General features: G+C 49.0%; 2 protein-coding genes across 6 annotated transcripts; one reads left to right on the top strand and one right to left on the bottom strand.

Moving 5' to 3' along the window:
- Positions 1-10,745: 10,745 nt before the first annotated feature.
- On the top strand, positions 10,746-31,029 carry SUN2 (Sad1 and UNC84 domain containing 2). 2 transcript variants are annotated; one of them, XM_060188991.1, is made up of 18 exons: positions 10,746-10,965; positions 14,096-14,257; positions 14,976-15,172; positions 15,461-15,592; positions 16,338-16,433; positions 16,762-16,855; positions 18,368-18,438; positions 21,089-21,213; positions 22,936-23,190; positions 23,379-23,456; positions 24,105-24,148; positions 24,638-24,803; positions 26,290-26,511; positions 26,759-26,843; positions 27,172-27,287; positions 27,368-27,535; positions 27,760-27,852; positions 29,462-31,029. In XM_060188991.1, the coding sequence occupies exons 2-18, from the start codon at positions 14,133-14,135 to the stop codon at positions 29,573-29,575; spliced, it is 2,181 nt and encodes a 726-aa protein (XP_060044974.1). In that variant the 5' UTR covers positions 10,746-10,965; positions 14,096-14,132; the 3' UTR covers positions 29,576-31,029. The 2 variants fall into 2 exon arrangements, with proteins under 2 accessions (XP_060044974.1, XP_060044975.1); XM_060188992.1 differs by lacking the exon at positions 10,746-10,965 and adding an exon at positions 13,967-13,988.
- An 853-nt stretch (positions 31,030-31,882) lies between these two features.
- On the bottom strand, positions 31,883-64,285 carry GTPBP1 (GTP binding protein 1). Of its 4 annotated transcripts, none has more exons than XM_007519392.3 (12): positions 64,070-64,285; positions 60,892-61,003; positions 51,169-51,349; positions 49,556-49,904; positions 43,939-44,062; positions 42,856-42,970; positions 39,440-39,584; positions 39,143-39,325; positions 38,416-38,551; positions 37,676-37,854; positions 36,746-36,946; positions 31,883-34,467 (listed from the first exon to the last, which is right to left on the bottom strand). In XM_007519392.3, exons 1-12 carry the CDS (start codon positions 64,259-64,261, stop codon positions 34,375-34,377), a joined length of 2,010 nt encoding a protein of 669 aa, XP_007519454.1. In that variant the 5' UTR covers positions 64,262-64,285; the 3' UTR covers positions 31,883-34,374. The 4 variants fall into 4 exon arrangements, with proteins under 4 accessions (XP_007519454.1, XP_016042009.1, XP_060044977.1 ...); XM_016186523.2 differs by lacking the exon at positions 64,070-64,285 and adding an exon at positions 63,476-63,799; XM_060188994.1 differs by lacking the exons at positions 60,892-61,003; positions 64,070-64,285 and adding an exon at positions 63,476-63,799.
- Between the last annotated feature and the right edge of the window lie 5,456 nt (positions 64,286-69,741).

Below are 69,741 nucleotides of genomic sequence, written 5' to 3'. Positions count from 1 at the left end.
ATATCTCCCTGGGGAGGGTGGCTGCACTTCCATGTGTATGACCCAGGTTCCAGCCTGGAACCCATGGAAAGGGCCACGGCAACAGAGGAAGCTTCAATTCTGTGGTCTCTCTCCCCACCCCCGTGTGTGTGTGTGTGTGTGTGTGTGTGTGTGTGTGTGTGTGTGTGTGTGTCTCCAGGAGTGGTGAAATCACACATGCCTAAGGTCCCTATTGCCACCAAATAATAAGTCAGCTTTCAGGAGTCTACAGCACCCAACCACCAGGTGGCACTGCCCAGTGGTGGCAGGTGGCATCTCTGAGCATAGATGGGTCCTTGCTGGGGACAGTGCCTGGATGCCTGGACTATTGCCCCCAGGGCCTTTTAGCCCCTGGGCCCCACTCACTCATGCACCACAGGATTCACTGGCCTGGGAAGCTCTGGTTCTCAGACTTGAGGGTGGGGACACAGAGGAGAAACAAATGAACCAGGTTCCCAGCATGCAGTGCCCTCAGCCATGGCACCAGCCCTGCCCCACACCCTCTCTCCAGGGAGTACACTGAGTGACTCACCAGGACAGGGACTTCCCTACAGGGCCACAGCCCGTGCTGAACCATTGCATGGGAAAGGCCTGAGGTCCCCGCAGCCCTGGTCCTCAGGCCTTGGCAGACTTCTACCTGCTACCTCCTGTCTCCATGGCCACCTGGAGGTCAGGGAGGGATAGCAATTACTGTCCTCACTGTGTGGGTGGGAGAACTAAGAGGCAGACAGGGAAATGGCTGTCCCAGGGCTGAGGGTGTGGATGGGGGGCAGGCGGGAGCTGGCTACATAAGGGTGGGACTGGGGTTGTGCTGGGGACTCACACCGGCCCATAGGATGGGAGAGCTCCAGTGACAGGGCTGGGCTGAAGGAAAAGCTGTCCCGCTCTGGGCCTGATAGATGGGGCCATGTCCCCCGAGCTGAGCTCTCCTGCTCTCCTCCCATTCTCTCCCCTCCGTTCCCTGGTTCCTTCTCCTACCCTTCAGATCACTGTCTCTCTAAATCTGGAGGCATGATGCTGGGGGCCACAGCACTTTTAGGTTCTACAGAAATGCTCTTATTCCCCAATAAAGAAAAAAAATAAGATTTAGTGCCATAAGAAGAAAAAGAAGAAAGAAATACGGGAAATGGGCAGTAGCACAGAAGGTTAAGCGCAGGTGGCGCAAAGCGCAAGGACCAGCATAATGATCCCGGTCTCAGCCCCGGCTCCCCACCTGCAGGGCAGTCGCTTCACAGGCAGTGAAGCAGGTCTACTGGTGTCTTTCTCTCCCTCTCTCTGTCTTCCCCTCCTCTCTCCATTTCTCTCTGTCCTATCCAACAACAAAAGCATTAACAAGGGCAATAAAGTGGGGGAAATGGCCTCCAGGAGCAGTAGATTCATAGTGCAGGCACTAAACTCCAGCAATAACCCTGGAGGCAAAATAAATAAATATTAAAATTAAAAATAAAATATTTTTGTGAAGCACAAGGACCAGCGTAAGGATCCCGGTTCAAGCCCCCGGCTCCCCACCTGCAGGGGAGTCGCTTCACAGGCGGTGAAGCAGGTCTGCAGGTGTCTGTCTTTCTCTCCCCCTCTCTGTCTTCCCCTCCTCTCTCCATTTCTCTCTGTCCTATCCAACAATGATGACAGCAATAACAACAATTATAACTACAACAACAATAAAAAACAATAAGGGCAGCAAAAGGATAAATAAATAAATAAGTATAATATTTAATTTTTTTAAAAAAAAGAAATCAGCTGGCACTCACCACATACTTGCTGCAGCAGGCACCGTGCTAGGTACCAACTAAGAAACACATCAACTGCATCCATTTCACAGAGGAGGTCATGGAGGCTGGCCCAGGCTATTGGACTTGCCCGATCTGTCCCCCAGGCCAGGCAGTAATGTCCCCTGGGAGCGGAACCAGCTGGTGGGCCTGTCCAGAGCTAAAGGATTTGTTCCCAGGAAGGATCACCTTGTGTGGGCAGGCACTAGGTAGGTCCCCCAATGTCACCAATGTCCCTCCCACCTTCCTCCTGATCTTTCACCAGTGTCTCCCAAAGTCAACTCTATGCCGGGGAACAAGGAGTGACCAATGTAACTTACTAGACCCAAGTGCTAAGCTGCCCTCCTGTCTTGTCCTCATGGTGCCCCCAGGGCTGCGGGCGATTGTGGTTCCCACTCCAGAGTGCAGCTCAGGAAGGAGCTAGAGGGGCTGCTGAGCTCAAGGGCATGTCAGTGTAGGAGCCTCCCCTTCTGCCTTGGGAACCGGGGGGGAACAGTAACTTGAAGACAGTCTTTGAAAGATTAGTTGCATTCTGTCAAGGAGAGAAAGGGGAAAAGGGCACTCCAGGCCAGGGCAAAGATGGGGTAGGAGGAGCCCCTGAGCCGAGGCTGGCGAACGTGGCTCAGCTCCTAGGGAAGGCCAGTGGGGGCTGAGGGCAGTGGTCTGCATCTGCCAAGGCTGAGGTCATGCCAGGGAGTGGGGCATTTAAAGATCAGGTAGCCACAATCAGGCAGTTCACTGAAGACCGTTTATCAAGCATTTAGTAGGGCAGGCAGTGGGACAGGCGTGGGGGACAAAAATGACTGAGCAACTAGTCACCCATAAGCACTGAGCCGGGAGTGTGCGCCTCAGCCTTCTGGGTCTGGCACTTTCCCTCCTTGAAGCAGATGGCTCCTTCCATAAAACAGTTTTAATTGTGTGTCAGAGCTCTTTGAGCTGTCTGGATAAAAGGTCCCCTAAATATGGAGCCACCTCACCAGCCAGGGGAGGGTGCAATGAGGAGCCCACATCAGATCCCAGAGGAGGCAGATAAATGGCTGGGGAGATGGGAGGCAGGAAGATCCTCAGAGTTTACCACCTCCAGAGCTGCCAAACGTGTTCTAGCAGCTGGGAAGCCTGACATTAAAGGCCACCCCCGCCAGCAGAGCCGGCTAAATGACAGACGCCAAGTACCTGGCTGCAGCCTATGGGAAGAAGTGGAAGTGACCTTGGCTGCATGGCCAGGGATCCTGACTGTGCCTTCACTGGTGTGTGTGTGTGTGCGTGTGTGCGTGTGTGTGTGTGTGTGTGTGTGTGTGTTTGGTGTGTGGTGTGTGTGTGATATATGTGTGTGGTGTGCAGTGTGTGGTGTGCAGTGTGTGGTGTGTGTGTGGTGTGTGTGTGTGTGGTGTGTGTGTGTGTGTGGTGTGTGTGGTGTGTGTGTGATATATGTGTGTGGTGTGCAGTGTGTGGTGTGTGTGTGGTGTGTGTGTGTGTGATGTGTGTGTGTGTGTGGTGTGTGTGGTGTGTGTGGTGTGTGTGTGTGTGTGTGTGTGTGTGTGGTGTGCAGTGTGTGGTGTGTGTGTGGTGTGTATGTGGTGTGTGTGTGTGATGTGTGTGGTGTGTGTGGTGTGTGTGGTGTGTAGAGTGTGTGTGTGTGTGTGGTGTGTGTGTCTGGTGTGTGTGTGTCTGGTGTATGTGTGGTGTGTGTGTGTGGTGTGTGTGGTGTGTGTGGTGTGTGCGTGTGTGTGTGGTGTGTGTGTGGTGTGTGTGTGGTGTGTGTGTGTGGTGTGGTGTGTGTGTGGTGTGTGATGTGTGGTCTGTTGGTGTGTTGTGTGTATGTGTGGTGTGTGGTGTGTGTGGTGTGTGTGTGTGGTGTGTGTGTGTGGTGTGCAGTGTGTGGTGTGTGTGTGGTGTGTGTGGTGTGTAGTGTGTCTGGTGTGTGTGTGTCTGGTGTGTGTGTGGTGTGTGTGTGTGGTGTGTGTGGTGTGTGCGTGTGTGTGTGTGGTGTGTGTGTGGTGTGTGTGTGGTGTGTGTGTGTGGTGTGTGTGTGTGTATGTGTGTGGTGTGTGATGTGTGGTGTGTGGGTGTGTTGTGTGTGTGTGGTGTGTGTGCTGTGTGTGTGTGGTGTGTGTATGTGGTGTGTGTGTGGTGTGTGTGGTGTGTGCATGTGTGTGTGTGGTGTATGTGTGGTGTGTGTGTGGTGTGGTGTGTGTGTGTGTGTGTAGTGTGTGATGTGTGGTGTGTGTGTGTGTGTGTGGTGTGTGTGGTGTGTGGTGTGTGTGTGTGTGGTGTGGTGTGTGTGTGTGTGTGTGTGCGCGCGCGTGCACACACACGCAATGTGGAAGCCCCAGTGTCTGCAAGCACAGAAAAGCTACTGAATGTGACTGGAGAGGGGCCTAATCTCTTTGCTCCTCTTCCAAAAGACTAAGGTTCCTCTCCTTACTTGACCCCAAGGAAACAGGCTTAACTTGTAAAAGGTCTCAAAGCCAGAGGTGTGACCGGGGATGGTTACTACTCACATGTAACAAGTGAGAAAAATGGCTGGGGGAGGGTGTCCTGACCTAGGTCTCTTGGCTTTGACCCTGCCATCCTGGAGATGACAGTAGGCGTATCTTGGGGCCCAGGGTGCTCCAGAGCTGGCCCCAGAGGCAATTCTAGCTCCCTCCCTCAGCAGTCCCTTGGCATCTCCAGGACAGGACTGACTTCTCCATTAAGCAAAGTGGGCACAGTGCCCAGGGCCCAGGAGGCCTAGGGGGTCCCTTATAATGTTATAATCATTTTTTAATATTTATTTATTCTTTTTTGTTGTTCCCTTTTATTGTTGTAGTTATTATTGTTGTTGTTATTGATGCTGTCATTGTTGGATAGGACAGAGAGAAATGGAGAGAGGAGGGGAAGACAGAGAAGGGGAGAGAAAGATAGACACCTGCAGACCTGCTTCACCGCCTGTAAAGCGACTCCCCTGCAGGTGGGGAGCTGGAGGCTCGAACCGGGATCCTTACACTGGTCCTTGTGCTTTGCACCACGGGAGCTTAACCCGCTGAGCTACCACCCAACTCCCATGTTATAATCATTTTAATTCAGAAAAAAATTCAAGCAATAGAATAATATTTAATAATGAGGCACGCCTAGAGTATAGACCTTGTCCTACAATGTGTCAAGGAAATGTGACTTTCAATGTTTTCCTACAGGTCAGGAAATGTGACTTTCAATATTTTCCTACAGGTCAGGAAATGTGACTTTCAATATTTTGTTTTCATTTTTCAAAGACATATTTTCTAATGTATGAGAGAGAGAAAGAACCAGACCATTATTCCATCACTTTAGCATATATAACACTGAGGGTCAATTACAAGAGTTCATGCTTTTTTTTTTTTCTTTTTAGTGATTTAATAATGATCAAAAGATTGTGGGATAAGAGGGGTAGAATTCCCGAAAATTCCCACCACCAGAGTTTGACATTCCATCCCCTCCATTGGAAGCTTTCCTAGTCTTTCTTTCTTTCTTTTCTCTTCTTTTATTTCTTTTTTTTTTTTTTTTTTTGCCTCCAGGATTATTGCTGGGGCTTGGTGCCTGCACTACTCTGTTCCTGCGGGAGAGAGAAATTGAAAATTGAGAGGGGGAAGGGAAGATAGAGAGGAGGAGAACTAGATAGGCACCTGCAGACCGGCTTCACGGCTTGTGAAGTGACCCCCCTGCAGGTGGGACCAGGGGCTTAAACCCGGATCCTTGCGCAGGTCCTTGTGCTTCATTCATACTTTGTATGTTTAACCAGGTATGCTACCGCCCAGTCCTTGCTTCCCTATTCTTTATCCCTGTGGGAGTATGGACCAAACATCTTTATGGGGTGCAGAAAGAGGGAGATCTAGCTTCTGTAATTGCTTCTCTGCTGGACATGGGCATTGACAGGTTGATCCATACCCCCTAAGAAGTTCAGTCTTCTAAGTTCAACTTTCTAGTCACTGCGCCACCACCTGGGGATATATATATTGTTTTTCTCTTAATGAAGTAACAACACATAAAAGTACCCAGCAAGGGGGGTCGGGCGGTGGCGCAGTGGGTTAAGCGCATGTGGCGCAAAGTGCAGGGACCGGTGTAAGGATCCCGGTTCGAGCCCCCGGCTCCCCACCTGCAGGGGAGTCGCTTCACAGGCGGTGAAGCAGGTCTGCAGGTGTCTATCTTTCTCTCCCCTTCTCTGTCTTCCCCTCCTCTCTCCATTTCTCTCTGTCCTATCTAACAACGAATTGCGCAATAATAATAACCACAACGAAGCTACAACAAGGGCAACAAAAGGGGGAAAAAATGGCCTCCAGGAGCGGTGGATTCATGGTGCAGGCACTGAGCCCAGCAATAACCCTGGAGGAGGAAAAATAAAAAAATAAAAATAAATTTTAAAAGTACCCAGCAAGAAAGCAAGGCATCTGAAACCCTGCTACACTGGTCACACTGTCAGCCACTGAAACCCTGTTCCAAGCCACCACCCTGCCACTGCTGTTTGTTTGTTTGTCTGTTTGTTTGTTGTTGTTTTTACCCTGCCACTGTTTATGTGAGCAAAAAAGGAAGACCAAGAGGAAGAAGGATCTGAGAGAAGACCAAGCAACCAGATGAAAGGCATCTGGGCAAACAGAAGAGTCTGGAAGACAGAAACTAAGTGAGCAGATGACAGTGAGGTGAGAGAGCGGATATGTGGGAGGCAGGTCTGTGTGTGATCTTCATAGTATGTGTGTTTAAACCGGTGCACCACTGCCTGGTTCCCTGTGTGTGATCTTTTTTAAAAATATTATATTTATTTATTAATGAGAGGGATAGGAGGAGAGAGAAAGAACCAGACGTCACTCTGGTACATGTGCTGCCAGGGATTGAACTCAGGACCTCATGCTTGAGAGTCCAACACTTTATCCATTGCGCCACCTCCCAGACCACCTGTGTGTGATCTTTAAAGAGTGAGTTAGGAAGGAGAATCAGAACAGAGTGAAGGGCTTGGAGCAGTCACAAGGCCCTTGAACAAGAAGGTCAGAGATTTCCCTGGGGTCCTTTATCAATAGCCTGTGGCTGCTAGAACAAATTATCACCAATTTGCTGACTTGAAACAGTGAAAGTTGCAATCAGGGAAGCAGCATAGCTGAAAAGCACAGGACTTGCATTATAAGGTCCTGACTTCCTGACAAATAAAAAAAAATTAATAAAAATTTACTCTCAGGGGTCAGGCTGTGGCACACTGGGTTAAGAAGACATAGTATTAAGCACAAGGATCCCAGTTCGAGCCCCCAGCTTCCTATCTGCAGGAAGATTACTTCACAAGCGATGAAGCAGGTTTTTTTTTTTAAGTATTTTATTCTTTTTATTATTATTATTGGTGTTGTAGTTATTATTGTTGTTGTTATTAATGTCATCTTTTGTTAGAACAGAGAGAAATAGAGAGAGGAGGGGAAGACAGAGAGGGAGAGAGAATGATAGTCACCTGCAGACCTGCTTCACCGCCTGTGAAAGGACCCCCTGCAGGTGGGGAGCCGGGGGCTCCAACCAGGATCCTTATGCCAGTTCTTGTGCTTCACGCCACGTGCACTTAACCCGCTGCGCTACCGCCCGACTCCTGGTGAAGCAGGTTTTCAGGTGTCTTTCTTTCTTTCTCCTTCTCTATCTTCCCTTCCCTTCTCAATTTCTTCCTGTCCTATCCAAAAAATAAATTTTTTAAAAAAAAGGCCACAGGAGCAGTGGATTCATACTGCAGGCATCAAGCCCCAGCAGTAACCCTGGAGACAATAAATAAATTAATTAAATAAATAAATAAAATAAAACTTTATTTTCTCAGGGAGCTGGGTTGTGGTGCACCCAGTTGAGTGTATACATTACCATGCACAAGAACCTAGGTTCAAGTCTCTGTTCCCCACATGCAGGAGGGAACCTTCATAAGCACTGTAGTCTCCCTCTTCTCTGCTCTCTCTCTCACTTCCTTTCTATCTCCACTATGTCTTTCAATTTCTCTCTGTCTTACAAAAAAAAAAGAAGAAAAAGAAAACCCTAAAATAAACAAATTTATTTATTCTCTGATTCTAAAGGCCCTATATTAAAATTCAGTATAATTGGGCCAAAATCAGTAGGGATGTCCTCCCAGTCAAGGCTCTAGGAGACAATTCATTCCTTGCCTCTTCTAGCTTCTATTGCTCCAGCATGCTATGCTTTATGGCCACACCACTTTGGTCTCTGCCTCCAGTCACATTCTCCTTTTGTCTTCTCTGTTTCTCCTGTAAAAGGTCACAGGTAATTATACTGGATAATCCAAAATAACCTCCCACCTCAAAAAAAAAAAACTTTACATAATTGCATCTGCAATTTCTTTTAAAGTATGGTAACACTCAAAGACTCCACGGACTAGAACCTAGTCTCTCTCTGTGGGTTGTCACCTGCTACTGCCTCAGAGAGAGAGCACTACTGAAGAGGGCTCTGCCTCTGGCTAGACTGTGGCTCTGGCCTGAAACCAGTGGGAGACACAAACCATCTCTTGTTTCATAGCCCAGGAAAGGATGCTCAGAGAGGACCTTCTATGCAGATGGTAGCATATGGACACTCTCAGGGTTGGTTAGGACAGAACTCGGGAACTGAGCACCCTGGTGAAGTGATAGTGTCAAAACAGAGTCCTTCCCCTGCTGGATGCTGACTCTGACTCTGATTTGCGTTCTCTTTCCATTCAGTGCTCATTCAGCAGACACTCTGGCCACAGTCTGGCTTGTGCAGGGACCTAGAGAATCAGTCCTTGTTCTCAGGGAGCTCCAGATTGAACCCCAGAAGCAGCACTAGCAAAGACCAGTGTCTTCCAGGTGCTCTTAGAAGGACTTAAGAGGGAGTCAGGCTGTAGTGCAGCGGGTTAAGCGCAGGTGGCGCAAAGCACAAGGACTGGCATAAGGATCCCGGTTCGAACCCCGGCTCCCCACCTGCAGGGGAGTCACTTCACAGGTGGTGAAGCAGGTCTGCAGGTGTCTGTCTTTCTCTCCCCCTCTCAGTCTTCCCTCCTTTCTCCATTTCTCTCTGTCCTATCCAACAACAACAATAACTACAACAATAAAATAAGGGCAACAAAAGGGCAAATAAATAAAATAATAAAATAAATATTTTAAAAAATTTCCTTTCAAAAAAAAAAGAAGGACTTAAGAGAGACATTACAGTAGTTGATTCAGCAGACTTTCATGCCTGAGACTCTAAGGTCTCAGGTTCAATCCCTGACATCACCATAAACCAGATATAAGCAGTGCTCTGGTGAAAATAATAATAATAATAATAAATTAAAAATTAATATTTTAAATTAAGTTAATTTAAAATAAAATTTAAAAACTGTTAGGCCTAGGAAGAAAGCATAATAGTTATGCAAAGAGGCATCTTTCATGCCAGAGGCACCAAAGATCTCAGATTCAATCCACTATAAGCCAGAGCTGAGAAGTGCTCTGAAAAAACAAAACACAAAAAACCAGCCACACTCACCTGTTAGGACAGGACAGACAAAGCAAGGTGTTTTTCTGTCTGGAGTCCGCTTAACACAAAGGCTTCAAATTCTACAGTCCCTAACCCCACCCTGCACCTTCCTGCCCTATGTCAGTGATGTTGTCATTTCTAGTTTCCTCTTGGCACACTGAGTGAAATAGTGACACTGCTTCATCCTCCCTTAGATGCACTTGCACAGGCAGCAAGCCCTCCTCAGCTGTGCATTGTTAGTTAGAGCTGTAAAACTGGTGAGCAGGAACCCAGGAGATGGGCAGTATTTTTATTTAGTCAGTACCCATGGAGTGTTCACTCCACCACTGATGACAAACTTCTTATTTAAAACTGCCAGGAAAACTGGGTGCCTTGGGGCCTGTGAGGGCAGGCTGGGTGCCTGCAGAGCCTCCCCACCACTCTGGAGTTCCAAAACCAAACCTTAAAAGGGGTGGCAGGGGGAGCCTATGGGCTTGTTGATATAACTTATTTATTTATATTTATCTATTACTATTTTGTTTTGTTTATTTATTTTCTTTTTAAAGATATTAATTTATTTATTCCCTTTCGTTGCCTTTGTTGTAGTTGTTGTTGTGTCGTCGTTGTTGAATAGGACAGAGAAATGGAGAAAGGAGGGGAAGACAGAGGGGGAGGGAGAGAGACACCTGCAGACCTGCTTCACCACCTGTGAAGCAACTCCCCTGCGGGTGAGGAGCTGGGGGCTCGAACCGGGATCCTTATGCTTGAGCTTTGCGCCACCTGCACTTAACCCGCTACTGTGCTACCGCCCGACTCCCTATTTTCTTTTTTATCGGAACACTGTTCAGCTCTCATTTATGGTGGTGCTAGAACCTCAGGCATGAGAGTCTCTTTGCATAATCACTATGCTATGTCCCTTACCTGGAATCTTCTAATTTCAACCTGCTGCTTTCTAGTTATGTGACTTTAAGCAAATCACTCGAACCTTCTATGAGCTGTTTCCTCATCTGTAAAGCTGTGTGTTTAATGCCTGAGTAAAGGCAATTACACACCCAGTCAACCTAGCAGCAAAGCTGCGCCCAAGAAGGGCTAACTATTGCTATCACTCTCGGCCGGCCCTGGGTTGGGAGTTTTCCCCTCCTCCTGCCACCCTCAGGAACCAATGTCCCCCAACTAAGCAATGCTTCTTGCGTGTTGGCACCCAGCTCATACAAAGTCAGCTCGCAGTGCACTGGGATGCACCGGCCACGGGCGCGCAGATGGCTGATCGCAGATGGTTTGAGGTCCCAGACCCGGAAACAAGCGCGAAGCCAGACTCGGCCGAGCGCCCCTCCTCCCGCTACACCCGAGTGCCCTGGCTGCCCCGCGTCGTCCACGCGCAGACTGCGAGTCCCGCACGCCCCTGGGTGGGGGGGCCCACGCAGCGGGCGGGGCGAGCCGGGGCCTTTGTGTTCAAACCGCCCAATGGGCGGCGGAAGTGGGCGGCGCCGCAGGCGGGGTCTGACCAATAGGCTGCGGCCTGTCAGCGTTGAGTGACAGGCGCACACATACACACTGGGCCACGCGCGCGCAGCCCGGCCCCACTCGCGCAGCGCGGTTCTGCCTGGACCGCATTGTCCGCCGCTCGGCCCGCGCCCCGAGCCCCGCGCCCCTGCTCCCGGCGCCACTCGCGGGATTCCGACGCGGGAAGGGAGCGCGCTCTGGCCTCCCGCTTGGCAACCAACGCCCCCGACCGGAGCAGCGGAGGCAGCAGGTACCCGGGTCTCCCGAGGGCGGGCAGCGGAGTGGGGGGTGGGGGGTGACCCCCCCGCATCCCGGGCCACGTCGGGCCGCCCCCGCCAGCCTGGCTGCCCGGCCGGCTGCTGCCACGGGCGGAGGAGCCAGGCCCGGCTCCCGGCCGCCTGCCATGCGCCCCTGAGCCAGCCGGGCCAAGGCCAGGCGCCCTGACTCATCTCGGGGCTGGCCCTGCCCCCGGGCCCCGCCGCCGCACTGGCCAGTCCGGAGGGCGGATGTCCCCAGGCGGGACTTCCCCCGGCAGCACCTCCCGGGAGCAGAGGAGCGAGGACCCGGCCTCCCGGCCCGGCCCGGAACAGTGCCCACGCCATTTGGGCAGGTCCCGGCGCCTGGGCACAGCCTCAGAGCTCTGGGCAGAGGAGGAAGCCTCCGTGCGCTCAGTTCTTCAAAGCAAAACAAAACAAATAGGGGGCGGGCGTGTGACTTACAACAGAGAAGGACTGTGGTTGATTAACAAAACAAAACAAAAATCTTTCGGAAAAGGTTCAGAGCAGGGACTTTGAGGACTAGAGAGCCTCTGGAGGGGTGTCACACAAATGTCCCAGGTCTAGGGGAAGTCTGAATGCTTGCATGCTGCCTCAGAAGTTTTTGGTGGGGGCAGCAAATGGTGGTGGATTGACTCGAGGATGTGGTTCAGCTCAAAAGTGGGGTGGGATGTTTAGCTTGAGGTTTTCTTAACTGATTCTACATGTCCGCGCCGGCACATGTGTGTGTTTCTATAGTCGATGTGCAAAATGATTTGAGCTCCTAAAGGCTCACCTCTTGTTTGGAAGGATAGGGTCTTAACCCTTTACTTGGTGTGAAGCCTGAGGTAAAGCTGTTTTGTGGTGTCAGGGCACCAGAGCAAAGGCTCTAAGAGGCACACACCCCCACCTCAGGGTGGCCTCGCGTGCTGGTTGCTGACAGTTTTCAGCAAACCCCCCCACCTCCTCTTCTGAATATTTATTTATATTCTTGCCAGCACCCGCTTGCATGCTGTATAAACACATTGCTTTGTCTCTGCCTTGGGCAAAGGCTTCTTGCAAAGCAGGGCAGGGGTAAGAAGGAGGAGCCCTCTGTGGGCATCTAGAGCTTTCAGGTGGGGAGGGAAGTTATAGGGCTGGAATTACCTTATAAGGAGTGGAATATAGAAAAGCACCCAGGCCAACTTCCTGCTTTGCCTACTACCATTAGGTCCCTTTACCCACACTCTGGCTAAAAACAGGGAGAGATGTCAAATAGTCATCATAGCAGGAAGATCTCCGTAAGACCAAGACATAAAGTTGCTTGTGTGTTCACAGATGTTTCTTTCTAGAATTCTACAGCTGGGCTAACCAGGCCTTCTGCTTCCCATAGTCTGAGTTGGGATGTGTTAGAATCTCTGATCACCCAGAGAAAAAATAGTTTATGTATTGAATAGACAGATTAGAAGTGGTAACAAGTGACAAATAGGAAGGCAAATGGAGCTGGTCTGGCTCGACAGTATAAAATACAGACTGGCAAGAGCCCCCATAGAAACTCCTCGTTTGGTCACCTGAGATCCTGAATGTGGGCTTCTTTTTATATATTTTATTTATTTTTTTAATTATTTACTTATTTTCCCTTTTGTTGCCCTTGTTTTTGTTGTTGTTGTTGTTGTAGTTATTATCGTTGTTATTGATGTCTTTGTTATTGGATAGGATAGAGAGAAATGGAGAGAGGAGGGGAAGACAGAGGAGGAGAGAAAGATAGACACCTGAAGACCTGCTTCACTGCCTGTGAAGCGACCCCCCTGCAGGTGGGGAGCCAGGGCTTGAACCGGGATCCTTACACCGGTCCTTGAGTTTTGCACCACGGGCGCTTAACCCACTGCGCTACCGCTGGACTCCCATATTTTATTTTATTTACTTATTTGTTAAAGAGAGACAGAGAGAAAGATAGAGACCAGATCACTACTTAGCTCTTGTTTATGGTGGTGCTGGCAATTGAACCTGGGACCTAGTAACCTAGGAGGAGCCACAGGCATGAGAGTCTTTTACATAATCCGCAAGCTATCTCCCCAGCCCTGAACTTCTAAGCTGAGAAGCCTTACTAATTTTTCCTGCGTTATGGAAGGCCACCTCTGCCAGATCTTTCCCCTTGGCATCCTTGGAGTCCTGTTGATCATTGTGGAGCCCTGATTTCCTCCACATGGTTTTGGCATCAGGTGTAATCACACCACACACTGCTGCCTCCCAGTCTGGTGCATTTACGGACAAGCATCTGTCATATAACAGCTATGTCTGCAATCTATTCTGAATAAATTTCAGACTCTCGTTGGAGGTACACATGACACTCCTGAAGCAACTAGAAAACTTCATAGTGGTGGGAGTCAGGCGGGTAGGGCAGCGGGTTAAGCACAGGTGGCACAAAGCACAAGGACCAATATAAGGATCCCAGTTCAAGCCCCCAGCTCCCCACCTGCAGGGGAGTCGCTTCACAGGCGGTGAAGCAGGTCTGCAGATATCTGTCTTTCTCTCCCCTTCTCTGTCTTCCCCCTCTCAATTCCTCTTTATCCTATCCAACAACAACAATAATAACAACAATGACAAGGATAAACAAGGGCAACAAAAGGGAAAAAATAGCCTCCAAGAGCAGTAGATTCATAGTGCAGGCACCGAACCCCAGCAATAACCCTGGAGGCAAAAAAAAAAAAAAAGAAGAATGTAGGTGGGATTTGCCAGGAAAGTTTGTTTGAAGCCCAGAACCAACTAGTATAGCTATAAGGTAAGGAGAACATGTCTCAGTTAAGGGAAACAGCTGGAGTGAGATAGACAAGGTAGTTGGCCACTTAGTGGGATGGCTGCCCAGGAGGGTCTGCACCAGGCAGCGAGTGGTTCATTTAACATCTGTCTCCTGATGTTCTGGGCCACATGTTCTTTCATATGGCACGGGATGCAGAGGGTCATAGCCTGGCTTGTTTGGAGCTTGCTGTCACACAAACTGATGAGGAAGGAGGCATTCTGGGCATAAGCTAAGCCCAAGGTAGGGTGGCTTGGGGCATATCCAGCTCATCATGTTGTGGGGAAAGCTTGGGTGTCTGTTCCCTACTGGGACGCGGAGCAGCCTCATGTGTCCCCTTTCTTTCCCAGGACTCTTTAGAGGAAAGGACTGCCACCCTATCTCATCATGTCTCGGCGCAGCCAGCGCCTCTCACGCTACTCCCAGGGGGATGACGATGGTGGCAGCAGCAGCAGTGGCGGGAGCTCTGTGATGGGGAGTCAGAGTACCCTGTTTAAAGACAGCCCTCTCAGGTAGGGAAACACATTGATATGGAGCAAATGAGGTGGGGGGATCTTCCGCCTTCCAGGGATGCTGGGCTGTGTGCTATGACTTTCCCTCTGTCACAAGCCAGGCTGGTGCCCTCATGTCAGAGAACAGGAAGTGGGAGATAGATACTTTAAACCAGGCCGGAAACCCTGAAACAGCAAGCTGGGCTTGCAGGAACCCTTCCTGCTTTGTTGACATGCCCCTGTGACAGTCCCTCCCCTACCTGCAGGGGAGCCAGCCCAATGGCTCAGAAGAACTAGGCTTTGGTGCCCGCCTCATCCTGCCCCACCCCCTTTCAGACACTGACCGTGGATGATGGTCTTTTCCCTTTCCCCTGGGCGTGGGCTCGCTCTGGGAGGTCAGAGGGTTTGTTTATCTGAGGTTTTAGTAGGCTCTTGGCAAACGCTAGAAGAAGAAGTAGGCTCTTGAAAGTACTAGTCTATTAAGAAGCGTGAGAAACACATCTTGGCTTTGAAGACAGACACCTGGATTTGACTCCTGGCTCCTGTCACCTTCTGAGCATCTCACCTAACTGCTTGTGAGATGGAGAGATAATGGGAGCTGAGAAAGTACCTGCTCAGTAGAGAGGCAGAAGGTGGGAGCAGTTGCCTAGCAGCAAGGCCCCCTCACTCTGGGAGGCAGGAGCTGAAAGCTTTCCCACCCCCTGCTGGACTCATCTGTCTGTCCTTCCTATCTGCACAGGACCCTGAAGAGGAAAGCCAGCAGTGTGAAGCGCCTCTCCCCAGCGCCACAGCTGGGCCCCTCCTCTGATGGACACACCTCCTATTATAGCGAGTCCATGGTGCGGGAGTCCTATGTGGGCAGCCCCCGGGCTGTGTCCCTGGCCAGGAGTGCCCTCCTGGACAGTCAGCTGCATGGCGAGCCCTATTGGGGTGAGTGTCTCAGGCCCTTCCCCTGGGGGTTGGTTGCCTCTAGAAGCATGTGGGCCAAAACCCAGCCCCTACCCTGCTCCAGTTTCCTGATGGGCTCCCCATCTTTAGAAGACCTTGGACAAGCACCCGAGTCTAGGGGACAGACAGGCTGGTCACCCTCCCAGGGCCCCAGAGAGTTGGGAGAGTCCAAGAGAAGACTGCATCTGTTCATGGAAACTGCCTCTTAGAGTGTCCCTCTTAGGGGGAGCAGCTCTCTGCCCCATGAGAACCCAGGTCTTCCTTCCTCAGGTGAAGACCTGCGAGTGAGGAAGAGGAGGGGCACAGGTGACACCGAGAGCAGCAAGATGAATGGGCTCCCAGAGAACAAGGTCTCCGAGGATTTCCTGGGCTCCTCTTCAGGCTACTCTTCTGAGGATGACTACACAGGTAAGGAGCCCCACCCCTACCCTCCAGCCTTGGGAGACACCTACATTCCCTCACTGCTGGGAAGCTGATAAGAGGCCCTGCCAGGGTAAGAGAGCCTAGAGCCAACAGGCACCTCCACAGATGGGGGCTGCCACTGTGGAGTGGCCCCAGCACACTGGACAGGGTCACCCCAGCTAAGGTCATCTCCATCATTTGACTCACTTCCAGCAAACATTTATTTTAAACATTTATTTTTTTATATTTATTTATTTATTTTTAATCGAAACAAGTTGAGGGGGTGTATATAAAAAGAAAGACACTGCAGCACTGCTTTGCCCCTCATGAAGCTTCCCCTTTGCAGGGCTTGAACCCATGACCGTTGCACACTGTAATGCATGCACTCAACCAGGTGCACCACTACCTGGCTCCCCCAGCAAACATTTAGTGTGGGGTTTACACACCGGAAGTGCTTAATAATTCTTCATCAAGTCACTGTGTGGTCCCTCAGTCTAGTTCTGAACAGTGGCGTAAAGCTTTGCTGCCGAGGGGAGGGGTGCAGACATGTTGCTCAAAGGAGACAGCAAGGCTGGACACCAACTGCTCATTCTTTCTGCAGACACCTCCTGGCCTGCAGAGTGCAAGGGGAGGGCTGAGGAGACTGGCATGCAGTCTCTGCTAAAGGAGGAAATCACGCAGTAGACGGTTTCTGTATCCCGGGGCTCCTCAAAGAGAGGACTAACGGAGCTGCTTTCTTCTCTCCCTGCAGGATGCTCAGAGACAGAGCAGAGGAGCTCAGGGTCACGGTTAGGAGCTGCCGTCTCTCGGGCAGCCTCTTTCTTGTGGACAGTGGTCACCTTCCCAGGTGCGTGCTATCACTTCACCCCCTGTGGTGGTGACTTCCTACCCACCTCTCTGCAGGGGGCCATCTATAGAGAGACTGCAGGACCAGGGGGGAAAGCTTGTTCTAGAACAGTCACAAGGAGCCAAGAGTCGGGAACACACCCTCACTTGGAAGGGCAGGGACAGAAGTAAGGGTATTGGTGGTGTAGGAGGCAGGATCTGAGGAGCTGGGCAGGGCCAGGCTGAGGTGTTGGGTGGGAGGAGGCAGGATGGCAGGTGGGGAGGTGGATGCTCCAAGGTCACCACCGAGGTGATTCGATGACACTGGGCTTGACCGGTCCTTCCTGCAGGCCACCTCTTTGGACTCCTCTACTGGTGGGTTGGCACCACCTGGTACCGCCTGACGACAGCTGCCTCCCTTCTTGATGTCTTCGTGCTAACCAGGTCAGAGACCCTGTCCCGACAGAGACCCAGAAAGCCTGCGTTAGAGAGACAGCTATAGGGTCTGAGCCTGTATATGATCATTTATCCAAAGGTCTCCCTGCTTACTAAGAGTTTTTACTGGTGAAAAAAGAAATGAGTGGTCCAGGATGTGGCACAGTGGATAAGACATTTGACTCTCAAGTATGAGGTCTTGAGTTCAATCCCCGGCCGCACATGTACCAGAGTGATGTCTGGTTCTTTCTCTCTCCTATCATTTCTCATGAATAAATAAATAAATAAAATATTTAAATTAAAAAAAAAAGAAAAAGAAAAAAGAAATGGATCCCCAGAACTCTCCTGACTTTTCCTGACAGAGGATGAAACCCAGAGTCAGATTTCGCTTCCCAGATCAATAGCCCTTCAGGGGAGTATTCTAGAAGACAGGTTCTGGTTCCTTCTTGGATCCTTCTTGCTAAAAGCCAGCCCACCCACTTTGCAATTTTTTTTTTTTTAACTGCTACACTGCTCAGCTCTGGCTTATGGTGGTACAGGGGATTGAACATGGGGCCTGGGAGCCTCAAGCATGAGAGTCTGTTTGCAGAACCATTATGCTCTCAATCTCACCCAGCCCACCCACTTTGGAGCTTCAGACAAGCCTGGCCTGTCTCCTGTGAGGGAGGCCTTAGTCGCTAGCCAGAAGTGGGGCTTCCCAGAGTCTCACTCCCCTCTCAGTCCTGTGATGACCTGGATATCAGTGTTGTTGTTGTTGTTGTTGTTGTTGTTGTTGTTGTTAAGCTTTATTTTATTTATTTCATGAAAGAAGTAAGTCCAGAGCTCCAGCACTGTGCCACCCCCCCAGGCAGTGACTCCCAGTGTTTTCCACTGTTCAGAAATGGGAGTTCCCAGCCATGGAACCTGCCTGAGGGTGCAGAGCCAAGGACAGGGGACCTTGCCCCTTGGCAGGGGAGAGAACAAGCCTGGAATTCAGGGGTCCTCTGGATGTAATCTCTGTTGGAAGGGGGAGCCAGAATCAGACTGACAGCACAGAAAACAGTTCTGTTTCTCTTTAATTTTTTGTTTTATTTTGTTTATTAATTTAATATAAGAACACTATTCAGTTCTAGTTTATGGTGGTGTAGGAGATTGAATCTGGAACTTGGAGCCTCAGGCAGGAAGGTCTTTTTACATAGGCACTATGTTATCTCTCCTCTGTGTCTCTATTTAAAAAAAAAAAAAAGTACAGGAGTTATGCTTCCCCCCCCCCCATTATCTTGCTTAGAGGAACTCTGTACCTAAAACTATATTTTTTACAGGCCCCACTATCATTTATAATTTAGAGTTAGAGTTGTCCCATTATACCAAGACCCACAGGTTTAAAAAAGTCCTAAAATGCCCAGTCTGGTCTGGCAAGGTGGAACCCTCAAGGACATCCCCCTTCAACACTAGTGAAGCACAGGAGAAAAAAATCTCGGGGGACTCCCTGGGGATAGTCCCCCTGACCTCACCTTCCTGCTCTCACCCTCCCCGCTCCAGGCGCTTCTCCTCCATGAAGACTTTCCTGTGGTTCCTCCTGCTACTCTTGCTCCTGACAGGCCTGACCTACGGTGAGTGCCCCCCTGTGGCAGGGGGAGAGTGGGACAAGCACACCAGGCCAAAATAGGTTTGGTGATTCAGAGGTGTGTGGGTAGAGGCTGAAAGATGGGAACCAGAGGAATGTGGACTACCTGCAGGACAGGGAAGGAGACGAGGTAGGTGGGGTGGGGCCCAGCCTGAGAAGCTCTGAGGCTGGGCTGCTGCTGCCTGGCTCTCCTGATTCCCTCCTGAGTGAAGTTGTTGTCTCTCAGTGTATCTGGTGGTGAAAGGGGAACTGGCCCCATTCAGTGGCCTTGTCCTTAATGTGGGCAGAAAGGTTGTACTGCAGAGCATGTCAAAGCAGCCTGGGGCTCCCTGGGATATAATGTGGCCTAATTAGGAAGCAGAACTGGGGTAAAAGCAGGGCCTCTGCTGGCATTGTTCTTAGCAGGCATGTTCCCTCTGTGCCAAGATCAATCCTTAGCTGTTAAAAAAAAAAAATCAACCCCACCTGCAGGGGAGTCACTTCACATGCAGTGAAGCTGGTCTGCAGGTGTCTATCTTTCTCTCCTCCTCTCTGTCTTCCCCTCCTCTCTCCATTTCTCTCTGTCCTATCCAACAACGACAACAACAATAATAACTACAACAATAAAACAAGGGCAACAAAAGGGAATAAATAAATAAAATAAATATTTAAAAAATCAATTAGTAAAGAGAAGTATAATGTACATCTTTTTGTACTAAAACAACTGTCAGTTGTGAGATGGTCTCTACTGTTCCCTACCTTGGGCTTTAACTTTTATTGTCCTTGTCACCAGGACTTCAATGCTCCATGCTGTCTTCTCCAGATAGAGACAAGAAAGATAGATAAATAGATAGATCTATAGACAGACAGACAGACACCCCACAGAGCTGAAACTCCTCCAGTGCAATGGAGGCTAGGCTTGAACCTGGCCATGTCCATGGCAAAGCAGGGCATGTGTGTGTGTGTGTGTATGCGCGCATGCGCCTGTGCACACACGCGCATGTGTGTTGGGTGGGAGGGCTCATGCATGCACATATTTACTGCTACAGGCCACTTTTTCATCTAGACAGACATGGAGAGAAATCAAAGGGAGGAGAAGAGAAAACATACAGCATGAAACTTCCTCTGGTGCCACGGCACCTCTCAGGTGGCGCCAGGGTTGGAACCTGGGCTGCATTAATTAGGACATGCAGGCACCTTACTCAGTGAGTTATCTCCTTAGCCCCAGGGCTTCTGGATTTTTACAGAGTCATTATATATACCTTGTGTTCAACTTTTCCTTTGACAATTTCAAATGAGATCCCCCAGATGGCCCCCAGACTCAGTTCTAAAGATGACACCACTTTATAAAGAGCATGCCTTACATTATTGATATTTTAGAGAACTGGTCTTAATAGGTTTTGTGTCTAAGCTAGGACATTTTTCTGTGTGTTTTTTGCTTCCTGTCAGGAATGGCTTGTTCATAGCTTGTAGAGGCTGGGCATCATCCTTAAAAAATAATGGTGACCCAGGAGTCGGGCTGTAGAGCAGAGGGTTAAGCGCAGGTGGCGCAAAGCACAAGGACCGGCATAAGGATCCCGGTTCGAGCCCCGGCTCCCCACCTGCAGGGGAGTCGCTTCACAGGTGGTGAAGCAGGTCTGCAGGTGTCTCTCTTTCTCTCCTTCCTCCTCTCTGTCTTCCCCTCCTCTCTCCATTTCTCTCTGTCCTATCCAACAACAACAACAACAATAATAACTTCAACAATAAAACAACAAGGGCAACAAAGGGAATAAATAAATAAATATTTTTAAAAAATTTTTTTAAATAATAATAATAATGGTGACCCTTTATGCCTCTAGTATTTTGTTCAGAAAGCATGTTCTCTGTGTGTCATATCATATTTTCATTTGATAGAGTGTCATGATTTAATTTTAATTTTACCACTGTCTCGTGGGTGTGGTGAAGCTGAGGTCATGGTGGCATCACCAGGACATGCACACGCAGGTCTGAGAGGCTGGCCTGTCCTGCTCCGAGTGCAGCAGGCGAGGCTTGTTGGAAGGGCAGGCTGGTGTGGGAGGCCAGAGCTTCCTCATGCACCTGCTTGGGGTCAGTGGCTAGATGGCCCGTGTGCCTCGTTACCATGGCTATCTCGGGCTCAACCCTACACAGCTCAAGAATCAAGACCTCTGAGCAGGAGGCCCTAAATCAAGTCCCCCTTTGGGGGTGCATTCTGTTTCAGTGGCTCGGCCTTGGCAGCCCATCAGAGTCACCTGGGGAGATTTTACAACAGAGCCACCCTCCCCCCACTAATTAACTCACTCATTCTCTGGATGGGGGAGGGGCAGAGACACTGGTGTCTTAAAAGCTCTCTGGATCTCTGGATGATTCAGGCGTGTTTTACAGCCTGGGACTCTGCTCTAGCCCTGGGTGGCCCCCGGCCCCTTTGCTCTGGGCTACCAGCTACAGAAAGATAAGGAACCCCCGAGGCATGTGAGCAGACAGAGGCTCTGGGGTGTCTGGGGAGCTGTCCTCTCCATGTGTGCTGTCTCCCTGCTGAAGCACAGCTCACTGAATGAGACAGGCTGCTGAAAAGCAGTGTTGGTGGGGCAGCCATCCTCACCAGACTAGACCTGGGTGCTTGAGACTCTGGCTCACTAACCCCCTCCCCCTCTGTACAGGTGCTTGGTACTTCTATCCCTACGGACTGCAGACCTTCCACCCTGCCATAGTCTCCTGGTGGGAAGCAAAGGATGCCAGCAGGCAGCAAGGGGTGTGGGCGTCCAGGGACTCCCCCCATTTCCAGGTGGGCGCCTTAAGACCCCGTGCTCTTCCCTCAGTGTGTACTTGCCCTTCCATCTCATATAAGAGCCTTGAGAGGAACCTCTTCTATAGGGCTCCTTCTGTCTCCTGTGTGGGGTATGGGTCAGTGTTTGGGGGACTAGTTTGCATGTAAGTAAATATTACTTACAATCACCCCACAGGAGATAAAAGATAAAGGAAGCTGACAAATCTGCTTGTTTGCTTTGTCTGCTTTCAGTTGAATTTCAGATGTTTCCCGAGGCGGCCTCCTGTGAGTTAGATAACCCCTTCCTTGATCGTTTGCCTGTCACCACAAAAAGCTACTCTTAAAAAAGCCAGCACAGAGGCAGCTGGCTCTCTCATGGCTGACACATCTCCCTGTGTTTCACCTCTGAGCCAAATGGTACCTTTTGACTGTCTGCCCTTGTCTTGGTGACTGTTTCTTAACTTGTTGACTCAAACAAACTTTCTATAACCTTTAAAAAAAAAAGTGCAACCCTAACAACAGTCTGGTTAGCTTCTATGTCTGTGGGGCCTGTGGGGGGCAGGACCCCTCTTGGCTGGGCCCCTGCATGTCTGCAGTCACCAATGGACCAGCTGGAGGGACTGTCCAGGCTTCACTTGGGTGAGCTGTTGTCCACCATTTCTTGTCATCTGGCAGGCTTGCCTGGGCTGCTTTTCCTGCCAGGAGAGCAGACGTAGATTGGACCTTTAGAAGGCAAGATTTAGAACCAAGATGTTGCCTTTTTGTCCATGTTCTACTGACCAAAGGCAGTCTGAGAGATAGGGAGGGATAAACGGGCTCTAGCCCAGTTGGGAGCACCAACCAACAGGGCCACTTGGCAGAGGGCTCGATGGGAAAGGAAGGATGACAGTGGCTGTTTTTCAGGTCAGACTGAGACTCAATGGGGGTGACAGTAGTGCTTGAATAAGCAGAACACCCGAATGCATGCCCTGGTGTCAGGGATGGAAAATTTAAAAGTCCTTATTCCCTAATTATAGTTACTTGGATTGCTTGCACTTTGCTGGATTTAACTTGACATCACATAGGTTTTTTTTTTAATATTTATTTATTCATTTTCCCTTTTTGTTGCCCTTGTTTTATTGTTGTAGTTATTATTGTTGTTGTTATTGATGTCATTGTTGGATAGGACAGAGAGAAATGGAGAGAGGAGGAGAAGACAGAGAGGGGGAGAAAAAGACAGACACCTGCAGACCTGCTTCACCGCCTGTGAAGCGACTCCCTTACAGGTGGGGAGCCGGGGGCTCAAACCAGGATCCTTATGCCAGTCCTTGGGCTTTGCACCACATGCGTTTAACCTGCTGCACTACTGCCCAGCTCCGGACATCACATAGTTTTAATGAGCCCACAGGCTCTCACTTGTGCAATACCACTGAGCAGCCTAATTTTCGAGTTTTATTCTTTAATGAGAGATGGGAAAGATGGAGAAACACAAGAAAGGGGAGACACAGCTTGGTTCCACCCTTCATGGGGATCCTCCAGTGCCATCCACGGTGCTCCCCCATGGTGCTGCGGGGGTGTGAGGTGGGGAGGGTTGGACCCAGAGGAGCTCACCCACCTGCAGAACAGAGGCTGTCCCCAGAGCGCAGTGTGTGCTCATGTTTGAGCATTCTGGGATTCTCTGCCTTTCCTGCAGCCCCGCCTTCAGGAGGCACTCTGCCATGGGCCCTCACCTCTGTGGCTTTTTCCTCCTGGCCCCACCAGGCTGAGCAGCGCATTCTGTCCCGGGTACACTCTCTGGAACGGCGCCTGGAAGCTCTGGCTGCAGAGTTTTCCTCCCACTGGCAGAAGGAGGCCATGCGGCTGGAGCGCTTGGAGCTGCGGCAGGGAGCCTCTGGTGATGGGGGTGGCGGCAGTCTGAGCCATGAGGACACCCTGGTGCTGCTGGAGGGGCTGGTGAGCCGTCACGAGGCAGCCCTGAAGGAAGACTTCCGCAGGGACACTGCCGCTCAGATCCAGGTGGGCACAGAGCGGTGTGCCCTGTGGGTATGCTTCTGTAGGAACTCAGGCCTGCCCCCAGGTGAGTGGTGCGGGCCAGGCCTGTCTGCCCTCACCGGAGAATGCAGCCTGGTGTAAATTCCTGGTTGTGTGAGGACTACAAGCACCATGTAGTAAGACCCTCGGCCTTTCTCCTTCATGTCCTACAGGAGGAACTGGGGGCTTTGAGGACAGAACATCAACAGGACTTGGAAGACCTCTTCAAGAAAATAGTCCAGGCCTCCCAGGTCAGTGTGCTTGGGAACACTGGGGGCCCACACTGAGTGGGACTGGGACAGAGTGACACTGCTGTTCTTATGCTAACAGAAGGACACATAACTTGGGCCCCTTCTTCACCTAATAAATCTGCTTAGACGTAGAATAAGAAGGGGAGTGTCTCCTCCCAACCTCTGTTCAAACTGAAGACCCCTGGCTGGGACACTGATAATATGCTGGGATATTTATTGACTTATTTATTGAACTTAGTTTGATAGGGCATAGAGAAATTGAGAGGGGACAGGGTAAGGAGAGAGACATCTGCATCACTGCTTCACTGCTTGTGAAGTTTTCCCCCTGCAGGTGGGCATCAGGGGCTTGAACCCAGGTCCTTGAACATAAAAACATGTACACTTAACCAGATGTACCACCACCTGGCCCCTGGGAGTACATTTGACAACAGGAAGGATTGCATGCTGGGAGGAAAAGTGAATATACCAGGTGTGGGGAAACTCTCACGAGGACCTTAGCCAGGCCTGCTCAGTGTTTTCTGGGCCAGTCAGGAGACTGTGGGGCAGGGATGTGCTGAAGCAGAAACCCCCAAATTGAATGCATCATGCTCGGGAGGATCAGCTGATCTGAACCTGGTGTTTCCTCTATTTGTCTCTCCTTGTCCACAGGAGTCTGAGACTCGACTCCAGCAGCTGAAGGCTGATTGGCAAAGGTAATTAATGGGTGCTGTCATTTGGCCTGGGCCAGCCCCCTTCCCTGTCTCCCACTGCTGCCTGTCCAGGCCTGGAGAGCAGAGTTCTGTCTTGCCAAGCAGAGTGGGGTGGTTGAGACCCAGCACAGGACCACCTCCTTAGAATCTGTCCTTGAACTACAGTGGAGGCTGGCATGGGTATGGGGGAGATTGCAAAAGAATTAGGATTTGTGGGTTCTTTTCTAGACACACAACCTCATGAAGGCTGCCTCCCATGTCCCCATAATCTTGCTTGTCAGGGATGAGAGTGAGGCAGTGATCTGGCAGAGGGAGCAGGAAAAGACTGGGTAAGCCCATGCAGAGACCTGGGCTGTGTCTCCAGTCAGAATCTCCAAGACCCACCTTGTTCCCTGTGTGGATGGCAGACACAAGCAATTGTCAGGAGTCAGCTAGGGGATCCTCTCATTTTCCTTAGCAGGGATCCAATAACCCTCTTCCCTCTGGGTGTAGGATGACCCAGGAATCCTTCCGGGAGAACTCCATGAAAGAGCTGAGCCGGCTGGAGGGTCAGCTGGCAGGCCTGCGGCAGGAGCTGGCAACCCTGACCGTGAAGCAGGACTCAGTAGCAGACCAAGTGGGCCTGCTGCCCCAGCAGATCCAGGCTGTCCGAGACGATGTGAGTTGGAGCCAGCAAAATCCTCTTCTGAGCGTGAGCTTCCCAAGCCAGCTATCCTGGGAGTCTGTGTGGCAGTTTCTTGCCCCTGTGCCTTAGTACCTCCATGAGACCCACTTCTGTGGACGTGGAGCAGAGGGTGGCTTTCTTTTTTTTTTTCTTCTTCTTTTTAAATCTTGTTTTCAATGCAATTAAAAGTAATAAATATACATTCACATAAAGAAATGAATTAAAATAATTCCTTCTAATTCCATCCAAGATGGGTCAGAGAAGGTGGGTTCATTGTTCTTAATAGCTGCATAGTATTCCATTGTGTAAACAGACCACAGCTTTCTCAGTTACTCATCTGTTGTTGGGCACCTGGTCTTGTTGCAGAAATTATGCCCAAACACAAAGCTTAAACTAAAATTATGGTGATAAAAGAGAAGTTTTCTCTGCCCAGAACAAAGGAACAGCACAGGTTTAAATAGCATTTTTTTAACAGGTTATATCATGATTACATTTTCATGTCAAAGGAGCAGGACAAGGTGAAAGAACTTTCACAGGGAGGTGTCAAAAAAATCAGTGTGCTATTTAGATACAAAGCAACTAGACAAAAGAGGATATGGAACTTATCTTGGCTAGAAATGCCCCTCCCCCTGGTGCAGGCCTTCTTAACAGCTCTTATCTCAAGGGATGCCCCTTGGTGCTAGCAGCTCTCATCTCACAGGATGCCCCCTGGTGCTGTTCTGCTCAGCCAGTGGGGGTGTGGGGTAGCAGCAATTGCCCCCATTAGAGGGTGGCTTTCTTTCTTTCTTTTATTATTTATTTGTTTTTTTTGCCTCCAGGGTTATTGCTGGGCATCAGTGCCTACACCATGAATCCACTGCTCCTGGAGGCCATTTTTCCCCTTTTTGTTGCCCTTGTTGTTGTAGCCTTGTTGTGGTTATTATTGTTGTTGTTTATGTCATTTGTTGTAGGATAGGACAGAGAGAAATGGAGAGAGGAGGGGAAGACAGAGAGGGGGAGAGAAAGACAGACACCTGCAGACCTGCTTCACCGCCTGTGAAGCGACTCCCCTGCAGGTGGGGAGCCAGGGGCTGGAACCGGGGGGCTGGATCCTTATGACGGTCCTTGCGCTTTGTGCCACGTGCACTTAGCACGCTTCGCTACTGCCCGACCCCCCTATTTATTTTTTTTGATGAGAGGGGAAGAGACAGAGATAGAACCAGAGCATCACTCTGGCACATATGATGCCAGGGGTCAGACTTGGTACCCTATGTCTGAGTCTGACACTTCATCCACTGCATCATCTCCAGGGCCATGCGGTGACTCTCTGACTGTTCTTCCTGCTTCTGCTGACAGCATAGAAAGGAGTTCCTCCTTTGCCCTGCGGGCCTGCATCCCTTCCCTGTCCTCCCGCCAAGCTAGGCAGCGCCTACCTCAGCACTCCAGCTGCTCTACCGTCCCTGCAGGACCCTCTGGTCTGACACTTGTTCTCTTCCCCTAGGTGGAGTCTCAGTTCCCCACCTGGGTCAGTCAGTTCCTTCTCAGAGGCGGTGCAGCCCGTGCTGGGTTCCTCCAGAGGGAGGAGGTGGAAGCTAAGCTGCAGGAACTGGAGAGCAAGATCCTCGCCCACACGGCCAAGATGCAGGGCAAGTCGGCAAAGGAGGTAGTGGCCAGCCTGGGGCTGACACTGCAGAAGGAAGGCGCAAATGGGATGACAGAGGAGGTAAGGCCCGCTGGCACTGGAGTGCCCCCTGCCCACACGCACGCAGTATCCTCCCCAGGAACCACAGACCTGCTACCCCTTGCCGCCAGCTGCCTTGTGTGTGCTGGCACCTCAGCGGTTCAAAGGAGGCCTCATGTTTGCTTTGGGACTGGTGGGGGAGGCACGGCTGAGGCCTGGGGATGGACACCAGTGTGGCTCATCTCGGGAGGAGGTCCCCCTCACACCGGCTCTGGTGCTTGTCTTTCAGCAGGTGCACCGCATTGTAAACCAGGCCCTGAAGCGCTACAGCGAGGACCGCATTGGGATGGTGGACTATGCCCTGGAGTCCGGAGGTGTGTGGCCACTAGCTTCACCTCAGCCCGCCTCCACACTGGCTGTCCCCTAGATCAGCAGAGAGAACCCAGCCAGCTTAGCACTCACTCACACCAGAAGCAGCTCAGGGGAGTCTGGGTGTACAGGGCACCCCGGGACAGGGCCAGGGCAAGGTTGTTGTGAAGTTCTGAGGCTGGGCCTGTGGCACCTGCCCATGGAAGAGATGGCAGTAGCAGCTCCTCCACGGTCTGTGTGGGCTCCCCTTGACTGGTGAGCTGAGCAGCTCTGGGTCTGCATCCCCTCTGTGGCAGGCCCCCTCAGCCACCCTGCCTTTCTGCTCTTTTTAAGGGGCCAGTGTTGTCAGCACCCGGTGCTCGGAAACCTACGAGACCAAGACAGCTCTGCTCAGTCTCTTCGGCATCCCACTGTGGTACCACTCGCAGTCACCCCGAGTCATTCTCCAGGTGGGTGCGTGGAGTCCTAGGGCTGCCGTGTCCCGGGTGGGACTTCCCCTTCACGCTGAGCTGGCTTCCTTCCCCTCCAGCCAGACGTGCACCCGGGCAACTGCTGGGCCTTCCAGGGGCCTCAGGGCTTTGCCGTGGTCCGTCTTTCTGCCCGCATCCGCCCCACAGCTGTGACCTTAGAGCATGTGCCCAAGTCCCTGTCACCTAACAGCACCATCTCCAGTGCCCCCAAGGACTTTGCCATCTTTGTGAGTATCTGATGGAGCAGGCCTGAAGGGGGTGCCCTGTGGTCTCCACTGAGGGTGAAGTTGGGATGGTCCTTCAGAGGAGTGAGGGGACCCCAGGGTGGGTCCTAGTAATCTCAAACTGCAGAGAAAGGAGCAGCCCTAAGCCGAGCACCTTGTCACAGGGACCAGCAGGAAGGCCAGTGCTCAGGACCCTACAGCCCCTGACTTTCACTCTTTTTTTTTAGGGGTTCGATGAAGACCTGCAACAGGAGGGGACACATCTTGGCCAGTTCACCTACGACCAGGATGGGGAGCCCATCCAGACATTCTATTTTCAGGTATGGAAATCTGTTCTACCACAGGTGGGGGCCTTCTCCCATGGGGCACAGAGACGCTGCAGCCCCATGTTCCCTCTGCTGCTCGAGGTATGGACAGATGGGAAACAGCTGTCTAAGCTTGCAGAGGAGTCCCAGTGAGCCCTCAGCACAGACGGGGGAGGGGGGGAGGCACTGCCTGAAAGGGCACCACTGAGGCCAGCTTTATGAAAACAAGACTGGAATGCCCACAACTAAGACTGGGCAGCAGCAGAGCTATGCTGGAGTAAGTGCCCCATGAATGACTGGGCGGAGGGAGGCCTCTTGCAGTCTGCATAGGCATCCTTCTCCTAGGCTCCCAGGCATGATGCAGACTCCAGGGAGATAGATTCCTTAGGACTGATGGAACCCAGGAATCTGCATTCTAGCAAGTAACTGGGAAGAACCTGAGGCAGGTAGCCAGAGAGGCACACCATGGACACATTGGGGGAGTTGTGGGCTGGGGGGAGGAGGGACAGAGGCTAAGAGAGGTAGGCTGCCAGCCAGAGTATGTCAGCCCTTTCAGCTGGGGCTGGGGTTTAGGCAGACGAATGGTAACAGGATCACTTTGACCACTAGCAAAGGAATGAAGCGGAACAAGCCTGGGGACAGGCAGGAAGTGGTTGCAGAAGGGAGGCAGATGGCTGAAGACCACAGAGGGAGGTGTGTGTGGGGGGGCTATTGGATGGAGCAGGGGTGGCGGTGGCTGAGTGTGCTCATAGGAAGAGAGAGGGGCCGCCTGTGAGAAGTGAAACTGTCCACTCCAAGGTGGGGCGTGGTTGGGATTTCTGTAGACTGAGCTTTCAGGAAAGGGTGAAGGGATTAGGAAGTATCTGGGGAAAAAAGGGGGGGAAATGTGTGTGTGGGGGGGAACAGGAGTCAAGAGGAGGTGAGGTTTGTGTCAAAAACAAATTCAAGGGAGTCGGGCAGTAGTGCAGCAGGTTAAGTGCAGGTGGTGCAAAGCACAAGGACTGGCTCAAGGATCCCAGTTCAAGCCCCCGGCTCCCCACTTACAGGGGAGTCGCTTCACAGGCAGTGAAGCAGGTCTGCAGGTGTCTATCTTGCTCTCCCCTTCTGTCTCCCCTTCCTCTCTCCATTTCTCTCTGTCCTGTCCAACAACGTCATCAATAACAACAATAACTACAACAATAAAAAAGGACAAAAGGGAATAAAAATTTTTTTAATATATTAAAAAAACACCTCAAATTGGGCATAGAGGACAGAGGCCTACCAGGAATTTTGAGAAAGAAGAGATTTGCTTACTTTGGAATAATGGGGTCCATTCCATGGCGTTGGCCCTGAGCACTGATGGCAGAGATGAAGGGCCCCTGGAGCCTATGAGAGCTGAGTCATGCTGGGGCTGGCACACGGGGTTGCTGGGGCCAGGCAGTACAGCTGTGTGTCGGTGGGGGAGGTGGGCAAGGACCCATAGGCCCTCTGAAGCCTGGAGCTCCTCGGGCCACTGGCAGAAAGTACTCCAGGCTCTGATTCCCCAAATTCTCTCTACAGAGGCCCAGGGGAGAGGTAGCTGAGTGGCTGTCTCCCTGCAGTGAGGCCCAAGGACCCCATGACTTTTAATCTCTTTCCTACCCAGGACCCTAAAATGTCCACGTACCAGGTGGTGGAGCTACGGATCCTGACCAACTGGGGCCACCCAGAGTATACCTGCATCTATCGCTTCCGGGTGCACGGGGAGCCTGCCCACTAGCCCCACCCCCCTTGCCACAGTCAGCAGGCTGGGGGGCCAGCCCTCTCAGCATGTGCCCCCCATTCTGGGGGAGTGGATGAGCAGCACCCCGCCACTTCCCCCCACGCTTGATCAGTACACTGACTTCAGGAGCAAGAACAAGTTGCCGCTGGCTGCGTGAGGCCGAGTGAGTCTGCAAGGTGCCCTGAGCAGCGGGGCGGCCCACAGCAGATGAGCCCAGCATCTGCATCTGTCTCTTTGGTCTTCATGCTTCTCATTTCTCGTGCCAGGCACCAGACATTGACTTCCCCTGTCCTGGGAGGGTGTAAATATGTAGATCAGGCAGGGTCGGGTGAACCCTGCCCGCCCCCGCCCCCCCCCTTTGCATCCACACTGGAGACGGTCACCAGGGAGGGGCTGCTGGGCAGTGACGAGTCAGGTGCCAAAGCGATGCAGGAGGACAAGCTGAGGCAGGTGTGCCTCTCTGGCCCCTCCCCACACTGGGCACTAACCCCCTTAGAAGGTGGGTGCTCTCTGTGCAGGTGAGGACTAGGCTGCATGTGGGGAGCTTCTGGTAGAAGCCAACTGGACATCTCCAGACGAGTGTGACCCTAAGGTCTCTGCAGACTTTATTTTCCTCGGTGGAGGTGGGTTCTGGCCTACTTGGACCCCTGAGAGAGGGTCTATAGCTCCTGGGCTCTCTGCTGAGGATAGCAGATGCTTCCTCTCCCCCAGTGCTGGGGCTGGCGTTCACTTTGTTCCCCGCTCCTGCAAGGGCCTGTCTGTGCCCCCGAGCGAGCCTGTCACCTCCCCCTAGCCCTTCAGGGCCAGGGCTGGTCAGCAGGGAGCCAGGGCCTATCTTTTAAGGTCATAAGCATCTGGAGTCAGTTAACAGGGTGGGACTCCCTGGGCTCTACCACCAGTCCAGGGATGATGAGGAGAGGGTGTCCGGGTAAAGGTCAGTCACACTGTGTGTCCTCCTTCCCGCAAATCTGGCCTTGATGTAAAAGGCTCTCACCCTCAGCCTTTCAGCTGTTGCTTGGGTTGTTTTCCTTCTAGTTCATTTTCGGGGGAGGGGGGAGGGGAGGGAGCCCTGCTGTATTATGTATGTATTTTCAAGGTCTGTTTTTTAATGGAAAAGCTAAGGGCCTGATTACTAGCCCCATTCTGAGGGGCACTGGGTGACATTAGGTTCCCGATAACCCAGCTGCTAGTGAGGGTACGGGGCTCTAGCCACATGGTTGGCTCTGGCCTGTGTTAGGGGCAGGCAGGAGCCCTGAGGAACAGGGCCAACTCCAGCAGAGTCCTGCAGGATGGTGCTGGATGGAGTGAGGGTCCAGCCTGTCCCCAGAACCAGCTTTTGTTTTGCGCTCTCCTGTAACAAATGCTGCACTATTGATTGGTTCTTAGTTTTTTAAATCTCCAGATTCTAATTTATGCCTATGCAAAAAACAAATAAAATATGCCCAGGATTACCAGTGTGTTTTAATCTGGTCAGTGTGTCGAACCCTGCTCTGGTGGGTCCCTAAAAAGCCAGAACCTGCCAGCTTGGAAATGGGTCCCAGCCCTTCTGGGACTGTAGGGATCCCCCAGATCCCATGTCTCCAGTAAACTGCTCAGGGGGTTGAGGGGCCAGAGGCTAATCCCCAAGCTGGCTCTCCTCACTGGCACCTGGCCCAGGTGAGGCCCCCATCACAGCTGAGAACAGAGGCAGGAATGTGAAGATAAGCCACCACAGGGGTGAGAAAGGGCAGGGGAGTGCGAGTCCGGCTGAGGTCTTGGACCACAGAACCCCTGGCTGGGTCTCAAGGAAAGCACCAGTTCTTCACAGCTTGGCCCACACCTGCTCCCCTTACTCCAAACCTGCTCTGTACTCAGACACCGTTTCCTTTCTTTTTTTAAAGGGAGCCAGAGATAGGGAAAGAAACCACAGCTTCCTTCAGTCCATTTGAAGCTGGGCTTAAGCCTGGGTTGCACATATGGCAGACACTGCACTCTCCGAGTGAGCGATTTTGCCCAGGCCATTATCAACGAAGGAGATAACAGCAGCAGTGAAGGACTTCCTGCAATTTGCCACATCTTAGGGCCTGTTGCCTCAGCACATATGCTCTGCCCATGTCAAATCTACACCTGTCAAATCCTAGCGGCCCCTCAGTTACCTCTACGGTACCTGCCCTCCTCCCCCAAACAACTGTGTGTTTCTTCTACCATCTGGCTTGGTCCTCTTGCCTGTGTCAGGGAGGTCAGAAAGACAGAACAGTTGTCCTGACAGAATTAACGACACCACAAATACCAACAGCACATACAGAAGGGCCAGGATTTGCCATGTTTGAGATGATCAGATTAACCACTTTATTCTTTACCAACTACAAAAGGGCTGGTGTTTTACTCCAAATGGGTAGTTGAGAGGGCAGAGACCCATAGGAGACCTGTGGCATTCCTATTACGGACAGTGAAAACACTGTATTCAGTCATTCCCCTGCTAGCAGATGTGGGGACGGTGGGCCAGATATCCAAACACCACCTGAGTGTTTGTGAGCAGAGGGAGGGTGAAGGCTACAGTCCCAAATGTAAAGGATAAAGGTGAGTAAACTCACAGGGCCAAGAGTTCAAACAAAATGGGGGTCTGTCAGGGCCAAGTCCTATAGAAATAAACTCCACTGCACCCACAGTGAGGACAGAGCTAGGGATGCTCACCAGCGTCCTCCAGTTGGGAAGGCACCAGCAGAGCCAGAGTCAAAAAGCAAGAGGGAAATAGCCAGCAATGCAAGGAACAGACCAGGGGCATGGGCCACAGGGGAGCCGCTGGTGTGGACAGCTGGGGGCATGCCTGCTGGTGGCACTGCTCCCCACACCATTTCACTTAACCAGGAAAATAAAGCAAATGCCAACTCCTCACAGACAGGAGCTGCCATCACCACAGAATGCCTGGCATAGGCCCCGTCTTGAGGCAGAGACACGTCAAGGCCACATTTCTCCTTTCAAGCCTGCCCCCAGCTCCTGGCCTCTGCCATGGACTCAGGAAGACAGCTGGGTAGCAACAGCATGGCGGCCATGCAGCAGCACAGTCCCATGCCAGGAGCCTCAACAACCTCACAACCACTGTGATGTGGCTTTTCCCTGTTGCTGTAGGTGAAGAAAAGCTTGGCAATTTGTCCTGGCCCCAGCTGGCAGAGGAGTCTGAGTTGTGAAGCACTTCTGCCTCACAGGAACAGCTTGCTTGCTACTCCTGGCCTTGGGGGCTCTAGCCAAACAGGACACTGGGTGCCCCGGGGCAGCACCTCCACCTCCGGAGAGGCCGGGCAGGGAACACAACATTGTCAACTTAGAACAAACTTTTATTTTGTGTGCTGGTCAGTTCATGGCCACAGGTCAGTGGTAACTAAAACAGTGGGAAGGATGGGAGGAGAGGAGACCCAGTAGTCTGGAAGCAAGAGGAAAAGAGAAGGTTTGGGACGAGGCTGAGGAAGGACCCAGCCAGCTGGGTATTTGCCCCGGCAGAGAAAGAACATGCCTCTGCCCCTCAGTCCACCCACAACTGAGGGGTTCAGTCCATAGCTCAGACCAGGCTGGGTCAGAGCCCGTGTTGATGTCTCGGGCCTGGATAACCCCACACCTACCCAAGCAATGATTCTTCCAGAAGACTTTGTGCTCTGCTGGGCTTGGAAGAGTCACTCCCCACACTCCAATCAGGGCTTATAAAGCTGGGCTTCAGGCCCTACACTATTGTGCTCCTGCAGCAGCTATGCTGGGGTGATATGGCAGGATTGTGGGGAAGAAGAGGGACTAGTCCAGGCCTGGCTCAGAGGAGCACTCCAAGACCCACCAGTAGGAGGGGCCAGTGAGCATGACCCTGAGCAGACAGACCCAAGTCTAGATGGCCAGTGCCCAAGACAAGGCAGGAGGTGGCTCCTGGTGAGAAAAGAGCAGCTTGGGAGAATCAGAACCAGCAGAGCAGGAGTCACCCCGCTAGCCACACAAACGCAGGATTGTCTCTAAGGGCAAGAAAAGTCAGTGACTGTCTTTGGGTCAGTGGCAAGGGTCAAAATTAGAGACAGGAGAGCCCTACAATCCAATCACCGTTCCCCTCCACATACCTATTGGTTACAACTTAAGAGCTTTTGGCATTGCCTGTTTGGGGTTCAAGAAGAAAGAGGGTGAGAGAAATGGGGAGCCACCATTCTCCACCCAGATAAACCCCCAAGTCCCAGTTGGAGGGCTCCAGCTCTGGCAGCAGCACTTAACCTAGAGGCCCCTCAGCCCAGAAGTCTGGCTCTGCAGAGGAGTCCAAGCAGAGAGGCGTGAGAGCACAGGAAGGAGGTGCTCCTTCAGCTCCTGACAGCCCAAGAGGTTCTCCAAAACACAGACAGGCAGGTGGCCAGCCCCTGGAGGCTGGTTTCCAGCCAGAGGAGACAAGGAGACAGACTGCAAAGGCCCTCACCTGCTGCACACCTGCACTGCGCCACACACACACACACACACACACACACACACACACACACACACACGAGAGAGAGAGAGAGAGAGAGAGAGAGAGAGAGAGTAAAAAGAATAAAAACTACGGGCCCAGATATACAAAAATGTGAGAGACAAGGAAAGAGGGAAGAGGGTAGGAGACGGTCAGTCCTTGAGAAGTCCGGCCACCTTCCTCAGCTTATAAATTACAATCCCCTGAAAAACAGGGGTGTGGGAGGGGCATGATGAGACTCCGGCTGTAGCCTGGGTGAGGGCAGGTACTCAGAGCTGTGCTGGCTCATCTGGTGGAGCGGTGGTCAAAGTACGAGGATTCCTTGGGTGGTGGGGGTAGGCAGGAAGGAGATTTAGCAGCTGCTGGCAGGAGTCACACAGGCACCTTGAGACTTCACCTTGTGACGCTGGCCCCCTCTTCGCCGGCCCCCACTGCTGGGCTTGGACTGAAAGAAAAAAGGAGCTTGAGAAAACAGTGGCCCATTGGAGCCAGGACAGCAGAGGCATGGAGCCAACAGGAAAAAGGGACAAGAGAGAAGTGAGCAGACAGTACAATCCTAGCCTACTCGGTGACACAGAGCACAACACTTCCCTGCGTAAGCCGGAGTTGGCCCCTACTCTGCCTTCTTCATGAGTGCTGGGTCCCATGTAATTAAGGTGAGAAAGAGCTGCTCAGAGGAGCCCAAGCAGAATGGGAACCAGCATCTACTGTGGACAAGTCGAAAGAGAAAGGGAATAAACAAATCAGAAGAAAAGCTTAAGGACCAGGTGGTGGCGCACCAAGTTGAGTGCACATGTTACAGTGCTCAAGGACCCAGGTTCGAGCCCCCGGTCCCCACCTGCAGAGGGAAAGCTTTGCAAGTGGTGAAGCAGTGCAGCAGGTATCTCTCTTTCTCTCTCCCTCTTGTCTCCCCTACCCTCTCGATTTCTGGCTGTCTCTATCCAATAAATAAAGATAATAAAAAAAAATTAAAAAAAAAAAAAAGAAAAGCTTGATATGGGACAGAGCAGAAAGGCCAGACCCAGGGCCAGGGAAGTAGTTTAGTGGTAGAGTGCATGCCTTGCATGCCTGAGGCTATGGATTCAATCTCCAGCATTACATAAAACAAACAAGAAGGAGTCGGGCGGTAGCGTAGCAGGTTAAGCACATGTGGTGCAAAGCACAAGGACCAGCCAGCATAAGAATCCAGGCTCGAGGGAGTCGGGCTGTAGCACAGTGGGTTAAGCGCACGTGGCACAAAGTGCAAGGACCAGCACAAGGATCCCAGTTCGAGCCCTGGCTCCCCACCTGCAGGGGAGTCGCTTCACAGGCGGTGAAGCAAGTCTGCAGGTGTCTATCTTTCTCTCCCCCTCTGTCTTCCCTTCCTCTCTCCATTTCTCTCTGTCCTATCTAACAACGACGACAACAATAATAACTACAACAAAAAGACAAGGGCAAAAAAAAAAAGACAACAGCAACAAAAAACACCACAAAACAGAGAAATGTTCTGGTCTCTTACACACACACACACACACACACACACACACACACACACACACACACAGGGCAGGTCAAGCAGAAGTTTCCTTCTCCAAAAAGGGCTCAAAGAAAGAGACTGGAATAAGAAGGCACCAGGTGATATTGCTGAGGGACAGAACTCTAGATGCCGACAGCTACAATGACACAGGGCTCAAGGCAATGTGTCCCTCAAGGTGAGCTCAATGTGTGAGCTCAAGGTCATCTTATATGTCAGGAGAGAGGACACAGGACACAGGAGAAGCTTCTAATATATTATCTTTCAGGGCTGGGTGGTGTTACAAACAGCTGAGCACACACACTACTATGTGCAAGGACCCAGCCGGGTTCAAGCCCCTGCTCCCCATCTGCAGGAAGAAAGCTTCATGAGTGCTGAAGCAGTGCTGCAGGCCTGTCTCAGCCTCTCTCTCCCTCCCATCATCCCTTCCCTCTACATTTTTATGTCTCTATCCTAAATAAAATAAAATAAAATAAAATAGTATATTTCATTTAAAACTTTTGAAAAAAAAAAAACTTTTGGACTATAGCACAATACATGCTCATTACCCTCACCATGAAAAGAAAACTAACATTTTTCTATTCTATTTCATTAAATCCAAATATTATTCAGGACCAAGTAAGTAGGATCCATACAGTTGGGGAGACAGCATAACAACTATGCAAAAAGACTTTAATGCCTGAGGCTCTAAGGTGCCAAATTCAATCCCAAGAATGCCTATAAGCCAAAGCTAAACAGTGCTCTGGTAAAAATAAATCAATAATAAATATAATAATAATAATAAATAATGGCTCACTTCAAAATATGAAAAATATTGCCTTAAGACAGGTCCAGGAAACAGTTCACCCAGTAGAGCAAACAACCTTTACCACACAAGAAGATTCAGGTTTAAGCCCCCCGCATTACACGGATGTGTTATGGACAGCACCAGAAGCTTCGTGAAAGTAGAGCAGTCCTATGGTGTCTCTCGTGTGCCCCTCTCCCCCTTCCTGTCTATATCTGAAATTTGAGAGTCCACCTGTGGTGATGGAACTGCACAGGTATGGGGGGAAAAAGAAAAACAGGCAAGCAGCTCACACAGCACGTATGTGCCAGGAGCCATGGAAACAGCTATCTGGGAACTGGGGCCAAATGCAGGCTCTCCCCTGAACCGTCCCACCACCACCTCCCCAGAGGGTGGGGCCTGCGACTGGCCAGGAAGCGTGCTCACCTGAGGCGGCAGACCGCTGGATGCCGGGGGCTGTGCAGCTCCTAGAGAGCAAGCTTCATCTCCGGGTGTGGGTGCCCCTAGTGCCGGCCCTCCGGAAGGGCCTCCCTCGTCTCGTTTAGTCAACGGGCCCTTTTTTGTTGACTGCATTTTAATCTGCTGGGGCTTGGAGTTCATCGGGGAGTTGTTAGTGGTCTGGAGGAGCTGCAGGAGCCAAGGGGGCGAGGATGAGGCTGGAGCTACAGCAGTGACATCAGCTCAGCTTACTGCTCTCCACCTCATCCAGGGGCCTCTCAACTCGGGCCTGGCTGGTGCTGTGAGTAGCTAGTGGGCCATGAGAGGGGCAGATGTCCTTCTCCTCACTCAGTGTCCTAGGGCTCTCAGGGCGGACTTGCCATCTCACCCACCTCAATCCACCCACTCAGCCATCTGCATGGAGCAGAGTCAAACCACTGTCAAGGGTTTCTACCCAAAGCCATGTGTGAAGGCTGCACAAATAGCCCAAGTCTCAGGGGACTGACCACCACTGCTGCCCAGCACTCACTCCATGTGGACCTACAGTTATGAGGGTACAGCTGTGGACAGGCCACAGGAGCCTGTGCCCAGCATCCTAAAGGTGAGCCCAGCTAGGTTCAGACACTGCCACAACTGTTTCCTATGAAACAACACCACACTTTAGCCCCTCTCCTCTACAATCACCACCAAAGCCCAGGAAGACAGGAGGCCCAAGGGCACCTCTGGGGATTGTGGGGGATAGAGACAATGGCATAGGGTCACACCTCAGTGCTGCTATAGCCCAGGGACAGATGCCCCTGGCCCTGGTTGGCAGAAATTACAAAGGTCTTCTTAAGAAGAGCCTACTATGTTCAAGTCTACAACTAGACTGGCCCTTGGTATTTCCTGTGGGCAGGAAGGAGGTCTGACTGGTCATACCTTGGTGATGGTGCCGACAGCTTTGGTGCGACCTTCCCGAAACACCAGTCGCTGATCTATGTGCAGGTACTCAGGGGTCTTAATAAAGCGGAAGTGCACGGTGGCCTTGTCCCCAGTGCGCAGACAGTCCTTGTCCATGCTCAGAATGGTGGCTGTCTGCCTGATGCTCCCACAGTGCACTGCCAAGGGAGGCAGGAGTCAGAATAGGCTTGAGCTACCCCGTAGTCTAGAGGGAAGGGGAGGTGATGTGTGGAAGCACAAAATGTGCTGGCTGCAGCAGGCCTCAGGAAGGCTGAGCATGCCCAAGAAAGCCAGACACCTTCTCTGGATCTGATCTTGTCTCCCACTTGTCTACCTTTCCCTCCACCTGGACTCCACCCGTCACCAGTCCTAATTCCTGACTGCAGGGAACTGACTGCATGTGTGCCTTCTCTGGACTATGAGTTCCTTGAGGGCCAGGCCCTAGTACCTTGACAGTGCCAGCAGGTACACGGACGCCTCCAGCAGATGTTTCCTGAAGGAATGAAGTCCCTGAAGACACCCAAGTGTGGGTGTCTGAGTAAGGCAATATTTTCAGACTGAATAAACACCACGGATGTGTCAGAAGGAAGGGCATCATTATACATGAAGGAGACCTGACTCCTGGCTACAGCTCAAAGTCTAGGGAAGGGTAACTGGATTACCTTGTGAGGGAAACCAAAGCAGGGAGCCTCCTGGACTGGCAGCACTTACACACCTACCCATGGCCTGGTAGCGTGGGCTAATTGTGGTGGGGTGATGCAGGACGAGAATCTCAGCCTCAAACTCCCAAGATGCTTGGGGATTCAAGCGTGGAGAAACCATCACCATGCCCTTCCGGATGGATGAGCGCTTTATCTGAAAGAAAGACAAAACCAAAGAACTCAGGGACACTGATGCCTGTAGTTTCACCTTGGCCCAAGGAACTTCTAGGAATGGGACCACCCCAACTTGGTCTAGCCCCAATGCTCACATGCCTTCTACGGCAGACAGCACAAGGCAGACTTTAGTGCTACAATCAAGAAGGAAGAAAGTTGTTCTGTTTTGCTGGTTAATATGGCTAGCAGGGAAGGTTAATGACTCCAGAGTTAGCACTCACCCCAAGCCTGGGGAGAGAGAAGACTGACTAGGAAAATGATTTGTCATAAACGCTAACAGTCCTATGAAGAAGGACCTTCTGCATTCTGCACGGCAGGAGGCATCTAACTGACCTCATCACTCAAACACTATGGGAAGGAAGAGAGCATAGGAGGCGGGCTAGCTTGGGTTTGAATCCCGGCTGTAGCACCTCTAGCCATGTGCTTCTAGGCAAGTTACCAGGGTTCCGAGCCTCATCTGTAAAGTGAGATGGGTGGTCCCAGCCTTGCAGAACAGGCATGAGAACTAGAGATGGCCCAGAACCTAGCCCATCAGAGCCCAAGAGGAATTTTTGGTATTACTGACACTCACCTTCTTCAGTGCGAAGGAGGCTGTCTGGCCTCCCCGCACCTCCTTGACAGGCATGCGCTTGCGATGGATTGATTTGACAGCAATGGACAGGAAGTTACCCAGGGGGTCTGGGCCCAGCAGCAGTGTGTCATTCAACTTGATCAAGCCCCTCAACGTTGTTCCTGACACTACTGTCCCTACACCCTGTGAAGAAGAACCTGGTTTAGCGAGTCAAAGTGCGCTCAGGCCTTCCCCACCACAGACTCACTCTGACACCCTTGTGGGAAGTAGCCACCCAGCCTCCCAGAAATCACTCACAGGGACAGAGTAGGTGTCGTCAATCTGAAACTCGGCAGGCTCTTCCTCCCGGTAGCTGGTGCGGGGGGAGAGGAGGTTGAGGAACATCTTCAGCAAATCTAGGTTCTCGCCTGTAACATTGGAGATCTGGAATATCGGGCACATCCTGAGTGGAGGTGAAGAGAAGGAAGAAAGGAGCTCAGGCAGTCAGCCCTGCCTGATGCAGCCAGGGCAGCAGGGAAGTCACGAAACAGCTGGTGCTGCCGCTCTGGGGTCCGCGTCCCCTCATCCAGCATCCGGGGTGCTACCCTCCTACCCCAATCGAGCAACTCCTGGCTAAAGCCACTCTTCTTTTATTCAGTTTGTTTCTGAAGTCTGCTCCCTCCTCTCTGCCTCCGCCACTGTTCTATTTCGGGTACTCGTGACTGTCTCTTCCTCCTGAAGTGCACATATACTTGCTGAAAATTCCCACCACCTTTCCACGACAGAGAAAACAGCCCAAGTTCCTCCTCCCAACTTTTTTTCAGGCTTATTTAGCTAAAAGTCCATATTCCAGCTGGGCAGAGAACCTTCCCTTCAAAAAGCATGGTACTTTTTGTCCTCAGAAAGTATTTGTTCACTTGATCCTTCTATCTAGACTTCTTCAACTTTGACTTCCAAAACCTTCAGTCATCTCTAATGCCACGTCCAAGAAATTAGTCCAGAACAAACACTTTCAGATGTTACCAGAGCAGCCTGGGAGGTTGTGCAGTAGGCAGAGCATATTCGCAAGCATGAAGTCCCTAGTTTAATCCTCAGCACCACTAGAGTGATGCTCTGGTTCTCTCCCCTTCTTGCTCATTAATAAATCTTCTGTGTATCTTTCTCTCATTAAAATAAAATAACTATTTTTTTTAAAGGCTGGGGAGACAGCATAATGGTTATGCTAAAGACTTTCATGCCTAAGGCTCTGAAGTCCCAGGCTCAATCCCTAGCGCTACCATAAGCAAGAGCTAAGCAGTGCTCTGGTCTCTGTATCTTTCTCTCATAATTAAAAAAAAGGGGGGAGAGTCGGGCAGTAGCGCAGCAGGTTAAGCACAGGTGGCACAAAGCGCAAGGACAGGCTCAAGGATCCCAGTTCAAGCTCCAGGCTCCCCACCTGCAGGGTAATCGCTTCACAAGTGGTGAAGCAGGTCTGCAGGTGTCTATCTTTCTCTCCCCCTCTGTGTTCCCCTCCTCTCTCCATTTATGTCTGTCCTATCCAACAACAACAACATCAATAACAACAACAATAATAACTACAACAATAAAAAAAACAAAGGCAACAAAAGGGAATAAATATTTTTTTAAAAATCTACAAAAAAAGTGTCCTGTTATACATAACTATGTCTGATTTTGTCAGGGTTATCTAATGGTCTATCTCCTACTTAGGGTTAATTAAACTCCTTGAAATCAAGAACTATATATTTCCTGGTATCTCCTAGAACAGCACTGTGTTGAACACAAACTGAACAAATTGAAATAGAGCTGGCTAAAATGTACTCCCCTCTACTGGGAACAGGTGGTAGAGAAGTCAGCATGAGAACAGAGCCACAAGCTAAGTGTCTGGGTGCACTGGGTCCTGTAGTAAATAGAGACCTCAAGACTCAAGAACAGATAGCTCCTATACAGCCCCCAGGAAACTAAGGTAATTAAGTTCACTATTGTCAAGACAGTCTTTCAGACCAAGAGAGGCATGGATTATTCCTGAGTCAGCTCTGAAACCACAGTGGCCAGTGCACAACAAGTACCGAGTACATATTTATGAAGTCAGTAAGTGGGACCAGGTGTTGCTGCACTCAGTATAATGCACATTACCATGTACAAAGATCCAGGTTCAGGGGGGGGTCAGGCGGTAGCGCAGCAGGTTAAGCGCACATGGCGCCAAGTGCAAGGATTAGCTTAAGGATCCTGGTTCGAGCCCCCAGCTCCCCATCTGCAGGGGGGTTGCTTCACAAGCAGTGAAGCAGGTCTACGGGTGTCTATCTTTCTCTCCCCCCGTCTTCCCCTCCTCTCTCAATTTCTCTGTCCTATCCGACAACAATGACATCAATAACAACAATAACCACAATGAAAACAAAAAGATCCAAGCTCAGGGGGCCAGGTTGTGGTGTACCAGGTTAAGCACACACAGTACAAAGCAAGGATCTGCACAAGGATCCCAGTTTGAGCCCCCACTCCCCACTGTAGGGGGTTTGCTTCAGAAGCAGTAAAGCAGGTCTGCAGACGTTTCTCTTTCTCTCCCTCCCTATCTTACCCTCCCCTCTCAATTTCTCTCTGTCCTAGCCAATAAAAGGTAAAAAATGGCTGCCAGGAGAAGTGAATTCGTAGTGCTAGCACTGAGCCCCAGTAATAACCCTAGAGGCAAAAAAAAAAAAAAAAAGATCCAGGTTCAAACCCCTGGCCCCCACCTACAGGAAAGAAGTTTCACAAGTGATAGAATAATGATGCTGGTGTTTCTCCCTCTATCTCTCTCTTTCTGTCTGTCTCTTTTTCTTAGGGGAAAAAAAAAAACTGGGAAAGGTGTAGTCATGTAGGCACCTATCCCAGCAATAACCCTGGTGGCAAAAAGAGAATACATGAATGAATAAATAAATGCCAAAACTCATCTGTGATTACAAGTTCCCCTGTGAAATACCAGGTATAATAATAATAATATCACAATAATAATAATATCATACAGATGCTGGACGCATTTCTAAGTGATTTGCATTCATTGTTTTCAACAATTGTAAGAGCTCCATGGAGGAAATATTACCATTCTCAGTTCAAAGATAAAAACACTGAGGAGGCTGGGCAATAGTGCTGTAGGTTAAATGCACATGGTGCAAAGCGCAAGGGCTGGCACAAGGATTCTGCTTCAAGCCCCCGGCTCCCCACCTGCAGCAGGGTCGCTTCACAAGCAGTGAAGCAGGTCTGCAGGTGTCTGTCTTTCTCTCCTCCTCTCTTGATTTCTCTGTCCTATCCCACAATAGCAATAACAGTAACAAGAGCAACAGGGCAACAAAAATATGGGGTGGGTGGGGAACAGCCTCCAGGAGCTATTCATAGTGCAGGCACTGAGCCCCAGTAATAACCCTGGAGGCAAAAAAAAAAAAGTGGTGTGCTATCACCTTTCCCTGTATGTCCTTCCTTTTAAAGATGTACTTACTTATTTTATGGGAGAAAAGAGAACTGCTCTGGTCCCATGTGCTACTAGAGATGAAGCCCAGGGCTCTACATATGCAAGTCCTGAGCTCTACCTGCTGAGTCACCTCCCTGAACCATAATCTACTCTTTCACCATATCCCTGAATTGTAGGATGTATTTGATGTGTATCCATGCAGTCTGAAAATTAAGAGTTCTTCCAGGACTATCACTCATCACTACCCTGCCAGGAAGGGTGAGCACCCAGAAGTGTATGCTCCCTGCCCTATTACCTCTCAGAGCTAAAGTTGGAGGCTGTAACAATCACATCATCCTTGCTCTGCACCAGAACGGGAATCTTCCGGCATCCAGGAGACTTCAGCAGGCGTTGTAACAGCTTCAGTGTTTCTTAAAAGGATCAATTAAACAGAATTGTGTGTGTGGGGGGGGGGGGGGTACAACCTTCTCTTTGGCGAAGCTCTCCTCTTAGGATGAGACAATCATTACTAATACAAACATAACACAAACAGGTCAACTAAGGGTACACAACACGTGACTAGAGACACATAAAGGGAGGATCAAAACTGTCGGTGGCTATAAAGGAAAGAGTGCATATTAGCTAACAGTCTGAGTTTTTTGTTTGTAGAGAGAGAAATCACAACACCCAAGCTTCCTTCGATGTAATGGCAATAATTTGAAGCAGGCTTGTATATATGCCAAAGCCCCAGATCTAAGTCTAAGCTAGTCAGATTTCCCTAGAAACCTGGATACAGGCTTCCAATCTCGAAGTCAGTGACAGGAAAATGCTTTTGAAAAAAAAATTTTTTACCTGACAGTAGGATATCTATGAGCTATAACACCTGCAGAGGCCCTTAGGAGGCCCTCCAAAAGGACATCATTCAACTTTTATCATTCAGCAATGAAGAAATTCACAAAGGCTGAGTCCTGCAACTCTGTGTTGAAGTATTTGGTGGTAAAAGGTAATCAGAACCTCTTCCCAAATGCTACCATATATGTTTATGTACATATCCACTTTAGATGGTAAAACACAACTGACTGTGACTGAGGCTGTTCAAAAAGGGATGCAAGATTAGGAATTTTAAGTATTCTTCATTTGGAGCCAAAAGAACAGGAGATAATCCTAGGCTACACTCAGACTAAGAGTGAAATGGGAGGAAACTAAAGATTCTGATAAAATCCAGGTCAAGATCTGAGCACAAGACCAGGAAACATAATTCAGAAGGTAGTAGAGTGGATAAGGCAATGAACGCGAAAGCACAAGACCAGGAAACAGATGATTCTAGATAAAGCCCTAGCAACAGACCGCCACACAACCAGTGACAGAGAATCTGCAGCCAGCTGGAGACTTTGCTTACCTTGCAAGATGTTGGCAGGACACATGTCAATCTTGGTGACCACCACAAACACAGGCACATTGAGAGCTAATGCCAAGCCCAAGTGCTCCTTGGTCATACCCACAATGCCAGCATTGCTGCCCACCTGCCCCAACACAGAAAGAGTAATCAGAACAAGGGAAAGAGTGGTGGCTGCCAGCTAGGTACAGGAGGTCAAGAACTCTAGGATACAAAAATCAGAGGGCTGGGTGGTGGCACATCTGGTTAAGCACACGTTACAGTGCTCACGGACCCGGGTTCAAGGCCCCGGTCCCCACCTGCAGGGGAGAAGCTTCACATGTGGTGAAGCAGTGTTGCAGGTGTCTCTAACTCTCTCCCTCATCACCCCCTTCCCTCTCAATTTCTGGCTATGTATCTAATAAATAAAGATAATAAAAATTAAAAAAAAAAGAAAGAAAATCTCTCATCTGTTTTGAGACCCCCATCAGAACAGACATAGGACATAAGTCTCAGGCAGGAACGATATGGCTGTAGACACACAGGTGAGCTGGACACACTTCATTTTAACCCCTCTGCTTGAAAGACAAGGGCTGCCAAGATGTGAGGAGATACAGAAACAGCATAAAAGACAAGCCCAGACAGAATACACATCAAGGTGTATTCAGCTTCAAATCCCTTGGCCTTAGTTTTTGTTTGTTTTCTGGTCCTTAGTTTTTATCTATAAAATGGAGGTGATAAAAATGATAGTCACTTTAAAGGGTCACTTGAGATTTAAAGGCTATAGCAAATGTCAAAGGTTCGGCACACGAATAGCATGAAGTAGGTCTTCAAGCAAAGCCAGCTCTTATTCAGCTATTGTATCTTCCCGTAACAAATGGCTTCAAGTATCAGCTTAAAGACTAGTTATACAAAGTAAGGTACATGTATGTCACACAAACAAGGAATTTTTAATCTACTGATCATAATGATCAGAATAATCTCTAAAATAGATCTGATTTTTTCTTACCAGAGCACTACTCAGCTCTGGCTTATGGTGGTGCTGGAGATTAAGCCTGGGACTTCTGAAGCCTCAGGCATGAAGCTTCCGCTTTGCCTTTCAGCTTGGTTCTTCCTATTGATTCCACAAATAATGTAGATCCATAATTACAGATGAAAGTAACTTTGCTGGTAACAAATTTTATTACAAAGCAAAGCTCCACAACAAACCGAGTCTCTTGAGATTCTTCAGTATCAGACTCTGTCAGAAACACTAAGGGCAACCAGTTTGTTTATTTATTTATTTATTTATTTATTTTTATTATTAGATATAGACAGAGAGAAATTGAGAGGGGAAGGGGAGATTGAGAGGGAAAGAGACAGAGAGACATCTGCAGCCCTGCTTCACTACTCATGAAGCTTTCCCCTTGCAGGTGAGGACCATGGGCTTGAGCCTGCATCCTTGTACACAGCATGTGTGCACTTAACTAGGTGTGCCACCGTCTGGCCCAGGGCAACTAGGATTGAAGGCTGTTGTGTTCCATTACTTCACAACTTCAGAGTCCTCATCAGAAAGTCCAACTCCAGCCTCTGGAATTTTCATCTGGCACAGTTCAGAGAACACAGCTGTTCTGACTGTTCACTTCAGTTGGTCTTCTTCAGAATCAAAGGTTTGCCTGGCCTTCATTTCTAGTATGGATGCCTGGAGCTATTTAGCCAATGGCCAGAAGCACTGCTGAGACCCATACCTTCTGCGCTGAATTTTAACAGTGTCCAACCCATCCTGTAGGGTAGCCCTACATATTATATTGGATTTATAAAAATACTTGTCAAAGGCTTTATTCTAATAACTATGTGGAAGACCCCCTAAATTTTTTTCACTAGTTTTCTGAAACATGTCAATTTTAATAATGACTTGTCTTTATCTGAAAACAGTATGTGCAATGGGAACTGGCCTTTCCTGAATTGTTTTGGATCAGTTACAATAAACAGAACAAGAAAAAAGTTATTTGCCCCCCCTTTACTTTTCTCCCATTCCCCAAGATAAAGTGATTATTTAAAAAGTGTACCACGGGCAGGGGTAGATAGCATAATGGTTATGCAGAGATTCTCATGCCTGAGGCTCCAAGGTCCCAGGTTCAATCCCCTGTACCACCATAAACCAGTGCTGAGCAGCACTCTGATTAAAAAAAAAAAAAAAAAAAAGTGCACCACACTGTATAGAAAACAAGATTTGGGGCGAGGTGGTGGTGCACTTGGTTGAGCACACATGTTATAATGTGCAAGGCCCCAGGTTCAAGCCCCTGATCCCTACCTGCAGAAGGAAAGCTTTGCAGGGGCTGAAGTAGTGCTTTGGGTTTCTCTCTAACTCTCTCCCACTCTATTTCTCCCTTCCCTCTTGATTTCTCTCTGTCTCTATCCAATAACAAATAAATAAATTCACAACTTAGGATTGGGGAAATAGCATAATGGCTATTCAAAAGACTTTTATGCCTGAGGCTCTAAGTTCTCAGGTTTAATCCCACCATCAGAGTTGAGTAGTGCTCTGGTCTCAGTCTGTCTCTCTCATAAAAAAAATATATAGCGGGCCAGGTGATAGCGCAGCGGATTAAGCGCACATGGCACAAAGTGCAAGGACCACCTTAAGGATCCTGGTTTGAGTTCCTGGCTCCCCACCTACATGGGGGCCACTTCACAAGCGCTGAAGCAGGTTTGCAGGTATCTCTTTTTCTCCCCTTCTCTGTCTTCCTGTCCTCTCTCAATTTCTCTCTGTCCTATCCAACAATGACAGCAATAAAAAACAAGGACACCAAAAGGGGGAAAAAATAGCCTCCAGGAGCAGTGGATTCACAGTGCTGGCACCGAGCCCCAGCAATAACTCCAGAGGCAAAATACATTTCTTCTTTGTTTTTATAAACAAAGAAAGAAATCAACATTCTCTTCCATAATTCTGTACATTTGGGACTAGAGAAATGTCACTGTTGGGCAGGGGTAGATAGCATAACAGATATGCAGAGACTCTCATGCCTGAGACTCTGAAGTCCCAAATTCAACCCCCCCCCACCCCTGCACCACCATAAGCCAGAGCCGATGATTAGTGCTCTGATGAAAGAAAGGAAAGAAAGAAAGAAAGAAAGAGAGAAAGAAAGAGAAAGAGAAAGAGGAAGGAAGGAAGGATGGATGGAAGGAAGGAAGGGAGGGAGAAATGTCACTGTCCCTACTCCACATCAGGTCATGACATAAGTCTTCCACAGGGGACCTTCCAGAAAAGCAGGCTATCTCCTCAGGTCATGGTTTCTTTTTTTTTTTTTTTTTTTAATTTTTTAATCTTTATTTATTTATTGAATAGACACAGCCAGAAATTGATAGGGAAGGGGGTGACAGAGAGGGAGAGAGAGAGACACCTGCAGCACTGCTTCACCACTTGTGAAGCTTTCCCCGTGCAGGTGGGGACCAGGGACTTGAACCTGGGTCCTTACGCACTGTAACATGTACACTCAACCAGGCGCACCACCACCTGGCCCCAGTTTCCTATTTTTTAAAAAATATTTATTTATTTATTCCCTTTTGTTGCCCTTGTTATTTTATTGTTGTAGTCATTATTGTTATTATTGATGTTGTCGTTGCTGGATAGGACACAGAGAAATTGAGAGAGGACAGGAAGAGAGAGAGGGAGAAAGAGACACCTGCAGACCTGCTTCACCGCCTGTGAAGTGACCCCCCCCTGCAGGTGGGGAGCCGGGGGCTCAAACCAGGATCCTCATGCTGGTCCTTGCGCTTTGCGCCATGTGTGCTTAACCCGCTGTGCTACCGCCCAGCTCCCGGTTTCCTATTTTTGAAGCACTCACCAACAATCTGCTCAAGAAGTGTCTACTTAAGAATAAGGCAGGCACCCACCAGCAAGCCCCCAGTTGTTGACAGCCATAAGATGAGAGCAAGCGTCAATGTACTGGCAAAGAATCCTATGACAGCTTGAGAATAACTCTTCATTACACTCCGGGCTCCTTTTTTAACTATAGCAGTTAGGTGGAAGCAGCTGCCTCTTTGAAAGAGCCACCCAGAAATCACATAAGATCCCAAGTGCCTAAGGCAGAGAACTGACAAGCGTGTTCAGACAGACGCTCAGCCTCTCTTTAATCTCCATTTTGAGGAAAATTTGCCTGAAAGCCTGTGTTTGTAGGGCAATTTGATCAAGTTTTGTTCTGAACAGATGCTTGTGTTTACTATCCTTATTAATACAGGCAGTTGGAAGAATTGGGAAACAGGGAGAAGAGCCGAGAAGGATCTGCCAAAGGGAAACTTGCTTGCTCTCTCATTCCTCCTGGGAAAGCTGTGAAGCCGAGTGAAGCTACGGGCCTCACAGATTCCTACTCCGACTAAGCAGGAAGATCAATGAGCACTCACACACTCTCCTTTTCAGTTCATCTACAAGAACTGTTTTAAAAATCTATTTCTGGGGGCCAAGTGGTGGTGCACCTGGTTGTTGTGGTGCACAAGGACCCTGGTTCAAGCCCCTGGTCCCCACCTGTAGGGAAAGCTTCACAAGTGGTGAAGCAGAGCTGCAGGTGTGGCTGTCTCTCTCGCTATCACCCCCTTCCCTCTCTATTTCTGGCTGTCTATCCAATAAATAAATAAAGATAATTTAAAAAAAAAAATTCAACCAGTGCTTTCCAATGTACTGAAAAAAAAAAAAAAAGAGTGGTGCAAAGCGCAAGGACCAGCATAAGGATCCCAATTCAAGCCCCCAGCTCCCTACCTGCTGGGGAATCACTTCACAGGCGGTGAAGCAGGTCTGCTGGTGTCTGTCTTTCTCTCCTCCTCTGTCTTCCCCTCCTCTCTCCATTTCTCTCTGTCCTATCCAACAACAATGACATCAATATCAACAACAATAACGACAAAAATAAAACAACAAGGGCAACAACAAAGGGAATAAATAAATATAAAAAATTTTAAAGAAAGAAAAAAATAATAAAAATCTAGTTGACACCCCTCAGCTGTCAACTGTGTCAGTCTTCTGGCCCAGCACGGTGTGAGGCCTGCAGGAGATACCGTGGCTGACTCTCCACCCAGGCTTCAGAAGAGGTCACCTCTCAGGCCCCTCTCGATACCTGTCTGTGCTTTCCTCCATTTCTTCCTCAAGCCTCCCCTTTCTGAGGGTGCCAACTGGCATCAGACTAACTCCCAGGAGAGCCTCTTCTAGGCCTCTCTCAAGTGAAGTTCACATATGGTACCTTGACTTCGTAGAGGATTCCCTGCCGGCCTTGAAGAGACTGTAGACTCATAGGACTGTGAACCTCTGTAAAACCTGGCCCCCCTATTTATTTACTTATTTGATAGGACAGAGGAATTCAGAGGGGAAGAGGGAGATAGAAAGGGGGAGAGAAAGAGACACCGGCAACACTGCTTCACCACTCACAAAGCTGCCATCCTGCAGGTGGGGGGACTGGAGGCTTAAGCCCAGATCCCGGTGCACTGGAGCATGCGCACTCAACTGGGTGCTCCACCACCCAGCCGCAAGACCTGCCACCCATCCTTACACACAGTCAAAGCCCGATCCATCAGGCCTCAGCCTCAGAACAATTTCAAACATTTGCACATAAGCACACCCCTAAGAGCCCAGTTGAACCCCCACCCCTGGCCCCCAGGAGCACCTCACACTTACCATGAGCATGCAGAAGTCAGGCAAATGGCCTGTCATGCCAAAGACAGTGGTCTTCAGGTACTTCTCATGGCCAGCCAAGTCGATGAAGGTAATCACCTTCGTGGACTTCTCACAGATCTTTGTCCACTCCAGGCTGCCACCGTGACTGTCTGGCTTGTTTACCACATTGCCTTCACTGTCAAAGCCCAGAATGTCATTGCCCACACTGCTGGTGCGACCCGACTCAATCTCATGTTTGTGGCGAAAGAGTTTCTGACGGGCAAAGCCTCGGCCATTGTCCAGTTCTCCATGTGTCAGGACCCCCAGAAGCGTGCTTTTGCCAGCATCCACGTTGCCCACCACTGCTACCCTGTGAGTATATGAATCCACACATGTGTATGAGAGTTAGTGGGCAAGGGAAATGATGCCCGTAACTGGATCTGTGGGTCAGGCCTGCCCTAAGTGTCTCCTGCTCCTCCTTCTACCTCCTCGTGTTCATGGATGAGTACACCGGGAATGTTCCTGAAGTTTTCTCTAGGGAACAGAAGGACATAGACACCCTCCCACCACAATGGTTTTTCTCCCTTAATTTCAACTAGCTTCTCCAAAGCTGTCAAGAAGGAACCCCAAAGTCAAGAACGAAACAGATGTTCTGTTACCCTGTTTCTAGCCTCACAGAATGTATGACTGGCCTTTCTGCTACTCCGCCCAACTGGAAATACTTAGGGGTGAGAAAAAGCACTCTTCCCATACCTCAGGAAGGGAAGAAAGAAGGGAGAGGTTAAGCTAACACAGCAGCTATCAAAGGCCCAAAGAAATCCTATCCTCTGGGGTCATTAGGAAGCAGGTATGTTTCTAATTGTACTTCTAAAAACCTCTTGTTTCATTTGGTTTAATCCCCCCTGCTTAACACTGCATTCTATTTACATAACCACTGTATTCTATTTACATAACCACTGCAGGGCATTGGTTTAATCCCCACTGGTTCATGATGTGTTTTTGCTCCGCCCCCTCTCCTTGTCACACCCTGATTTTCACCAGTCACTTTTCTCTCCACCCTCTCTACATCACATCCTGTTCACACCCTACTTGGCAAGTACATATAAAGACAGCATTGTGAGTTTTACTTTAGTTTTAGTTTTTAGTTTAGCTTAGCTTGGTTTGGATTGTGCTGCGTCCTGCATGAATAAAGAGATACTGCGTACAGCTCAACCATGAGTTCCGGGTCATCTGTCTCTGCTCGCGAAGCCAGCCCGAAAAGCTAACACAGCAGCTATCAAAGGCCCAAAGAAATCCTATCCTCGGGAGTCGGGCTGTAGTGCAGCGGGCTAAGCGCAGGTGGCGCAAAGCACAAGGACCGGCATAAGGATCCCGGTTCGAACCCAGGCTCCCCACCTGCAGGGGAGTCGCTTCACAGGCGGTGAAGCAGGTCTGCAGGTGTCTATCTTTCTCTCCTCCTCTCTGTCTTCCCCTCCCTCTCTCCATTTCTCTCTGTTCTATCCAACAACGACAACAATAATAACTACAACAATAAAACAACAAGGGCAACAAAAGGAAATAAATAAAATAAATATTAAAAAAAAAAAAAAAAGAAATCCTATCCTCTGGGGTCATTAGGAAGCAGGCCTTCTCACCTGACCTCCAGGAAGTCATTGTCGCCTACTCGTTTCCGGACCAGGTAATCACGCACACGACCTCCAGCTTCTTGACGTTCCCGCAGGAGGATGACATCGGCCTCTATCTGTTCCGCCATGCTCTTCACTGTGGCGTAGGAGGCCTCCATGTCAGCTTCACTCAGCCCATACTCAGTACCATCTGGTGACAAGAGCCCAGACATCAGCCTGCCAACAAGCCAGCCAGTCAACCACCCCCAGCAAAAGCCCCACAGTCGGCTCAAAATAATATGGATCTCGCTACTTGACACTTTTCAAAAGCGTTAGCTAATACAGCTAATAAATAATAGTAGGTTTCCCCAGTAAACAGGCCATTCATCAGTCCATTCTCCAGTAATAACTGAGACTCAACTAGGTTTTATGCCAAGCTTCATGCTGGATCCTGGGAATACAGGTGTTCTTAAGTGAGTTAACAGCCCAGTGGGAGAGACAACAGGAAATTAATTAGTTGCACTACAGCTTATGTGCAATACTTTAGAGCTGTGCAAACACAGAATAAAGCATGAGCAAACAGCACTATCTTGGGAAGCTGAGAGGACACTGCGGGGTTGTGACTTCAATCTGGGGCTCCAAGTCTGAACAATGGGCTCACAGAGACAAGGAGAGAGACATCCTAGGTAGAGGAAAAAAGCATGGAGCAGACAGATCACGGCACATTCAGGGACCAGTGAGCAGTGAGGTGTGCTACAGCAAGACAGCGAATGGTGAGAGACCACACAAAAGGAGGACGCAGCTAAGCAGGCAGACAGCAGCAAAACATGTACCAAATGGTAGGGAGCATAATCTGATACCTGGGGCTGAGAAAGATCTCTTGGCAAGCAAGAGACCAGAAAGAGGACATCTGACTAGGAAGTAATTATAATAATCCAGGCAGTGCATAATGAGGACAGGAGACAAAGGAAAATAGGAGAAAATTCAAGAATGACTCTAGAGATGGAGGCTTAACTGAGGTGGCTCAAATGAAATGGTCAACAAATAGCTGGAAGGGAAGAATGAGTCTGTGCTCTGGATGCAGATGGGAGTGAGGCAAAAGAATGAACCTGCTAGGGGAGTCGGGCTGTAGTGCAGCGGGTTAAGTGCAGGTGGCACAAAGCACAAGGACTGGCATAAGGATCCCGGTTTGAACCCCGGCTCCCCACCTGCAGGGGAGTCGCTTCACAGGCGGTGAAGCAGGTCTGCAGGTGTCTATCTTTCTCTCCCCCTCTCTGTCTTCCCCTCCTCTCTCCATTTCTCTCTGTCCTATTCAACGACAACAACAACAATAATAACTACAACAATAAAAAACAACAAGGGCAACAAAAGGGAATAAATAAAATAAATATTTAAAAACAAGAATGAACCTACTGCTGACTGTTTACTGAGTATCTACTGTTCGACTTGCTTTCCACATGCCGTCACACTGAAATCCCACATGGCCAACAAAACTCCAGAAATCTGGGTTAGAGAAGGGCTTCCTAGAGGTTTTACCAAGAGCACATCTTCTAACTCTCTTAATTCTTCCCAGACTCCTAACTTCAACCCACTCTACCCTGTCTACTTTTGGTACAAAGGAAAGTAATGCTTTTAGGTTCTGTTCCACCCTAGAGGACAATCGTTAATGTAACCTTGTCCATCCAGGACCCCTAAAAAGTATCCCAGTCATGTCCCCCTCATCCAGCAGCATCACAGTCGTCACTCACAAAGCAACAATAAGGGCCAGGCATTCAGCTACCCTCAAACTGCCCTCTAAATTACCCTTCCTGCATGTTTCCTCCTGTCCAACATGCTGCAAAAGATCCCAGAGTTTTAGGCCAATTTTTTTTTTTTGCCTCCAGGGTTATCACTGGGGCTCAGTGCCTGCACTACGAGTCCACTACTCCTGGAGGCCATTTTTACCATTTTTGTTGCCCTCATTGCCTCTGTTGTTGTTATTATTGTTATCGAACAGGATAGAGAGAAATTGAGAGGGGAAGATGGGGGGGGGGGAGAATATAGACACCTGCAGACCTGCTTCACCACTTCTGAAGCAACTCTGCTGTAGGTGGGGAGCCAGGGCTTAAACCGGGATCCTTATGCCGGTCCTTGTGCTGCATGCCATGTGCGCTTAAGCCACTGCACTACAGCCCAGCCAAGGATACAATTTGAGTCTTTTTTTTTTTTAATTTTTTGCCTCCAGGGTTATTGTTGGGGCTTGGTGCATGCACTGCAAATCCACTGCTCCTGGAGGCCCTTTTTCCCCCATTTTTGTTGCCTTTGTTGCTCTTGTTATTGTCATTGATGTCATTGTTGTTGGATAGGACAGAGAGAAATGAAGAGAGGAGGGGAAGACAGAAAGGGGGAGAGAAAGACAAGACACCTGCAGACCTGTTTCACCGTTTGTGAAGTGACCCCCCTGCAGGTAGGGAGCCAGGGGCTAGAACTAGGATCCTTACGCCAGTCTTTGCACTTCACGCCATATGTGCTTAACCTGCTGCGCTACCGCCCAACCCCCCCAAGGATAAAATTTTAAACTTTAAACTCAGCTTAAGATAACAATCTCAATAACTGTCTCATGAAACTTTTCTACAATAACAAAAAAAAAAAAAAAAAAAAAAAAAGTTTTTTAAATCTAAACTCTCTGGGCCTGGTGAAATAGCACAGTGGCTGTGCAAAAGATTTCCATGTCTAATGCTCTGAGACTGAGTTGAATACCCAGCACCCTTGTAAATAAACAAACTCTGGCATAACATCCAACCAGCCCTGGGCCTGGGCCCTGCAACCTGCCCAGCCTTGCCTCTTGACACTCCTAACCTCACTCTGTACTTAAACTATAATGAATCACTTCTGGTCCTCAAATATGCCACAATCACCAGTCCTTGTGCGAGTGGCTTTCTCTGCTCGCTCATTACTGCCTATATTTACATGGGAAACTCGTCATTCATTAGAATCCACTCAAAGGCTGACCTCCTTAGAGCCTTCTCTGAGTCCACCACAATTACTAATTCACCTCCTGAATGTTTTAAAGATCTATTTTATCTATTACATCTGAGAGAGATTTTTACACGCTGTAGAAAGGAGCGACAAGCCAACACATCACTCTGGCACAGTGTTGTTCAGAGCTTTACCAATTAAGCTATTGACCCAACCACTTGATCATTTTTAAAAATATGTTTTATTTATTGGATAGAGGCAGAGAGAAATCAAAAGGAGGGGGAGATAAGAGAGTAAGAGAGACAGAAAGATGCCTGCAGCACTGCTTCACTGCTGGTGAAGCCCCCTGCCCCAGTACTGGTAGAAGCTGGGGGCTTAAACCCGGGTCCTTGAGCATTATAACATGTGTACTCAACAAGGTGCACCACCACACAGCCCTCCATCTGAACTTTTCAATTTAAAGACTTATTTATTTATTATGAGAGGATGAGAAGAAGAGAAAAAGAAGACAGAGCACAGCTCAGCTCTGGCTTAAGGCGGTGCCAGGGATTAAACCTGGAACTTCTAGAGCCTCAGACATACAAGTTGGTGCTTTAACAGGCTGAGCTATGTCCCAGGCCCTCCTCCTGAAATTTTATCACAGAACTTGGCTCTTGAAAGTTGTAACTTCATATCTGAGGGATGAATAAGGTTCTTTTTCAAAGAAACTTTATGGTAGGTCAGTTTTAACTGGCACCAGTAATAAGTTACTACTAACATCTCTAGTGTCCACCGCATGTCAAGTCTCCACTAAAGACCACAGGTTAGATTCTACTATTATCCCGATTTTGAGATAAGACAGAGTCAATGGACAACCTCAGACCTGCAGGTCTCCAGAACTTGAACAGGCAGCCTTCCTTTTAAAAGACCAATCTTCTCAACAATTTGTTTGGTTTCGTATATTAACTCTCTTTTCAGTCACCAGGTTCCAGATGCCATCAGGATGCTGGCCAGGCTTCCCTGGATTGAAGACCCCACCAATGTGTCCTGGAGCTCAGCTTTCCCAGAGACTCTTTTCCTACTAGGGAAAGAGAGAGGCACACTGGGAGTATGGACCGACCAGTCAACGCCCATGTTCAGCGGGGAAGCAATTACAGAAGCCAGACCTTCTACCTTCTGCAACCCACAATGACGCTGGATCCATGCTCCCAGAGGGATGGAGAATGAGAAAGCTATCAGGGGAGGGGGTGGGATATGGAGATTGGGTGGTGGGAATTGTGTGGAGTTGTACCCCTCCTACCCTATGGTTTTGTTAATTAATCCTTTCTTAAATTTAAAAAAAAAAAGACCAATCTTGGGGCCAGGAGCTAGCTCACGTGCTGATCACACACCTTAGCATGCACCCAGACTCAAACCCTGGACCACACAGTGTTGTCATAACTCTAGGGGAAGAAAGTTCCATGGATTTGTGAATTGTGTATGTTCTCTCTCTCCTGTCTAAATCCAAGGAAATAGAAAGTCAGTCTGGGGGAGTCGGGCGGTGGCGCAGCGGGTTAAGCGCATGTGGCGCAAATTGCCAGGACCTGCGTAAGGATCCCAGTTCGAGCCTCCAGCTCCCCACCTGCAGGGGAGTCGCTTCACAAGCGGTGAAGCAGGTCTGAGGTGTCTATCTTTCTCTCCCCCTTTCTGTCTTCCCCTCCTCTCTCCATTTCTCTCTGTCCTATCCAACAGCAACGACATCAATAACCACAACAATGTTAAACAACAAGGGCAACAAAAAGGAAAATAAATAAAAACTTAAAAAAAAAAAAGTCGGTCTGGGTTCAAGCCTCTGGCCACCACATGGGAGCACTGTACGGAGGGGAAGGCTCATGAGCAGTGGTGTCCTCCTTCTCTCTGTTTCTCACTCTCCAGCTGGAGAAAAACAGAAATCCATGAGTGGTGGAGTTGGAAATGTGCAAAACTGCAGTGAAACACTGGTGGCAAAAAAAAGAAAAGAAATGTTAAATTAAGAATGTAGGGGTTGGGTGGTAGCGCAGTGGGTTAAGCGCACATGGTGCAAAGTGCAAGGACAAGTGGAAGGATCCCGGTTCAAGCCCCCGGCTCCCCACCTATAGGGGAGTCACTTCACAGGCGGTGAAGCAGGTCAGCAGGTGTCTGTCTTTCTCTCCCCCTGTCTTCCCCTCCTCTCTCCATTTCTCTCTGTCCTATCCAACAACAACGACATCAGTAAGCACAAGAATGGTAAGATGGGGGGGCAACAAAAGGGAAAAAAATTAAGAATGTATACTGTGCTAGGCAGCCTTGGTGGACTTTGTACTTGGAAGTATCAAGTCCCAGGCTCAGTCTCCAGCACTGCATATGCCACAGTGCTACTCCGACCCCCTCTGCGTCTCTATCTAATGGAATAAATAATATATTAATAAATAAAACAAATCTTAAAAAAAAAATGTATACTAGGTGGATGAAATAGCTCACTTGAATAGTGTGCTGCTTTGCCACGTGTACAACCCAGGCTGGAGCCTGGTCCCCATCACACTCAAGGAAGTTTTGATGCCATGGTCTCTCTGCGTCTGTTAAAACACACACACGCTCACTCACACGCTCACTCACACGCACACTCACACGCACACTCACACGCACACACAGACATACTAAAAAAGCACACTCCTTTGTAGCTCTCAAGTTTTTTTTGTTTGGTTGTTTTTGTTTTGAGTAGCCAAGGCTCCATCCATGTGATTTTACCACTCCAAGTCACTTTTTCATCCAGAGAGAGAGAGAGAGAGAGAGAGAGGAAGGCACAATAGCATCAGAGTACATCACATGTGATACTTCAGCCATAAACTGGGCCACATGCATATCAAGACACACACCTACCCTGGCGAGCTAGCTCTCCAGCCCTAGTTTTTGTTTTTTGAATGTCTAACTCATATACACAAATCTCTGAGCTAAGACAGGTTAAGTTGTCATTACCTCTATTTTATAGGTGAAAGGAGAGAGAAGCGGAGGAACACCCGGTTAGGCACACACATTCCCATGTGCAAGGATCAGGGTTTGAGGCCCCTCTCTCCGTCTGCAGGGGTAAAGTAAGTTTGCAGGTGTCTATGTTTCTCTCTCCCTCTCTACCTCTCCCTTTTCTCTCAATTTCTCTGTCCTAACAAGTAAAATAGAAAGGAAAGGGGAAAAAAATAATCACCAGGAGTAGTGGATTAGTAGTGGCAGCACTGAGCCCCAAGGATAACCCTAGTGGCAAAAAGAGAGAGAGAAAGAAATCACCAAGAGATAAGCAGAGTTGAAGTAGCAAGCACACACGTAAAGTCAGAGATGACACTGAACCCTGAGAGCCTGTGCATCTGGTTTAGTCCTCTGTTTGATATTCAACTTGATTAACTAGTTATGATCTTGTTCTACTTCTAAAGAATTCCAACAGGAAAGAGTCACTATGCACCTAGTAGCATCCAAGTGATAAATGCAAAGATAATGCCTAGGTGTGTGTGCTAATTAAGGTTTGACATCTTATACTTTAGCATGGGAGGGTTAGTTAATGGTGACCTGCCAAGGCGTGGTGAAATTCACTAAAGGCTCACATTAAAAAATAAGAAGTGGTTGTGCTACGAGACAGCTCACGTGGTAATATGTGCACTCTGTTGGCAGGCTGGAGCTCCAGCCACCACGAGAGAGGACCACAGCACAGGGGAAACTTCACCCTCAGTGAAGCAGTGCTATAGTTTTTCTTTATCTTTCCCTCCCCATCTATGATTTTCTTCCTCTCTATATACCTGATATTAGAGGTGGAAAGAGTCTACTAGAAGCAGCAGAACTACACAGGTACGGATGTGAGGGCGATCTGGCTGTAACATCTGTCACCCCACTGATTGCCAGGGTTGATTCGTCTGATCTGGCTGGCTAGATGGGTGTCCCCTTCCTCCCTCACCGATCCATCTGCGTCCCTCCTGAAGCTGCGCGCTTGGTCCAAGAGGACGGCCTTCCCCAAATAGAGACAGACTGGTCTTCGGTTGAGGGTATACAAGTAGCTGCGCTCCCCTATTAGAACCTCCAAACAAGCTCTCAAGGAACTACACAGGTACAAAACTGTCGCAGTAAGAAAAAATAAGGGAGTATCCAGGAGGTAGCGCAGTCAGTAAAGCAGTAGCTGCAGCTATGAAGTTTCAGATTCAATCCCCAGTGGCACATATGCCAGAGTGATGGATGCCCCGGTTCTCTCTCTTATGAATAAATAAACAAATCTTTTTTAAAAAATAGTAACTTGGGAGTGGGGCAGTAGCGCAGCAGGTTAAGCACACGTGGCCACGCAAAGCACAAGGACCGGCGTAAAGATTCCGGTTCAAGCCCCGGAGTGGGACATTTGCAGGGGAGTCGCTTCACAGGTGGTGAAGCAGGTCTGCAGGTGTCTTTCTCTCCCCCTCTGTCTTCCCCTCCTCTCTCTATTTCTCTCTGTCCTATCCAACAACGACAACATCAATAACAACAACTACAACAGTGGTCCTGGAGGTGGCACAGTGGATAAAGCATTGGACGCTCAAGCATGAAGTCCTGAGTTCAATCCCTGGCAGCACTTGTACCAGAGTGATGTCTGGTTCTTTCTCTCTCTCCTCCTATCTTTCTCATTAATAAATAAATCTTTAATATAATAACAATAATAACTACAACAATAAAATAATAAGGGCAACAAAAGGGAATAAATAAATGAATATAAAAAATATTCAAAAAAGTGGTCCAGGAGGTGGCACAATGGCTAAGGCACTTGACTGTCAAGCATGAGGCCCTGAGTTCGATCCCTGGCAGCACATGTACCAGAGTGATGGCTGGTTCTTTCTCTCCTCCTATCTTTCTCATGAATATAAATAAATAAATTTAAAAAAATATTCAAAAAAAAGAAGACTCTAAGATGGGGGTAGATAGCATAACAGTTATGCAAAGAGACTCTCATGCCTGAGGCTCCAAGGCACCAGGTTCTATCCCCTGTACCACCATAAGCCAGTGCTGAGCAGTGCTCTGGTTAAAAAAAAAATCCAGGTCTTCAAGAAACAGTTTCAGCACATGCCACAACTGATCTAGATGTAATGCTTAAACTCCACAAGCATGAGGCAATCTTTGAGCAGGCTAGGTGTGCAACTGACAGAAAAAGTTTCCATAAGCTGATAACCTTTAACCACAAAATGGGCTGGCTTTTTCTGAACCTGACTCCTTTCTATCTCTGTAGCACCAAACAGTACAGACAAACTCACTCCCTTTCTCATATATATATATATTTTTTCCTTTTGTTGCCCTTGTTGTTTTTCATTGTTGTTGTAGTGATTACTGTTGTTGTTACTGATGTCATTGTTGTTAGATAGGACAGAGAGAAATGGAGCGAGGAGGGGAAGACAGAGAGGGGGAGAGAAAGATAGACACCTGCAGACCTGCTTCACCGCTTGCGAAGCGACTCCCCTGCAGGTGGGAAGCCAGAGGCTAGAACCGAGATCCTTACGCTGGTCCTTGCGCTTTGCACCACTTGCGCTTAGCCCGCTGGGCTACCGCCCACTCCCATTACTCCCTTTCTTGACATGCAACTTCTTGGTTTGCTATCTTTGTAAACAAGACTTCTTTTAGGAGATAAGACCCAAAAGTAGGGAGCAGAGATGGAAAGGAATGGATAGATATGAGAGACATTTCAAAAGAAGGCACAGCAGCATTTGGAGATCAAACTCTTTTTTCCTTGGCACTCTTGAAGCGTTTCTAATTTGTTTTTCTACTGAGGTTATCTATAGTGAAGTTCTTCTACAGATGGTAGATATACCATCCTTTCATGATTGGTTTAAGTATCCAAACATGCTTTGCAACAATGCCAAGTCCTTAGAAGGTATTTAGTAAATTTGTCAATAATTAATGATTTTGAGACTTATTTACTTAAATTCAGACTACAAAAGGATGTTTACTTATCTTTACAAAGACTACATTTAGCAAAGAGAACCACTGCATCAAGGCCCAGCCTGGCTTCCCATTCAACGATGACAAAGGCAAGGTAACTAAATTCACAGTTGTTAACAAGCCCAGCTGCCACTTCAGCAAAGACAATGTCATGGTGAAGACAAGAGTAAGTAGGCTTTCTTTCAAAGGTCATTTAAACTAGGAATGATGGGGAAGAAAATCCTAAAGCACAACTTGGAATTCTGTTACAAGGCTACCTTCTATAAAACAGTAAGTCCTACTCAGATGAAATAAGCAGGTTGGAGGACAGTAACAACCCTTTTCAGAAATGTAACAAGTGTACATATCTGACAGGATCTCAGGGAGAAAGGGAACCTCTGTTATCATGGCTATCTATACTGAACAGTCAGGGACAAGGCAGCCTTGGCTGCATGGAAGAATTCTAGGTGTCACTTTCTTGCTGACATCAAGAAGAATCAAGAGGATTTCTGCAAAGCAGGAAATAAGTCAGAATGGGGCCTGTAAACTGGGCTTAAAGGGTGACTACCTAGAGCTGGCTGGGAAGACTTCATTCTAGTCCTGTGACTTGCTCTATTACCTTAGTCAAGAAATTTCCTTGCTGTGTGCTTCAATTCCTTCTGTGAAAAATGGAGTACTGGAGGTAGAAAGGAAGATTCTGTAAAATGGCTTGGAAAGTGAGTCTTTCAAGTCACACATATTATGATCGCTAAGATAGGAATGAACATCATTACTCTGTACTTTATCTTCCCACATCTGCAACTCAGACTTGTGAACAGGAAAAACCGATAAAGGAAGAAAAATGTGCTCTAAATAATTTTTTAAAATATATTTAAAAAATAAAAGTGAAAGAAAAACTATGCTCACCTGATCCCTGCCCAATGACATATATGGTCTCTCCGCATCCCTCGTCCATCCTCTCCCACATCTGTCGAAGTAGGCTGTCATACTGCTCTGATGTAGGGCTCACTAGAACCAGCTAGAAGAAAAACCAACAGCCTTAGGACCACACTTGCTAGAAAGCACCAGAACCAAAGCAGATCACAGTCTGACCAAAGGCCCTGGCTGAACCCCGAGCACCATAATCTACACTAGCTAGGCAGCTCCCTTATGTCCTCTCTGCCTCTATCATTCAGCCTAAGACCTTCTGTAAGTGTTATGATGTACTACTACTAGTGTGTCTGAACCACACAGCCCACACAAAAGAAGGTGTGAGCTAGCCTGTCTCCTATAGCATAACAGAAGGGACAGGAGCCACAACAACTGAGAACCTGGTACAGGGGATAGAAACTGATGATCAGTGCTTGGCATATATCTGCCAACGTCTTTTACCTATAGTTTGCACCTAGAAACTCAAAGGTCAGAGATCTCTTATACTGGCATGCCTTCACTCCAAAGGCAGTGAGTCCCACAGTAATAAAAGAATTCCAGGGGCCAGGTGGCAGCGCACCTGGTTCAATGCACACCTTACAATGCTCAAGGACCCAGGTTCGAGTCCCCAGTCCCCACCTGCAGGGGAAAAGCTTTGCAAGTGGTGAAGCAGGGCTGCAGGTGTTTCTGTCTTTCTCCATCTCTATCACTCCTTTCCCTCTCAATTTCTGGCTCTCTATCCAATAAAAAAAGGTAATATATATTAGAAAAAATTCTGCTGCATCTTGTGTTGGCTATGACTTAGGAATCAGCAGTAAAAACTGCAGCAATCTCCTCTTCAGTGATGACTGCACCCAGGAGGGAACCACCACCATCATTCTGAAGATGTCTGCCAGTAACATTACAGCAACCAGTGTTTATCCGGGGAAGCAATTTACCAATAAGCATGTCAGGTGCCATTATCTAACCCATCATTCTGTCTAGAAAGTGGACACAATACTGCCCACATTCTAAGGTCACTGTAAAGATTAAAAGATAACATGTAAAGTCTCTAGCTACTCCATCAGTTAGTTTCGCTTTGCTTTTTAGATTCAGGGTCTCACATGTGTGATTTCACTGCTCTAAGGTCAACTCATTCAGAATGAGAGATAGAAAAGGAGAGAAAATACAGCACCACGGTTTCTCCTGGTGCTGTGCCACTCCCATGTGGTGGCACAATTACAACATGGGCTGTGTGCATGGCAAAGCACAAACCCTATCTGGTGAACTATCTCTACAGTCCTTACCATAGTTTCTTCATACAACCACTCCTCCAAAAAACAAAAAAGAAAAAAAAAGAAAAACCCTTCTTGGATAAAACAAGCTACCACAGATCACTAATTGTTTCTCCTTTCAGAAGCTCTCAGAGTCTTAGATCCCATTTAATTACAGTTACACTTACAACTTCTAACCTTTCTCTCAGAAAATCAATTTATTCAGTCCCCTCCCTATATCAGTTTTTCTTTTCAGTGTCACCAGTATTTGTACACAAATAGCTTCTTAACTTGCAAATACTAATAAGAAGGGGGCCCAAGGGTAGGGGTCAATGGTTGAGTGCACACATTACCATGCGCAAGGGACCCGGGTTCAACCTTTCCCCGCACATGTAGAAGGGAAGCTTCACAAGCAGTGAAGCAGTGCTGCAGGTGTCTCTCTGTCTCTCTCTATCTCCCCCACCCCTCACAACTTCTCTCTGCCCTAACAAATAAATAAATACTTAAAAAAAAAAAAAAAAAGAGGAAAACGTACTATTTCCTTTGCAACTCTGCAACTGTTTCCTGGTTTCTTCAGAGCCCTATGAAGTGACACCCAGCTGGTCTGCTTTTGAGTCAAGTGTCTTACAGTTTCCTGAGCTGACTCTTAGAGTCTGTACTTGTACACTGGGCGCTGTCTGGACCTTTTGCACCATGTCACATTGCCCCACATTTCCCCTGACAGCCTCTCATTCCAGACTCAACCATCTCGGTATGGCATTCCAAGGCACTATTAGGGAGGACAGGGTGATAAGCGCTCATCCAGGATGAAAGCGAGAGAACAGTCGAAACTTGGTTGCTTCGGTTGCACGGAAATTCTGAGTTGGGGCCATGTTTCATGCAGCGGCTAGGAAAAGTCCAGCATGGTGTTCAAAGCGAGACAGACAGACACCTTGTGTGGCCACCACCCTAGGCTGGTAGGAGGGAGGCTGGCACTCTACCTTCCACAGGCGGCTGTTGGATCAGTTCGGCGGCCCACTGAGCAGGATGTATGCGGGGCCACACTCGGCAATGTACACGCATTTCTCACTTTTAAGACAACTGCTGTACTTAAAAGCTGATGTGGCGGAGAGGTTAAGGAACTCCCGCAAGGCCACAGGGCTTTCTGAAGTGGCGGCAAAGGGAGCGCAGCCCAATGCAACTCCCAAAGCGGCTTTCTTCCCCTCTGCTGTGCTAGGCGCCTCCGGTCCGCCAGGCACAGACATCCTATACTTACTTTTTGTTTATTTTTTCTTCCTGTCCCCCGTAACATCAAGCCGAAGCTGAGCGAGCCCTTCATCCCTGCCTACCTTCTCAAGAGTTGGAAAGACACGATTTAAAAGGTCCTTATTATTCCATTCGTGCAAGCCGAGGTTCCGCTCCCAAGACGGCGAGATGACGGGTCAGACCCATCTTTCGGTTCTGTTTCGGGTGCGTTCTCGGACACTGCTCGCACCTCCTCCGCTCCACCCGGGCGACTTACTTTCTGTTTCCTTTCTCCACACCGGGGAGAAACACGGCTGCCGCCCGCTCTCTCCGGGAGCGCCGGGTCCTCCCGCCTCGGCTCGCCCACCCCGGCCACCTGCGCCGCGGCCGCCCCGCACAGTTCCGGGAGGCCGCCGGGCCGGAGCGCAGCCGCCGTCGGGCGCCCCCGTTCCACGTGGCGGAATCGCGGGGTACACAGCTCGGCGGGAGGCGGACGGTGGGAGGCCGGGTCGCGCGGCCGGGGAGGGGCGGCGGTGCGGGGCCGCCCCCTCGCCCGGAGCCCCCGGAGCGCCTCGCCCCAGCAGGTGGGCGGGCCCGGCCCCTCCCTCGCCCGCCGTTGCCCGGAGACGCCTCGACCCCCGCCGCCCCGTCCCTTCAGCGACAGTCCCCTCAGCGCCGCCGCCGGCGCCCGGGCCTACCTTGCTGGTGAGGTCCAGCTCCGGCTCGCCATTGAGCCCCTCGCCGTCCTCGCTGCAGTCCGAGTCGAAGCCGCTGTGGAGCCGGGCGGCAGCCGCCGCGGCCCTGGCTGCCCCTGGAGAGCTGGGCTCGGGGGCGAACATAGAGGCCGGGACCGGCGACTCCATCGGAGAGCGACTCCGCTCCGCCGCCATCTTTAATAACTTAGGTTAATTCGTAGCCGGCCTCCCCTCCCTCCCGAGCTCATTTGCATAATAGATGCGTGATCCCGCCCCGAATCTTATCTGCATAATTTATACAAAACTCCTCCCTCCGCGTAGAAGCCCACACGTATCATCAGCTATGGAACGAGCCACTGGACCTCTCAACGACCAATCGCTGCAGCCCTTTCACAGGGCTCATGAATATTCAATGAGGTCCAAAACCCAACAACAAATGTCTAGGACGTCACGAGCGCGGATCGAGAGTCGGGAGGGGGGAACACGGAGTCCACGCTACCTGCCTGGAGCCCTCCAGTCCACAGCAGCCGCGCAGCGTGTGACTGGCACGGCGGTTACCCAATGACAAGAGAAACACAACGTTTACCCTCACCGCCCCTCACTCTCCTCGTTTCCAGAGGCGGAGCTCGGCGTCCACATCCCACTGAAAACAATCAGCGCGGGAACGCCTTGTGCTGATGGACAGGGGCAAGGACCAATCTGGTCGTCTCATCAATCCCGCGCCTGGACCTGCAGCCCACGTAGATAGTAAACTGTGCTAGGCGCCTCCTACTCGATTCAGTGATGCAGGGCAGTGAGTGCAACTCTGAGGTCCCACGTGTTGACATTCTAGAGATTATTTCAATAGTAGGATCGATGCCCGGAATACTATAGCAGTCAGAGCCAAGCAATTAACTAAACGCTGACTTTAGGTAGAATTCCATTCATCGCTTTTGAGGGATAGAACAAATATCTGAACAAGAGAGAGGCAGCCAACCTGCTAAAAATAGAAGCCATACCTTGCCACGTTTGTGAACTGTGAAGCTAAGTCCTCGCATCTGTTAAGATGGTTAAAAAAAAAAAAATAGGTTTATTAATTTATTGGTGAGAGCTGGGGAAACAGCATAATGGTTATACAAAAGACTCATGCTTCAGGCTCCAGGTCCTAGATTCAACCCCAAGCACCACCATAAGCCAGAGCTGAGCTGGAAAAAAGCAGAGCGAAGCAAAGCAAAACCTATTAATGAGAGAGAAGTAGAGTAGCACTCTGACATATGTCATGCTGGAGAAAATTCTCTCACGTTCATGCTTGCAAGTAACATGCTGTACCCACTAATTATGGGTTTTGCTGGAAGATTTTTTTTTTTTTTTTTTTTTTTTTTTTTGGTCTCCAGGGTTATCACTGGAGCTCAGTACCTGCACTATGAATCCACTGTTTCGGAGGCTATTTTTTTTCCCTTTTGTTGCCCTTGTTGTTTATCATTGTTGTTATTATTGTTTTTGTTGCTGTCGTTGTTGTTGGATAGGACGACAGAAATGGAGAGAGGAGGGGAAGACAGAGGAGGGAGAGAAAGACAGACACCTGCAGACCTGCCTTACCGCCTGTGAAGTGACTCCCCTGCAGGTGGGGAGCCGGGGGCTCGAACCAGGATCCTTACCCGGTCCTTGCACTTTGCCCCACGTGGCTTAACCCGCTGTGCTACCGCCCGACTCCCGAATTTAATTTTTTTAGATAATTTATTAATCTTTTTTATTTATTTCCCCTTTTGTTGCCCTTTTTTATTGTTTTACAAATATTTATTTTCTTTTGTTGCCTTTGTTTTATTGTTGTCATCGTTGTTGGATAGGACAGAGAGAAATAGAGAGAGGAGGGGAAGACAGAGATAGGGGAGAGAAAGACACCTACAGACCTCCTTCACCACCTATGAAGCCACTCCCCTGCAGGTGGGGAACCAGGGGCTCAAACTGACCTAAGAATCTCGATTCTAGTCCCTGGCTCCCCAGCTGCAGGAAAATCGCTTCAAAGGCAGTGAAGTAGGTCTGCAGGTGTCTTATCTTTCTCTCCTCTTAGACTAGTCCTTGCGCTTTGCGCCACCTGCGCTTAACCTGCTGCGCTACCGCCCGACTCCCTGTTGCCCTTGTTTTTTTATTGTTGTTGTAGTTATTGCTGTTGTTGTTGTTATTGATGTTGTTGTTAGATAAGCCAGGGAAAATGGAGAGAGGAGAGGAAGACAGAGAGGGGGAGAGAAATACAGACACCTGCAGACCTGCTTCACCGCCTGTGAAGCGACCCCCCTACAGGTGGGGATCCGGGGGCTCGAACAGGGATTCTTACACAGATCCTTGTGCTTTGCACCACCTGCACTTAACCCGCTGTGCTACCGCCCAACCCTCAAGATTTTAATTTTTTGACTTAATTCATTTTAATGAAAGTTTTCTGTAAATGCATCTCCCATATGACTTCATTGATACAGAGTCGCAATTTGAAAGACCATCAGCACAAGTTTTAGAATCTTGAATTCCTGTTACCAGTATTATAAACTTCATTTTCACTCTCCAGATAGCTAACAACTCCAGGTATTGACACTGAGAATTGACAAGTTTGCCATCATTCGAGTAACTTGGGTTTATGCAGACAGAACACACCTGAAGCTGCTACATAAAAAACTTCTCATTTCTGGGGCTTTACTCCAGAGAGGGGATTTGGGGAGGGTCAGGGGGAGAGGCAACATAGCACTGAAGCTTTCTGCAGTGCACTGGGGAATGGGCTCAAACCTGGGTGACTGTCTAGGTGAACTATTAACAACTCTAAAACTGCTGCTATTTCTAACAGAACCGGATCTGAAGAATTTGTGAAGGTTTCTTGAAAAAGCCAGAGTCTGTACCTGTAGCCTCTCCCCAGCTCTCTATTTCTTGCCATTAAAAGCCTTGCTCACTGTCTGATATATTACAGCATTTGAACACGAGTCTGCGATCTTCTCAGGCTATTCTATGGACCTGAGAAAGACTTTTTTATTATTATTTTATTTGTTCTATGGATAGAGACGGATAAATCCAGAGGGAAGGGGAGATAAGGAGAGAGACAGAGAGACACCTGCAGCGCTGCTTCACCACTTGTGAAGCTTTCCCTCTGCAGGTGGAGGACAAAAGTTTGAACTCAGGTCCTTAAGTACTGTAACATGTGCTCAACTAACTGCACCACTGCCTGACCCCAAAACTGTCTTTCTTATACCAACCCTTGCCTCTTGATTAATTGGAGCTTTGCAGTGGCAAACACTTTTTGAACTGTTTTTGGTAACATTGCTTTAAAAAAAAAACAAAAACTGTTTGAGCCCCTGGCTCCCCACCTGCAGGGGAGTTGCTTCACAAGCAGTGAAGCAGGTCTGCAGGTGTCTTTCTCTCCCCCTCCTCTCTCCATTTCTCTTTGTCCTATCCAACAACAATGACATTAACAACAACAATAATAACTACAACAATAAAACAAGGGCAACAAAAAGGAATAAATAAATATTTTTTTAAAAATTTAAAAACTGATAAAGTTGAAATCAGGGATAAACCAAACTCTAATACTGCTCATTTTGGCTCCTTGTCCCGAGGCAACAATTAAGAAAGCAGTCATTTGAGGTGACATAATGTCAAAAAGGATATGGAGATTCCACTTCCAGAGGCGAAGCTATGAGCAGCAGATCACTTTCTCCTCTCCTCTCCTCTCCTCTCCTCTCCTCTCCTCTCCTCTCCTCTCCTCTCCTCTCCTCTCCCGGATCAACTAGGAATACCAAAGGAGACCACCCGGACCGAAACAAGACAGGACTAGAATGACCACAGGAACCCAGTAAATCACCCGTGAGTACAAACACGAGTGGCTGGTGACAGAGAGGAGAGAGGGGCCTAAGGAGAGATTAAGTGACTGCTAACAGTTCAACAGTTTATCAGTGGAGACACCACCTCCAGTCTGCTCCACCAACAAGGGGACAGCTGAAGGGAGGAAAGGACTCCCCAGAGACTCACCAAGTGCAACTCTGAGTCTCCATTGCTACTACCCTCAGAATCTGGAGCAGCAACAGGGAGGGACACCAGGAGACAGAGATCTAACCGGGAAACTCAGGAGAAGACCTATACCTCGGTGGCATAGGTGAGGGGCTGTGAAAGTCTCTTTGCATAACCACTGGATTATCTCTGCCACACCCTGCTTTATCTCTTGGTCAGGAGTCAGTGATTAAGCTAAGAAGCCTATTGATAGTTTAAAAGCCCTCAGGCTCCCATAGCCTACAGGAAAGAAAAACAAAGAGGCTTTTACACCACTGAGCTCCAACTCAGGGATTGAAAAAACTGTTAACTTCCACCACAGTAAACCCTTTAATTAAATTACTTAGACACAAGTCAATCCAGGCAATAGTAATCAATAATTTGAAAAGTACTGATAAAGGGAACTCATAACATAATATATAAAATGGTTAAAACAACAAGAAAAAATATTGGAGACTCGAACCAGGACAAGAGTCCAGCTAAAAGTCCTCCAGAGGGTGAAGCACAAAACAACAAGTTCAACATCCAAACATTAGCTAAGGAAATAATAACAGGAGTGAGTAAAGAATTTGAAAAAATTGTAATCAGAAATGCAGGAACAACAAATGAGAATATGGAAGAAAATTCTAATTATCTCATGGTTATTAGAGAGCTGAAAGCTGAAATCGCTGAGCTCGGAAGGCAACTAGCTGAACAAGCTAAAACAGTATCAGAGCAGGGCAACAAAATAGATGAACTCCAGAAAGCAGTAGAGGGCAGAGAGAATAGAATCTATGAGGCTGAAGACAGAATTAGCAAGATTGAGGACGAATTAGAGACAACTAAAAAAGAAGTAAGAGATCTCAAAAAGAGATTAAGAGATGCTGAAAACAACAACAGAGTCCTATGGGATGACTTCAAAAGAAACAATATACGCATTATTGGCTTACCAGAGGAAGAAAGCGAAGGAAAGGAAGAAAGCATTCTCCAGGCCATAATAGCTGAAAATTTCTCTAGTCTAGACAACACCAAAGACATAAAGATTCAAGAAGCCCAGAGGGTCCCAAACAGAATTAACCCAGACCTAAAGACACCAAGACATGTCATACTTAGAATGGAAAGGAATAAGGATAAAGAAAGGATCCTCAAGGCTGCAAGAGAAAAACAAAGAGTCACCTACAAAGGAAAACCCATAAGATTAGTAGAAGACTTCTCCATACAAACACTACAGGCCAGAAGAGAATGGCAAGATATCTATCGAGTGCTCAATGAGAAAGGCTTTCAGCCAAGAATACTATATCCTGCTAGACTGTCATTCAGACTAGATGGAAGCATCAAAACCTTCTCAGACAAGCAACAGTTGAAGGAAGCAACCATCACCAAGCCTGCCCTGAAAGAAGTTCTGAAAGATCTCCTATAAACAACCAGACCACCACAAATAGGACATATATCAAAACACTCTAAAACTCTTCAAGAATGGCGTTAAAATATCTTCAATCTTTGATATCAATAAATGTCAATGGCCTGAATTCACCTATTAAAAGACACAGAGTAGGAAGATGGATCAGAAAACACAACCCAACAATATGTTGTCTACAGGAAACTCACCTAACTCAACAAGACAAACACAGACTTAAAGTGAAAGGATGGAAAACGATCATTCAAGCCAATGGCCCACAAAAAAGGGCAGG

The sequence above is a fragment of the Erinaceus europaeus genome, chromosome 4, assembly GCF_950295315.1.
Source record: "Erinaceus europaeus chromosome 4, mEriEur2.1, whole genome shotgun sequence".
Classification (NCBI taxonomy): Eukaryota; Metazoa; Chordata; class Mammalia; order Eulipotyphla; family Erinaceidae; genus Erinaceus; species Erinaceus europaeus.
Note: the sequence above shows the minus strand (reverse complement) of the source record. Positions and strands in the feature narration are given on the sequence as shown.

What these genes read in the sequence shown, in the direction of transcription:
- SUN2 (XM_060188991.1), top strand. Translation starts at nt 14,133, where the DNA reads ATGTCTCGGCGCAGCCAGCGCCTCTCACGCTACTCCCAGGGGGATGAC. An exon ending in CCTGACAGGCCTGACCTACG is followed by an intron (nt 18,439 to 21,088) that starts GTGAGTGCCCCC and finishes CCCTCTGTACAG; the next exon opens with GTGCTTGGTACTTCTATCCC. An exon ending in TCCAGACATTCTATTTTCAG is followed by an intron (nt 27,853 to 29,461) that starts GTATGGAAATCT and finishes TTTCCTACCCAG; the next exon opens with GACCCTAAAATGTCCACGTA.
- GTPBP1 (XM_007519392.3), bottom strand. Translation starts at nt 64,261, where the DNA reads ATGGCGGCGGAGCGGAGTCGCTCTCCGATGGAGTCGCCGGTCCCGGCC. An exon ending in TCCTGCCAACATCTTGCAAG is followed by an intron (nt 42,971 to 43,938) that starts GTAAGCAAAGTC and finishes GATCCTTTTAAG; the next exon opens with AAACACTGAAGCTGTTACAA. An exon ending in CCCACGCTACCAGGCCATGG is followed by an intron (nt 37,855 to 38,415) that starts GTAGGTGTGTAA and finishes CTCCCTTGGCAG; the next exon opens with TGCACTGTGGGAGCATCAGG.